General features: G+C 32.4%; 3 protein-coding genes across 3 annotated transcripts; 2 read left to right on the top strand and 1 right to left on the bottom strand.

Moving 5' to 3' along the window:
• The first annotated feature begins 13886 nt into the window (after positions 1–13886).
• LOC146531739 (uncharacterized) lies at positions 13887–15112 on the top strand. Its single transcript, XM_085198439.1, has 2 exons — positions 13887–14220; positions 15002–15112. The coding sequence occupies exons 1-2, from the start codon at positions 13932–13934 to the stop codon at positions 15007–15009; spliced, it is 297 nt and encodes a 98-aa protein (XP_085054565.1). The 5' UTR covers positions 13887–13931; the 3' UTR covers positions 15010–15112.
• A 1083-nt stretch (positions 15113–16195) lies between these two features.
• LOC146531738 (uncharacterized) lies at positions 16196–19895 on the bottom strand. The gene is made up of 3 exons (XM_085198596.1): positions 19823–19895; positions 16689–16964; positions 16196–16485 (listed from the first exon to the last, which is right to left on the bottom strand). The coding sequence occupies exons 1-3, from the start codon at positions 19893–19895 to the stop codon at positions 16196–16198; spliced, it is 639 nt and encodes a 212-aa protein (XP_085054722.1).
• A 12070-nt stretch (positions 19896–31965) lies between these two features.
• On the top strand, positions 31966–53203 carry LOC146531737 (uncharacterized). Its single transcript, XM_085198638.1, has 6 exons — positions 31966–32330; positions 46379–46545; positions 48048–48231; positions 48700–48839; positions 51909–52128; positions 52365–53203. The coding sequence occupies exons 1-6, from the start codon at positions 32273–32275 to the stop codon at positions 52442–52444; spliced, it is 849 nt and encodes a 282-aa protein (XP_085054764.1). The 5' UTR covers positions 31966–32272; the 3' UTR covers positions 52445–53203.
• The last annotated feature ends 18886 nt before the right edge of the window (positions 53204–72089 follow it).

The raw sequence follows: 72089 nt of genomic DNA, 5'->3' as shown, positions 1-72089 counted from the left end.
AAAATGGACGATGACTGAAATTTCTATGATCAAAATAGATTCCTTTCTTTTAAATTGGGTATACGCTTTCATACGCTGTTTTGCTAGTGTGGCATATTGTATATTTCTAGTAAAAACCTAAACGTGCTTAAAATCACAAAATATATGACATCATTTAAACGTCTACAGAAAATATATAAGTAGATTAAGAAGTAGTAATGCACTGCTGATAACAGAGTTAACGGCGCTCACACTGTAGTTAGTGCCAACTGTGGTATACTAGATTTAAACTTAATCTGGAAAAAGGAATAAAAATAAGACCAGTTTTGAAGATTCTACTATTGCAATGAAAACTGAGGAGTCAGCAACATCGTGTTTAAGAAATTTGTAGTATACTAAGAGTACTACTTACTTTGCTTTTTTATATATTTATTGATTTGGACTTACAAAGCGAAAGATAATAAGACGTAAGTAGTATTACAACAGAAGTAAACTACTTGGTTAAAAAAATATTTTTTTTCTCAAAATGTAATTAAATGTGGTGAGGTATGTAATTAACTAGAATATATCGAAATTCTTATGCAATATTTGATAATTTCGCTTTTGATAATATTTATTCTTAAGTGAATAAATAGTACTGAAATATTGTGCCATAAGATAAATGAACCTATGATGATCTACCTTACAAAATAATGATAACGAGTATAAGTTACAATGTGTAAATTTCTGACGTTTACTGTAATTTATTAATATTACATATTATATTTACAAAACAATAGTACAATAGCAACTGATAAATAATGAGACTAATCAACATGGACCATTCAATACAAACCATCTATTTATTGCATTCAATTGTTCACTATTGAATCGAATAACAAGTACAATTTACAATAGGAAAATATAAAACTATTTATTACATTTTAAGTAGCTGATTATTATCTTATCTTATTATCAACTCTTTTATTTGAAGATTGCGTAAGAACTGTTTTTTAATTCTTAGTTTAGTTACTTCAAGGTTGGCTTAATATAAAGTTACCTCAAAGTAGGTGTTATTACTTATTAGTAAAGCGCAGGTTCTAAGAATCTTAAAATCTATGTACTTACATATGTATAAATATGTACATGTCATGCTCTTCTTATTGTAAATACTTACTTATAACAATTTTTACTCATTCATACAAAGTTTCCATTGGCTTTTATAATGTAAACCGATTAATTAACAAATAAATTATTATCGCCGTATACATTACCAAAGTACGACATAAAATCAAAAGTATTCTCTTAATTACCGAGTTCAAACTGTCATATATATTTTCCCAAAAGGCCACTTATGAAATTACCTCATTACACTGTAATATGGAGAAATTTATCTGCATTATGACATCCATTTCGCATCTGCTCTCCAATCGAGAGGCGAATGTGAGTCAACCTGTGTGTGTGTGTGTGTGTGTGTGTGTCCATTTAATTAATTGTTAGTTACAAATGTATGGAACTTATTATTACTTTCATTGTTGTTTTTAACGTTAGTTAAATATAGAATTTTAAAGGATGTTTTTATTTTATTGACTTTTAAAATAATGGATATTAAACAGAATAATAGAAAATAACAATGAATATAAGTATCGCTAATTTTACTTATTATTTTCCTCATTGTAGTTAGTGATTTAAAAAAAGCCTTTATTCCACATTCATGGAATGCTTTAAATACTTAGCGTTTGGTTCATTAAACCTGCGCTGTTAGCACTCATGGTATATGAGCACAGAGGCAAAACTCCAACTCTTATATGGTGTTTCCGGAATAGGTTAGTTGGCTACGAGAATATTGCATTTAAGTTTGTTTATTGGTACAGAAGTATTTGTATGGGTCGCTATTTTATTATTAAATTTTAGGTTAAAATTACCGCCTCAGGCCTGGTTGTGATTCAAATGACCAATAGCAATTCTAGCTTATTATTATGGTCGTATTTGTAATACTGTTTGGTCAAATGTAGTTATTTCGTAAGCTTGTTATGGTTTTTTTTTCTATGATATGTCTATAAAATAAGCAATATTCTGTTTTCCTTTAGTTGTATTGTAATGTCTCAATTCTGGTCCGTCAGATGTCGCCTGGCAAATTTGAACATTATTTACAAGTAGGTCATATGCAAAAAAGAAAAAATTACAACAGGAACTAAATATGGTATGTTGTACTTACTTTATGGCAACTTACATAATTAAACAAAATTTTCTGTATTTTATTTAGAAACTTGTGGACTCCGAAATGTTCATTAAATTTTTGAATGCGACATCTAGCGAACCGTGGCTGTAACTAGTTATATAAGCTTTCTGCTTGAAATTTATAATTACATTTTACTACTGCTTAATTTTTTAATGAGAAGAAATCATTGTACTACTTTTAGTAATAAAATAAATATGATATTAGCGCACTCAATTGACTTTATTTATATCAACAAAGGAGACTTATAATAATGGTTATATTACCATTATGTTTAGATGGCAGCACTAACTATTACATTTATTAATCATTTTAGTTATTTAAAATAATATACTAAAAGCATATACATAATGGTGCATCCATTTATGAGGCCAGTCGTGGCGCAGGGGTTTAAAATGTCACGCGACTAATCGTGGGTTCAACCTCCATGTGAGCAAATGAAATATTTATTTAAATTTATATTTTTTTGCTTGGTTGCTGTTTGTAGGATACAGCGTAAAGCTGATTTATATAAAAAAAATATCCCAAGGCTACATCCTTATTAATGAGAATAACCCGATTGGATGCGTTATTTATGGTAAAATGTATAAAGCTATTAACCGGAAGTATATGATGACATTTGGCGCACAGCTATGCGAATATTCGAACTGATGATTTACTTCGCTTTATATCGAATTTAATTTAAATTTGTCACGGTTAATGGTAACTTTGTAAAGTTCGACATTGTAGGTATTTTATTAAAGTTTAATTATTATTGTTGAATATTGCATTGTTTCATTATATAATAATGGAATCCATCAAGATGATGCAAATAAAAGTTAGTGCGAGTATATTTCGAATCGTTAGTATATTTCAGCGGAAAGTGGGGAACGGAGTGTTTTAACACTAGGTTCCCTTGGCCTACCCTCCTATGTACGGGATACAGCGTGAAGCTGTTTTTATATTTATCTAAAACTAGTTATCTATCGTAAATAATATTTATATTATTTTGGGAGAAGGGAGTTCGGGAGAGCAAACTCCCTTATAAAAAGGTATGAATTAGTATAATTCTTGAGTGTAATGTTAATTATAACATAAATAATATTTTTAGACAAAAGTTAGAGAGAACTTTGGAGTAAATTTGAGAATGAGAATTATAATAAAATATCCGGTTAGGTAATGAAGTCGTAATCAAAGAAAGTTTTCCATGGTTAGGTTTTAGCAGTTCAAGCTTTAACTTTGTTGAATGAAATTATATATATTTTAAAGTTTTGGTTTTTGAAATTTGTAAAGAAGAAACTTTCCTTTCACCTTGTATTTGTCTTGTCATTAAGTTTACAGTGAGTGCTAAGGCAAAGTTGGTTTTATCTCAGCAAGGTCTTCATTGTGTAAAGCTTAATGAGCGGTTGCTATTGTTAATTCGTCTTGCACAGCTTTAGAATTGCTTCGACTTTCAAAATCTCTAGATGTGAGATGGAATTTGGAATATTATATTTATTTATTGCAATTATACCTATGAATATAAAAAATATATATTCGGGTATGCTATGGAGACCTATCACCATAGAAAGTGCTTCAAAAATACTAAAAATTTAAAGTGAGTGGCTCGCTCTACTAGCTTCACGCAGATTAATGAAGGATGAGTCGAGTATGGCACTATTGAATTGTTACGGATACAATATTCTCTTTGAAAATATTCACCAGTTCCAAATAGAGTTAGAGTTTACTAAAAATAACTGTTCTATCGTTAAAACTTTCCTGAGAGATTTGTTATACATTATCTTTAGTGAACTTACAATTTTAAGAAAAATAATATACCTAAATAATAAAAAATCACAGCCATAAATGACAAACAATTAGTTTGATCTCATTAGTTCAAATAATTATTTTTTTTTAATTTGTAATATATTTCGATTTGAAGGCGAGCAAGTTCCATGAAAAGTAGGCATGAGAACTACCACCTGGACTTATAAAATTTAAACGTAGTTCTTGTATTCTAAAATAAAAATTATTTAAGTTACACAAATATTAAAAAGAATGATTTATGTACGAGTACGTCGAAGTAAAAGCTATTTAAAGTTATGGTAAAGTACACCGTCACTAGCGGTGGTCGCGCGGCACTTGACAGGTAATATCCGGGTGATACATTGTTGTCCTCATTGCGGATGCAGAGCACTCCACTGACTCTTTACATCCTAGAACCTTACTATTAAGTGGGATATTACAATTATAATAGTCAAATTTTCAATTCGCTTAAAGAGAATTAATCGCGTAAGTTTAATCCACTCGGGAACTCCGGCGACAGATAAGAGGTGCTGTAAATAGTAATAAGAAAATTTCATTCCTTAAGTTGGAATTGAAATCTACTAATGAAAAAAAAATTCAAACAATATTCTTTGTAGTTCAATTATCTATTTAGTGAAACATTCCTCTTCAGGATTTTATTCCTTTGGAGAATTTGTAGTGAGAACCTCGTAGCGCAGTGCTACGGCGTAGGACTATAAACGCAATGGTTGTTGGATTCCCTCTCGGAAGAATGAATAGCTTTATTTTCTCCACTCTGGTAGGCTGTGTATGTACAGATATAATAGATAGGTGGGTACGTGTGTCTGTATGCTTATCTGTGGCATCGTAGCTCTCAAACAAGCAAAACGATTTTCATTTAGTTCTTTTTTATTTGAAAGGCGACTTAATCGAGTGTTTTCACTTTTTAAACTTGATTCAAAAAAATATGTTTAGCCGTTTGAAGATTATCAGTTTTTTTATATTAAGTTTACTTTTCACAGTTTTTAAAGTCAAGATATTTTAATTATCAATTGTTACTTTAAACCACCATTTCTTTCTTATACCTGTAAATTGACTTCAATAGCATAATTAACTTTTAAATATCGATACTTCACCAAGTAAATAATATATACTTATTTATCCTGAGTCTACAGAAACCAAAGCCCATACATATTTATATTAGCAGCTCAACATTGGCACACCACACTCAAATAATATGGAATCTTATTTGAGTGTATAGTCTGCGTTTAGGGTTGTGAATAGCATCATTTTCATTATATTATAGTAAAATTTAGTATTATTCCTATTATTATTTAAATAAAAAATGCATATATACATAAGCAGTAACATTTTATCTCGGATTTTCAAAAGATTTTTTAGATTCACTTAAGAGTGAAAATCAAAGGAAGAAGAATCAAGAATCAAATAACCTTTGATTCTCTCTTCTCTCTTGATAAAAAAATTAGTTTCCAAAGTGAGGAAATGGAAACCCACCCACTACCGTTGCGCACACAATAAAATAATATTTAGTTGCTATATTTTGATACTGTAACACAAAGTGACGAATGTTAAGAAGAATGATACATTTATTTGTATTAGCGATAGCCCTACAAGCCACCAGCTGTCACAGATTGCCATACAATGAACTGAATATTGTAGCGAGTGTAAGAGCGCGTGTACACTGTCACAGTTAGTTCGTATTTGATACGTTAATTATGAATTAAGTTCACTATACGAGTATATGTAGGTTATATTAAATGCTGAAGCCCAACACATCATAATGCAGAATGCATTTAATTTTAATTAATTGTGGAACGGAATGTACGTTGATTTTATGCGGAATAATTTATTAAATATTCTAAAGGAATTGTATAATGTTTTACGTCTAAAACATTATTTATTTCAATAATATGTTATTAGGTAATGAGTTTATTTTACAGGAAAGGAGTATCTTGGTATTTCGTGATTGAAGTATATATATACATAATAATAAGTCCATAAGGTCTATACAAACAAAGTCGAGGACAGCCAATAGTTCTTAATGACATAGTGTTTTACAAGTACCTTAAACACGATGCAACACGAGCTCCATATTCACCCCCACTTTATATTTATGCGCAATCGTGAAATATAACATATATACATATCAGTTTTATATAAGAAAAATGGCAACCAGATGTTAAAACATATTTACTGCTCGATTCAAGAGTCGTTGCAGTGCGCCGTCACATTACTGTGATATATTTTGTTCACATTCTGCGAACTTAGTTCTTGTTTCGGTATGCTACAGTTACGTGAGAACACACTTTAGTATGATATTTAACGACGTCAAATAAAAGAATGTTTTAAAGCGGAAAGTTTTATTATATTTGGTCATAATTGTAAGTGGAGCGATCTTATTGTAATTTGCTAATATACTTGGCACTCACCGCGTTTTGTTATATAACCAGAACTATGAAATTATAATATTAAATATTTATTCCATCGCATGGAAATCCAACCCACTACCGTCGCGTTTATAATTCCACACTGCTCTACTGTAACTCTCATATATATTCTTAAATACTGACTTAGTTATTAAAAAATATTTATTTATGTCGTTAAGTTTTTAAGGTTTATTCTTAATGCGCAAATTACAAATCGCATATCGAGATATACCCAAACTTGAACCGTTTACCTCTCGCCTCGACAATTAAACAGTAAACTCGGTAGAAATGTCCACACACCTCAGCTATTGTTAAAGCTAATACAGCCACTTGTTTTAAGAGCACTAATGCATTTTTACTAGCATAGTACACTTTTACAAGCGTAAAATGCAAACAAAGCAAAAGTTAACTCAAGTTACTGAAACAAATTATGACCGACACATTCCATTAAAAACAGCTCGAGGCGTCCTCATGTTCTGTACTTAAATAAAACAATACTATTTAAATGTTAATTTTAACAAAAATAGTCCTTATTGCTTTAACTTAACGTTGCTCAAAAATTTCCAAGAATTCATTCTACCAAAGTTTGTGCAATATTTTTATAGTCCAATAACAATTCGTTGTAGTAATGTATGCGATGGATCTAATGCTGATATATTATACAAGAACTTAAAACATTCTAAGAACACATCTATTCTTTTCGTGTTTTTCTGAAGGAATTTATTGTATGTAGAGTCTCGCGTTTAAATTTCATTCTAAATAAATGCTACGTGAAAAATACTTTTGTGTGTACAAAAAATATAGATATTTATATTTTTTGCAAATAAGTATAATAAATTCTAATAAATAAATAAATGCTGCATTTTAACAAACAAGCATGCCAATTCTAGTATCTATGAATTGACAATCAGTTCAAACTTTTTACTTATTAAAGTTGACACCTCTATGTAAATAAGAAAAAGAGAGAGAGAGAAATCCTTGCGGAGCTATTTATGAAAACCACATAACTATATTTTAAATTACTAACGTGGTGAAGAGCACTACAACCTCGAAGGAAATTGATACTTATTGTATATGGAAATCTACACTCGATAGTACCATGTTTGAATACGACTGTCAAAAATAATGAGCGCGACGCTTTTCAAGTGTCATTATATTCTTCCCTCGAGATAATACACTTCATAGCAGACCTCCATATATAATTATAGCAAACGTGAGTTTTAACCAGATTTTTCAGGACCGACGTACGGAAATAAATTTGAATAGTTCGTAGCGTGTGCGGTAAACTTTTTGCTTGTATTTAGCATTTTTAATTTAGAGTTTCTAATTGAATTTACAGTTCATCTCCGATTATAGTTGAAGTAATTTATGGAAGTGTTATCCGGTCATATTTCCGAGTAAAATTTCAATAAATTACGAGTTAACCGAGGAAATTGTATATAACATATTTTACCTCAATGTTTTATATACATAGCACATGACATTATTCCTCATATATACATTTAAAATATACCACAATTTTGGATATCCGGTTCACTAACGACCTTGTGAGCTAGTTTACAAAAAAAACAACTTCCTTTTTTCCTTAAAAGTATAAGTCAATTTCCTGTGCTTGACTTTCAAGTCTATATAAAAATAGAATTACAAGAATTACATTACTTTCGTAAAATTATTATCAACAAACTTTTTAAGTTAAATTATAACGAAGCAGATTTATGACCAAAATATCCCTATTTATAAAATTAGATATTTTATATTTATATGCCATAATAGCAAGTAATAGCAAACCTGCTTCTACATATACGTATCACTTATATCATAATATATTGTTCTCTAATAGCTTCCAATGCCATAACAAAATACAATGCGGTATTTTTAACTCAGGCGCTGCTCGTTAAACCACCCTGTGTAACGTTATACGGCAACTGTCATTACCCATGTACCTACTCGTGTGTTCACGGAAATTTGGTATAAAATAATTTGGTTTGAAATACTGCACATGTTCTGCAAACAGAACGGACTTTATGAAAATGGATAAAATTTATTATTCGTGTTATTTGATGACTCTTTAAATATATTATGTTTGGGACGAATGATTTACTCTTTAGCGGAAGTTATACATTTTAAATGTTTAATTTAAACATATGCACACGTGAAGGCACCTGTCATCTGATATTTTTATGTTAAATGCATTTGGCATTTGGGGGCGTCGTGGCGCAGCGGCACAAGAGTGTGACTGTAACGCGATAGCTGTGGGTTCGATCCCCACTCGAGCAAGTGAAATATTTATTTACGTTTATATTTTCATTTCTTCGCTCTGGTGATGAGACACAGCGCGGTGTTGATTTCTGCCATTCAACACGCAATACCTTCACAATTCGGCGAGAAATGGAGAACGAAGTGTCTTTACTGTCTGCCTACTGGCAGAGGGAACCTAGTGTTAAGACACTCCGTCACCGACACTCTGCTGTGTGCAGGATACAGCGTGAAGCTGACTTAATTTACTTTTTTTGAAAACATAAATAAAAGGACTTCAAAGAATTAATAAATTTGTCAATATAACGAGTGTGCCATTCACGTTTTGGCTGGCGTATAAAAGATGCTTCAAAACAAGGAAAACCAATTAAATTTTTCCGCCTACAGTGAAAATATGTTAACCGATGTAAAAACATTCAACAACGCATAGACGTCTCGAGAGCAATATAAATTATATTTATTAGTGTTTCGTAGCAGTGTAACACAAGTGTAACAATTCTTGTGGAAATATAAAGCAGGTTACTTATTATAAGTTGAATTTGTGTATAATAATTGTTATAATTATTTAATTAAAAAGTTCATACTTCTATATGTCTTAACAGTTTATTCTTTTGTTTATTTTTCATATACCAATAATCGATGACGTTTCTATGTTTTCATTAGTGCAATTGTGGCACAAGTTTAAAATGACAATGAATGACAATGACAATTTTTATGGCGCATAATAGTGTCTTCCCAAGGCATCAAAAACAATTGAAGTTGAAACAAGACAAAAATTGAAAAGCAAAACTTTAAAAGTGAATTTTTTACTCTAGGACACCATTTCAAAATAAATTTTATAAATATTTATTGTTCCATGTTATGCATTTTTTGAGTATTCTATGATAAAACCAAGTTAATAAAAATATAAAACAGAAATTATCTGTAAATAAATACAAAGAGTTCCCAATGACATTTACACGAGAAAAAAAACATTAAATAAGCGCTGAACATTTATATTCTCATAGCGATATCGTTTTTATCTTTTAATTGCAATCTTCAATGCACGGATGTGGACTCACAACATGGTTTTGTAAAAATAATAGCACATACAACGAGGGTGCTGCCTCAGCCTCATGCTGCATGATGCGCCGTCTGCGGTCTGCGTGACGCCTGCCATTGTGAACACTCCCGCAGACGCTACACGCTGCACGCGGGCCTCACAGCGTCAATAGAAACACACGAGCTACGACTTGCGTATGACTTATAGATGAGCTTGTGGTTACTATATGTAAATACAAGTACATATATAAGCTTCAAAGCTCCAAAATAAGCTTAAAATAAACGTAAGCTGCTATGGTACTATCATTTGTATACGTTAGCTGCCTTCAGTAAGTGGAGATTTTGTTAAATTATATTTGGCGAATTAAGTTTGTTTTCTTTCAAAATAAATGAAGACAACTTGCTTTTTTGACTTTGAAAACATGTTATCTTTATATTTTTTTACCAGGAAGTATCAATTAATAGAGAAATAAATTAGTATAATGTCTTAGACATTGTCTAGAAATGTTATTTTTAACGCAATACCGTTCCGTATGTATTTGTCTACAGGAAGGGAACCATTACGTTGGTTGTATGTCTCTATTAGACTTTGTAGAGTTTGACTTCCGCATGAAACGAGTCCATTAATGTAGTCGTATGCGGTGCTACGCTATGCTAACAGCGGATTACGTTACAAATACGCGTTTCAGAAAATAGAACACTTTTTTAGGCGCAGTCTATGAAATGTATTTATTTGTGGAAATCTTTTGATTCTTTAAAAGGTTTGTTTTTATTTTAAATTTTCATGAAGGATGTTGAATATAGCTGTTTTTAGGGTTCCGTACCTTTTAAGGAAAAAAGGAACCCTATAAACATCACTTTGTTTTCCGCCTGTCTGTCCGTCTGTCTGTCAAGAGCCATTATCTCATAAACGCTTGGAGATATCGAGTTGAAGTTCAAACATTGTACTCCGATCTACGGCCCCATGATTTCCTGAAAAACTTAAACTTTTCTACATGTCTATAAATATTTATTATTAAATTGCATTGTTCTAAAATATATTCAATTATTATTCCAACCAGTAGAGTAGTTTGTTTAAAACGGTCGCGGTTTCAACTTGAACATGCACTTGATTTGACGTTGCGGTGGTGGTTAGTACTGATGCTGACAAACGTTGCTATTATCGTAAAATTTTCATATCATAATGTAGATAAATTGAATCTATATTGCACATCATCGTTTTGAAATTACCGCCATATATTAGTTTAACGTGTTTATTTTAAACTGATTATTAGGTTGTTGGTTTGCATTACGGTTATAGTAAATGTGAGATCATTAAACCCCTATTATGAGTGGTTATTTGCTGTAATACGTTTATTATTTATTGCTCGCTGAATTTAGTTTGGTTAATAAAGTTGCAACTTTGCAAACATACATCATATTTTATTCTAATTAATCGAATACTTCATTTATAATTCATTATTTAAATAATTATTTTTTTCATTGATAGTACAAAAATACTCGCTCTCGTATACTATTCATAAAAAACATATTTCACAAAGACTTTAATGACTTTCAATCAAAGACTGTAATTGTTAGTATATTACGTAAATTATAAAGTAATTGAGAAATAAAAAAAACCGGCACAGCGATGGTTACATAAGTTATTAAAGTTTCTAACTCCCGCCTATTTCATAGGATTTGATATCAACATGCATGTGATTTGATGTTGCGGTTGCATTCAACTGATGCGACCACAAAACTAAATTATAACGCTATTTTCATATCATACTGTTAAATAATTCCATGATATAAACTAATTATACTTTAGTAGTTTAGTGTAAATCTATTCACATTCGACCTATTTAGTTATGTATGAGACTATTGGTTTTGACCGCTCTTTAGTAATTATTATCAATCTAAATTTATTTCATTCCTAATGTTTCTATTGTTTCTGATTGCTGATGTTAATTCATTTAATATTTATGTATATTTCTGGATGTGATTGATATTCAAGTCATTGGGCATAAGCGCAACCTTAAATTATTATTTTCCTATTATCAACCTTTGTTTACCGCTACAACAATTGCTTGGGTTAATGTAATATAGTTTGCGTGAAGATCTAAACATACCTTAAATTATTAATAATAAGCCGTTAGTTATGGAGAATATAACGCCGAATTATTTACGTCTACAAAAACAATAACATTATATTGTTATTGGATATATAGGCTTTAGAAAATAGCCTAAATTTCCCTTTACTACCTAAATAAACACGTCATAAATCAAGAGCGACGTATGATTCATATTATATTTAAAATAAGTAATGGATCTTCAGAATCTCGGGAACAGTAACGAATAAATATTTCATCGTAGGTAATTCTGAACTGAAAATAATTTATATACGAACATGTGTTATAAAAAAATCTTAAAAATATATTTGAATCTAGATTAACTCAAAAAAATATAGGCTTTGTTTTACTTTTGCAGAAAAGATTTTCATATAGTATATTAATAATCATCTAATTAATCCGTTTTATGTTTATGGTTACAAATTGTTTTGAATTTAATTATTTCATTAATTATCGTATTACGTATCTACAGTACGTTCCAAATATTAAGAGAAACACAGTGTTCTTCACTTTCTGCCTTCTCCGTTACGCGTTTTTGCTTAAATTGTTAAAACACTTTATAACTCTTATTGTAAGAAAAAAATTTTCCAGTCTGATTTGCATCAAAGTCCAGATCCGATAATCAATGAATACTTTCCAAGCGTGAACCTTACGTCCTTGCCAACATAATTAAAAAAACCTTTTAAGTATATTTTCAAAAGTCTTTTAACTGAACGATTTATAACATGATCAATATAATGTATAGATCCATTGTCTGGTAGTAGGAACATATTTCTATACATTAAAATTTTATTATACTTTACAATAACTAATTATATAAAGCATAATATAGTAATATATATTATACAAAAGTAATTTATTTTCATTGTAATTGGGAAGTATCTGGCTCTGGAGGTAATGGCAGCAGATTTGATACCATCTGCAGGTAAACATATATGACTATGGAAGATGCAATTTGTTTCCTTGTCTGCTTAGGCGAAGGGCACCTACCTAAGACGTATACATACTCGTATATTGGATTTTAAAATATGTTTCAGGAAAATGACAACGAGCTCGTCTTACTAAAGTAATTTGCGGATGATTTTACATCCTATTGTTTTAAGTTTTATGTACCTATTACTTTTATGGTTTAACAGCTATAGACTATAAATTATTTTTAAATAATAGCTGATGCGTCGCATGACTTTATTCTGAGTACTTGTTAATAATATTATCTTAATTATTTCTTTTTTTTAGGTTTACGCTGTATCCCGCACATAGTAGGTAGAAGGGATCAAGGAACCTAGGGTTAAGCATTGTTCTGATATTTAAAGTCGCGAAGCACTGTGTATTTAGTGAGGGAATTCATCTCGTTACCAGAGCGAAGAAAAAAAATATTAAATATTTCATTTCCTCCAGTGGGAATCGAATCCGTAACTTTCACGTTTTAAAGTCGCTCTCTTGTGCCCCTGCACACAAAGGCCTTATTAGTTTAATTTAAAGAATAATAAATGGCTTTACTTAGGTAACGTTCTGTTCCTATATTAATATAATGGTTTCGAAGTTGGCATCGCCCTTTTTTTTACCAGAGCGGAGTGTTTTCATTCTACGTTCTATCCACCAAACGCATTGTTAAGTTCGGAAAAAAGATAAAATCAGCTTTTTTAATATCCATCGTATGCTAAAATTGAGTTGATGGATTACATCTTTTGGAGCAGCAAAATAATTAAATTTGCAATATTATAGTACTAATATTTTTTATCTTTCCAGAATGAGAACGAGAAATTAAAATAATTCCTTTCTCCGTGTGACAGTGATATAGTGAGTGAATACTCTGTTCTAACATATTTTCATTTGATTTACATTGTCTTCGTGGGAATCTTGAAAGGTTGGTTTCAATAACAAGTGGTGTTAATAACAAGTAACAAAAATAAAGAAAAACAAATCTGATCATAATAATTTATGACTAATTTTGTTTGTCTTACAATACAAAATGCATTAGACTCGGTGATAATTAACAAATTATAATTTACGAACCCCACTAATACGCTTACACAGCCCACCTATATATATATGTCCAGTATTATTTCGCAATTGTCATTCTAGATTTCATTATCACTAGTCTCGTGTGTAAGGCAGCACAAAGCAGCGGTAAAAATGAAAATATTCAGTTGCATTGTCCTGCTCGTCGCGGTCGCTGTGGCCAGCTGTGATGATAAGCCACACTACGACGACAAAGACGCCCCTGAATTGTTTGAGAAATTTGTGAAAGAGCACAACAGGCACTACAAGGATGACGCAGATAGGAAGGAACATTATGAAGCTTTCGTGAATTCCTTACATCAAATCAATGAAGCTAATGCCAAAAGTGACCATGCCACTTTCGATATAACCCAGTTCTCCGATTATACACCTGAAGAATTAAAAAAAACGAGGGGCCTGACACGTGCGTGTTATTATTACTATTACTATCATAAGTATATTGACAATCTCTCGTTAAATTTTGTGTTCTATTTAGCAATGCGGATTCCGTCAGCAAAGTCGAACGAAGACTCAGAAATAGCTGATGTCTTCATTGCATTTCAAAATTGCAGAAAATGTTCCACGTTTATGAAATTTTTGTAGTTAATACTTATTATTTTTTTCTATCGGTGACATCATTATCCATTAATTGTGTGAAAGTAGAAAAAATATAATCAATGTTATTATGCAGTGGCGATCGTAAAATATTTGTTATAATAATGCGAATAACTGAAATTGCTAAAATTTAACGAGATCTTTTATGATATACTAGATACCTTTCAGTGTGCTTAGTTATTTTTTTGTTATTTTTTTTAGCTCCACGCTGTATTCCACACGGAGCAGGGTAGGCAGAGAGAACCTAGTGTTAGGATCTAGAAAGAAGAAGAATTTTGGAGGCACTGCGTTGAGTGGTGGAACTAAACGCCACGCTTTGCCTCAACACCTCGAGTTCATTTCCTCGAGTGGGAATCGAACCCACAACCTATCGTATTTACAGTCAAACTTTGTGCCCCTACGCCACGACTAGCCTCGCTTAGGTAATACGTTTTTTTTGTCTCGCTAAACAGGTAAAATGAACTGGTTTCCCATTACATCTGTAACGATAAAGTACCTACATACATAATGGTTATAATTAATTTAAGTATCAGTTGATATTTATATATTTCAAAATTAATATTTATTAATGAGATTAATTTTGTTTTCAGCGCACTAAGTTCCAGAAAATCCTGACCAGAGGCAATGACTAGTTACTACTTTCGCTATGTTCTACGATCCTTGTACGAGTATATTTAGTGAACTAAATAAACTATATCAATATTTTATTTCTATTTATTATTTAAAAACATAATTATAAATAAACCTAACCAAATTTTCATTTGGTTAAAAAATATATGTTCTTGTAGAATATTTTTTAACTGAACATAACATTATAGTGTACTTATACATTGTACAATATATATTTTAACACTATGGCACACTATGGCATATATTTAGATATATATTTTTGATATAATTGGATATATTGATATTTAGATAGGTTGTGGGTTTGATTCTCACTCGAGTAAATTATATATTTAATATTTTCATTTTTATTTTCACGCTGTGAGCGGACGCGCGCTGAAGTAACGTTATAAACCTCTTACAGAGTGTGGTGAATTGCTGACTTCCAGAAAGCGTTATTGTAGATAAGATTTTAGTATGTTTAGTCTTGGTTCTTAATTATTGTTTTATCAGTTTTATTATTCGATTTATCTACCATAAATGCAATTAATTATCTGTGGAGTTCTGCCACTCAACACGCTATGCCTTCAGAATTTGGCATGAAGTGGGGTGTGTCTTAACATTAGGGTCCCTCTGCCTATCCTGCTATGTGCGGGATACAGCGTGAAGCTGATTTTATTTTCTAATACTAAGTCACATTTTTATGTTGAAAAGAAAAGTATGAGATATTTCTTTACAAACAACTTAATATGACATCTTAACCAACAACTTCGTATTCCAGTAATTAACTAAAATTAATTTATGAATTATTTACTCATAATAGTTAAATAAGGGGATATGCGAGCAGAATTTGTGATATTAAAATGTCTACAAGTTGAATTTGATGAATTTCAAATTAGAGATTAAAACTAATAATTCAAAATTTAAATATGACTCTTAGGATTATAATTAAACCTAAATTGACATTATCTATTCATTAACCTCGGGGCTTAAATTTACGTTGTTTTGTTGACGTAAAAGTTTCTGCTTAATTTCGCTTCTCAAAGTCAAACAATATAATAGTAAATAAGCTTATTACAATAGTTGGGAAAGACTGATTACAGACAATTTATTTTAAAACCACATTCCTATAATTAGTAATTAAAAGAAGAATATAACATGCTCCCATAATAGGTTTTTTAATAGAAATATTCAGTAGGTTCATTAATAACATCTGCATTTTCATCTAACGTCATAGTTCCATTACCAATAAAATGATTTTTATTTAGTTCAACTAGAGTTTTGACGAATCTATAAAAATGTACTGTATAGTCAAAATCTTTAGTATAATTTTTTTTACCATATTTTCGAAGAAATTCTTTGTATAACTCTGCAGCATTGTCTAAATTGTACAAGTCTGATTTATAAAATTGTTTTTCTTTTTGCCTTGCTACAAGTGTTGCTCCTTCAGCATTGTGGACATTATAATCTGTAAATATTAGTTGATAACTAGTTGAGAACAATAATAGTTGAAAATTGAGTCTGTTTTTTTTTGACTGAGATAGATAAAAACATATAATGGCTATAATATAGACGTTATTGAAATACATGCCATTTACATATGCAGTATGTACTTTATACAACCATAATTTAAGTTAATTGACAAAAAAATACATCTCTATCTTTACTTACAAGGCTTCACTTCAAGCGCAAATTGTTCTTCAATTTCTTTCGGATCTAAATCTGCATGTTGATTTAGTACGTAAAATATATTAACGTCAGTTGAATTTTCATTAAGTTTGTCAACAGTATTTAAATTAATGATAAACACTTTGTATCGATTTTCTTCTTCATCTTCCGTCTTATAAAATTTATTGTATTTTTCTTTGTATAGGCTAAATATGTCTGTCGAATTTTCTTTAGTGTAAAAAGTAGCTAAAGTTAGCTTTAAGCTTATGATAACGAAGACTAAAACATAACTTACATGTGATAAGATAAACGTAGTAGTTACTTTATTTTTAAAAAGCATATTTTTTGCATTGCAAAAATATTTAATGATTGTTGAGGCAATATGCTTAAAAAACAATTGATTAATGAAAACGTCTCTGGAATTAATGAACATCTATGAAATTAATTTCCGGCAAGAAATTAAAAATACTTACGAAGAGGACTCGACTTCTCTTGTGATTAAATAGCACAAGAAAATTCTAATAATTCCTATTACCTTACTTTCTTAAAGAATGCCTGTGCAATTCACTTTTTCTTATCTATCGATTTAAATTTTAACGATTCATAAATATTTTTGTAATATCCATCACATTTGAATTACAGTGACACAGCTTCGTATACAAAATCTCTTTAGAAAAGTTGGATTATATTCCAAAAACTTTAAAAACTTTTTTGTTAGAACTATAAATTTTAATATAAAGTCAGGAATTGAACAGCTTCAGTGAACTTTTAACTGTTCGAAAATCTATCTAATTGTAAACAAACCGAGTATTGTGTAAAGTTTCAAACAAAAGCTTTTCATCTACCTTTTACTTATGACTGCTTCCAGCTTCAGTTTTCACTTTGAAGCGAGTTATTTTTCATTGTTTAAAATTATTTTCTTGCCAAATAACACAACAAATTCTAAATATTTACTCGATTCTTATAATTATACTAGCGGACGCGCGCAGCTTCGCTTGCTTTTTTAGTGGTGAACTCTAATAAACCATGAAACACGTGTTCAATTAATGTATTTTTAATAGTCTCAATTTCAAATTTTATAAAATTCAGTGGCGATTTAAAGATTTTTCCATACGAACTTTCAACCCCTTATTTGCACCCCTAGGGGATGAATTAAAATAAACCACGAAACATGTGTTCAATTAAATATTTTTAAGAGTCTGAATTTACAATTTTATAAAAATCGGTGCTGATTCAATTTTTTTCCATACAAACTTTCAACCCCGATTTCACCCCTTTAGGGTTAAAATTTTTCAAAATCCCTTCTTAGTGGATGTCCAGATTACGAAAGTAAACATCTGTCCAAATTTCACGTTTCTACCATCAGCGGTTACGGCTGTGCGTGCGTCTTACCTCAGTCAGTGAGGACAAGTCCTTTTATATATATAGATAATGCGAGTAGTGAAAATATAATAAGATAAAGCGAAATAAAAGCTTTTAAAAAACATTGATTTGATAAATATTTCGGTGTCGTAAATTAGCTCAAACAGATTTTCTTTTCGTTAGCCACAGCAATAATTTAAAACATTTCTGCTAAGTCTTTACAATCCAGGCAGGATTACCATATTATTCCTTCGCCGCGAAGTATACGTTAAGTACCAGAGACATTATCATCACAATGTCGGCTCATTAACTCTCAAGTAAACGATTCTTGGTAAATTCACTTTTTAGGAGCTTGCTGAAAATGTAGACATTTAGATTTAAGCTTCAGTTAAATTGAAACTTTAAGATTTTTTAACAATCCAAAGAATACTCTAATGTCTACCTATTTTAAACATTTGTAAAGTGTTCCACACTTTTTTTTAGTAGCACGTATACTACGAGCTAAAGATAATAGTGATGAATAGGGGGCGAGGCTCGCGTGGGCGTGGACCTTAGTTAAACCTGATGAATCCTTTTACAGGATTAGCCTTTACTATATGAGTACAACTTCACAAGCGTCCTCGCTGCTGACAAATATACCACTAAGACCGATTCCTCACGTTGATACTGCGTGCGAAAATATATTATTATAAAATATATATTTTGCTTATCTATAAATATAAAATAAACGAATTATAAAATAATAGAATATACTACTTATTAATTGTTTATATTGTTATAATAAATATATACCTATTGTATCTGACTTGTATATAATCAATTTAAGCAAAAGTATTTCATTGTCTTATACGTTTTAGAGCGTGATATTTCAGTACCTAGTCGGGATTAAATATATATATTTTTTAAAATAAACCAATATTAGACACTATTTAACTGAAACAGCTACATGATCGCGTAAAGTGAAGACACGTGTTAGTGAGGGTCTCAAATCTCTCAATTTATTCGCGGTAGCTCGTCGGGGTAATACGGAGAGGTAAAAACAGTTTTCCTTCATAACGCATAACTCAAGATTCCTCCACTCTGACCTCACGCGAGCCCTCCACGTGTATACTATCACCTTAATTTCTAATATAAATGATAATGTGGCAATTTTTAAAGATTTACCGAAATTTTTAAAGACGGTTGTTTAGAAATAAATAAAAATATTATTTACTCTAGTGTTAGTTACTCTAATTACAAAAATGTGAAATTGTGTTTTGAAGTATTTTTTTATTATGAAACGGCCTTAAAGCGCACCTAAGAGGGTTTACGAGGTAAGAAATGTCTAATATTGGCGGACCATATCCAGGAAGATTCTACTTTGACATGTTGGAGACCATATACTATTCAAATATGGGATGATAATGATGATGAGTAAATGCTATCCCAGTATGTTAAATGTTGTTTAGAAATTGTGATACAAACCAAACGTTAAAGTTCGCCCACAGTTATCATCATAAATACCGTAGCTCGTGTGTTGTCATCTACTAAATCAGACCGGCGGTGGCCGAGAGCATTTGTTCCGCCGCGGTCGAGCTAGGGGCGGACAATTGCTAAATCCTTTCAGTACAGTAGGTCGATCATAACGCTTGCTTATATAGAATGGCTTCTACAAACGTATTGTGTTTTGCATAATGCCAATACTTTTCTTTGTTTTTGAACAATTCTACAGAATATAAGATATTCAGTATGGAAAAATATAAAAAGTATTTTTATTGTACTTAAAAATAATATACCTATGTAAGTATCTTCACTACGTTTAGACGTTTCATTGACTTTTGTTAGTTTAGACATTAGACGAGAGACCATAATTAGTGATTTAGGTCTACACATTAAGTAGACCTAAATCACTAATTCTCCGCATCACAAATACAAATTCTCAATTGACTATCGATCTTTGTTGTTCTATAAGATAAAAGAAGTACACGGAACCAAAGTAATTAAAACAAGTAGCGTACAGAGACGTTATGTTAATTAGAAGCTGTAATCAATTACGTTTCAATTAAGAGATCATCACCGCAATATTACATTAGCTGAATAATTGGCTATGTTTTAATTAAGGAAAATATCATGCGTGAATTTCCCTAAATTAAAAAAATAATAAAAACAAGTGAACCCTAAGTAGAGTGTGAAAGGGAATCTATTAATTGGACCTTAAACTTGTGTTACATTTCTTCACTACGATAGTGTAGTCGAAATATATTTGAAGTCACGGGTACAGTTAACGATAATTTGTATATATGGTGTAATTCCTTTCAAATTTTATGTCTGTTATCTAAATAATTATGTAGTAGTAATTAAATAAGTTTAATTCTTAAAGTATGTGAAAATAAAGAACAACATTTTAATATATCCAAATGTAAACTTATTGTTTTTACTATTGAATATTGAGATAAACATATTTTAAATATGTACAACAAATATTAACATTTAGCAAGAAAATAGCACACGTGTTTTTGCGTGAATTTCTCTCGTAAATACAAACAAAACAATGAAATGAAATAAACGTTGCGATGCGAAGATGAGGCAAATGATGGAGCGACTGTCATTTACGTTTGTACTCGTAGGTCGCGTGAAAAATATATTCACTGATCTTGTTTACATTGATGTCGTAATCCGTACGCGCGTGAAACGTTTTCACGCTGCCGTGAACACACGTGTATACGTTCGTAAAATCCTCTTACCGTACCGGCGCGGCGCATAAAGCTTCAAATTGAAATTTAAGTTATTACATTCCGTTAAAGAATTACCGGAGAGTCACAATCAGTATACTCGTCAGTATGCCGCCATTGCGATAAACATTATTGTTTCAATAGCGGTTTTAATTAATTTAATTACTGTCTTAATATTTTTTTTTTAAATATTATTCACTTTATTAATTTATCGTCTGCAAGCGTATTGGGGTACAAGATTCCCTCTGCCTACCCTGCTGTGTGCGGGATACAGCGTGAAGCTGATTTTATTTATTTTATGTACCAATAATAATTGAACTACATTCATATTCATAGCTATCGTAGTCATCCTGTCACAGTCATCGTATAGTGTGCTACTCGATGGCATGAAATAAGCTTTAGTAATTATGTATAATGTATATATTATATATTTATATAAAAATATACAATATATTTTTTGGATGATAGCATAAAAAAGTAGTATGTTATAACGATTCAACATGGACTCAACAAACATAAATGTTCTAAAAAACGTGTTCATGTTTTACGTCATAATTCACTAGCGCTATAAAAACCGTAGACACGTCCTGGAATGATTTTCTTTTCTCTCTCGGGATCAGCTTAGAAATATATTTACAGAACGGGAATTTTGATCCCTGCCTCAACTCATAAAATGAGAAGAAAATACTACGTTTGAGTTTACGAATGTGATACGAATTATTCCTATAAAACCGCGTCTTCAATATGAAATAATTTGTAATAAAACCTTCGAAGCTGAAAAGCACAATATACGCTTATAAATAATCTGTCTAAATTGACGGCCAATCAGTGTATCCGGTTCCGTTAAATTTTTCATTAATGTCCGAAAAGCGGGCCCACGGGAACTTTACAGTAAATAATACATTTATCACTAGGATATTTTAGATTTTGTTAGTAGAACTTTGACGACCTTTGAAAAATTATTATAATTATATTTAAGTAACGGAACTAATAATTGTTATAATAATTTTTCGTTTGTACGTTCTACGAATAAAATCAAAATTATCTACTAATCAAATTCTTAATAAATTATCTATACTTATAATTTAATTTAGTATGAGTCTATAAGTGAGGATATATTTAATCTATTCTCGTTTTATCTCTAGAAGGTGGCGCGGCGTCCAGAATTTATGAAATGATCAAACTTTTAGTCGCATGGAAACAATTTTGCAAATTGCACGTAATTTGCAGAGCTACCTAAAGAGGAATGTACTAATGACCGGACGGTGTTCGACCACATTACTACAACCCCCAAAAAGTTCTCCATCTAATGACTTTGATAAATTATTGTTTTAGACTTCAATTAAACATACAACTATTTTATGACAATTTCAAATGGTGTGCGTCATAAACAATTAAGGCAAAGCACATCAGGCACACTACATACATTTGATTCTCACTTCCCGCCAAATTCTCGAGGTATTGCGTGTTGAGTGGCGTAACTCAACGCCTTTACGATTACTAGGGCGAGAAAATAAAAATATTAAATATTACATTTCCTTGATTAGCCTCGATGCATTGTCATACTTATATGACTATTTGTACCAAACTTTTTTAAGGACCTCAATAAGTAACTAAAATATAAAATTTTTGATGTAATTTATCCACAAATTTATAAAGTAGTATATTTAGTTTAACAAATAATTTAAAAAACGCTTTACTAAACAATTTATTTGCGGTTCCTATTCTATGTACTCTGAACTGGAAAGCTTTATTGGTTCAAACTTTAGGACTGAACTAACGAAGACAACCTCTGTGCATGTGCTGTTTCAGGCAACGAGTAAGTAATTAAAGAAACTAATTAAAACGAGGACTCTACTTGAAACTCTATTATGTAAATTAAACTTCAATTTGTTTAAGCGAGAAGCAACTACAACTACAAACGCTAAAGATACTAACCAGTGTTTTGAAATTTATATACGAGTATTTTCGTGTTTAATTGAAATTTCTAGTTAATATTAGTTAAAAGCTTTTATTTGACTTGCCATGTTAGTGTACAAGATAGCGGACTAAGCAAAGAAAATAAATATTTCTCATGTAATAGGTAAATTATTACTGCTTAAGAGCAGTAATAAAGACTCGCTCGCAGAGTATAGCTAAATAAAGACTCGAGTTATTCTGTACAAACGTTATTACTTCTCTCCATGTATTTTTAGCATCCATGTATAAAATACGTGACTTACACGAAATAAAGACAAAAGACGCGCGAAGAATTTTTCACTGAAATGTAATTTTCTCGAAGGAAAAATTTAGGAGCGATATCGGGTAACTACAGTGACGTGAAGATAAATTCGGTACTCTGTCGGGTTCTTCATTATACCTACGATGCGCTCACTCATTCCCCAATTTATTGGTTTAAAAATAAAAACAATATTAGATTATTTTATGATATCATATTAAAAGAGGAATATACAAAAAAATGAGGTAATTATAAAAAATTAAATAAAATAATTTTTTTATTCTGCTTTATAATATCAATATAGATACGAAATTGGATAGTAGAATATTTAAATGAATATGGGCAATTAGAGAAACCATTTGTCATCCAAAGAATAGTTCTAACGATACTCATACGCTGAAAGCCGAGTTTAATATCACAATTTGTTAACTATAATTTCCGTTAAAGAAAAAAAATACAACAAATTTATTAATAATAAATACTATAATATAGTATATAGATTTGTAGCAAAAAATACATTCATCAAATTCTTTACGTCAACATATTTTCTAAGTTACAATCTTGCCCAAATCTGTAAAAGCTTTTCCGAGCACGTCTGGGCCACGTTTCTTTTAAGCAATGAAGACAGCAACGTACGAGACGTCGACTCTCATTTCTTTTTGGACGGATTTAAAGTGTATGCAGCACTACATTGCAGCTTCCGTAGCTCCTAAAGAACATTCTGGGAATTTATTCCAAAATATATCTGTTGCTAAAACTACTCTTATTTATTTGCTATGTAAATGCATCATTATGTGTTTTTGTTTTTGGAACATTTATAGTAGTACAAGTTGTTTGTAAAAACAATTAATGAATTTACAAAATCACTATGTGTAAATTACAGGAATGAAAAAAAGATCATAATAATAAAATCAATGATTTTTTTAATGCCTGTTACAACTTACTTTTGTTGCTAACGTCTCTGTAGGGAGATTTTTACAAATTTCCTCTACCTAAAGATAATTGGTTATAATTATCATTTGGCGAGAGAGTTTGCTCTTACATTTTTAAAGTGTTCGTGAGTCGTTCTTAAGTGTAGTATACTTAAGAACGAAAAAGACTAGAAAACAATTTTTTATATATTTTCTAAAAAAGTAGTTATTTTAACACGATTTCTTTAAAATCCATAGTCAATCATAAGCAGTCTGATTATGAATCAAACATAAATTGAAAAATATTTAACATATATTTTTTAATTTATGTTCAAATTTACAAAGCGCTAGAAGTGCCTATATTTCACGTCAACAATGAATTTCCCCAGAACACATTTCCTTAATAAAATAAATGTCGGCAATTTGCGAGAGCGTTTATTACCAAAAGAAAAGTTCTGACGATGTTTGAAATCGCTATAATTTAGCATAAAGTAACGATAAACTTGCGTAGTATGTGCGCTTGTCAGGACTTAGTTTAACACCATTGTTTCGAAAACTTTTGAATGGAAGGTACTGAATGAATTAATTTCAGTACTTAAATTTCTAAAAATATTTAATTTAATTTATATAGATTGTAAAAACATATAATTCTAATAGTTACACGTATTCGATATAAGCTATAAAATTCTATATGTTCAATATTTTTTCATTACAATCAGATGCTATGTCGCTGCCATGCTACGTCCTCAACTATTTACAAGAGACTTATTCAAGAGACAAGAGTACATTCACTTTCAATCTCGCGATAGAACAATTTCCGTAAAGATTAATATAACTACAGCGATGTAAAGATAACTCTGATGGGCGATCAGATTTTTCATTACACGCTCCGTGAAATCCATTTTCTATTTATTGGCAGATATTTCTATGTAATATATTATTTTGGATTTCTTTTATATAACCAATCTGTGTAATAGAATTCTATTCTGAATCAATTGTTAGTACAGGGATTTTTTATGTGTATATACAACTTTATTTTTTTAAATATATCAAATTTAATAACATTTATTAATAAAAACATAATATAGTGTAAATATAACCTGTATTTTACATTCAATGAATGATATTTTATATTAATTTAAGCCTATTTTTTTTTGTAGTAATAAAATTGTACTCAAAATATTCCGATAATTAGGTATTGAACCATACAACGTTTAAAGTCCAATTTTGAATCGATTCATTTGAAACGAGTGATGTGTTAAGTTCACTGTTCTATAAAAGTAGATGTAGTTTCAGCTGATTACATATAAATAAAAATATAACTATGAATTTTCCGGTCACAAACCTTAATCTTAGTAATATTGACTTTCGTGTTAAAGGGGCTCTACACTTTGAAGCCATACTGATTTTAATAAAAAGACTTTCATAGAGTGAGGAAGTTCTTAGAGCAAAAAGCTATTATCATTGACATGAGGCCAGTCGTGGTGCACCAAGTGTAACTGTAAACGCGACTGGTTGTAGGTCCGATTCCCGCTCGAGGAAGTGAAATATTTATTTACATTCATATTTTTAATTCTTTGCTCTGGTATAGAGGCAAAGCGCGGCGTTAAGGTCCGCCACTCAAGACGCAATGTCTCCAGAATTCGACGGAAAGTAAAGAACGGAGTGTTTTAACACTAGGTTTCCTCTGCTTACCCTGTTGTGTGCGAGATACAGCGTGCCCTTAAAATTATATGTTTTGTGTTCGTAGATTCTATTCTTGGGATGAAAATTACTATTTCGATATACGTACATTCAAAATTATTTTAATATAGGTATATTATATGAAAAACCATTTCCTTTAACAAGATTTCTCTATACCTGCTGGAATTCAAATTGACACTATATGTTGGTCGACGCTTCCCCTTTTCCCGTACACTTAGGTTTTCTCCCGGGCATTATCTTCGAGACTAGTCGCTCGTGTTTACGACGGCGCGGCCCGTTTCAGCCAATTGGCAACATTTACGCAGGACTCGTTTTATATATGCTGCGTATTTCGGTAATATAGTTGTTGTTATTGTTGTATTCAATTATATACTTACACTATTAACATAGTAAATGCACTATTATAGTATACTAGCGGACGCGCGCAGTTTCGCTTGCGTATTTAAAGGTGAATTCTAATAACCCATGAAACATGTGTTCAATTAAATACTTTTAAAAATCTAAGTTTCAAATTTTATAAAAATCGGTGGTGATTTAAAGATTTTTCCATACAAACTTTCAACCCCTTATTTGCACCCTTAGGGGCAGAATTCTAGAAAACCATGAAACATATGTTCAATTAAATATTTTTAAGAGTCTAAATATCAAATTTTATAAAAATCGGTGGCGATTTAAGAACTTTCCCATACAAACTTTCAACCCCTTATTTGCACCCTTAGGGGTGAATTCTAAAAAACCATGAAACATGTGTTTAATCTATACGTTTAAGAGTCTGAATTTCAAATTTTATAAAAATTGGTGACGATTTAAAAAAAACCTATACAAACTTTCAACCCCTTATTTGCACTCTTAGGGGGTGAATTCTAGAAAACGATGAAACATGTGTTCAATTAAATACTTTTAAAAATCTAAATTTCAAATTTTATAAAAATCGGTGGCGATTTAAATTTTTTTCCATACAAACTTTGAACCCCTATTTCACCCCTTTAGGGTTAAAATTTTTCAAAATCCCTTCTTAGTGGATGTCCAGATTACAAAAGTAAACTTTTGTCCGAATTTTACGTTTCTACCATTAGCGGTTACGGCTGTGCGTGCGTCTTACCTCAGTCAGTGAGGACAAGTCCTTTTATATATATAGATAGCTAGACATATAACTAAGATCTTTTTAGTTTGCTTGAAAATACGAAAAAATGTACTATATTGTCGGCTTAAAGCGTAAATCTACTAACAGACTATTAAGCGACTTAGCAGGAAGGACAATTTTTTTTTAAAAAAACGGAGTGTATACATATGTATAACCAGAAGCTTTTTACAATTGAAAAAATTGATTTGTATTCTCTATTATATAAAAAAAAAGAAAAAATATTTTTGTAGGAGTGTATAAAAACAAAAACAGATTTACCTGGTTTGCCATATTAAAAATATATATACAATGTAAATGTGTTTATAATCCTATATCTTATAAAACAAAGTCACTTTTCGTGTCTGTCTGAACTTTCTAACTCTTCTTCTTCTAAACCACCCAACGGATTTTTATGCGGTTTTCACCATTAGGTCGATTATTTCTCAGGGAAGGTTTATATATAGTTTATTATTTGTACATTCTTATATAAATTAACATAAATACGATAAAAGTGTCTAAAGTCCTACCCGTTGAGACACTTTCGCGCATGCGCTGCTTTAATGATAAGTACTACATGAAAATAATGTACTAGAGTATTGTTCCTCTTAATAAGATCTACAAAAAAATCCGCGAGAGCATCTTTTTATCTTTTAAGGATAACGTGTAGTGATCATATTTCTGTCTAAAAATAGTAATTTCAATATATATTTTATTGTGAGGGATATTTTTCCATAATGGTATTAATCCTTATCTTTTAAAATAATTTATTCATTTTCTACGTTAAACGAAGATAAAATTGGCTTTTTACACTATTTCGAAATTGCGAATAGTTTTAGAGAAAAACGCATTTAATTGTTGACACATCACGCCGTTGACTCATCAGCTGTGCCGACTCAAGTTTTACTTATCCGTTACTCTCAGCATATAAATAAGTATATTAGTTAAGTTGGCCATTTAATGTAGATCAAAACTGTCCTTTACTGTTTTTTCATTTTAATAAGTACTTTAGAAGTTATTACAATATCAAAACATCCTTGCTGCGAAACGCGCCCCGCGACGTTTTGCTTATACAAGCGCGTCATGAGCAGTCATCGGTGGTTCAGTGGTAGAATGCTCGCCTGCCACGCGGGCGGCCCGGGATATTTTAATAAGTACTTGAAAATATTAGTAGCACAGATTTAAAATTACGGTACATACTAAAAAATCCTTGCTGTGTAAAACAAGTTGAAAATCGTTATTGAAACTACGAAAATGCGGGTTGCATTAGGGTTTAATTAATTTTCACATTATCTTAAGTGCTTTGCAAACATACATTATATGAATAATCCAGTAGTAAAAGCGGGCGAAGCCGCAAGGGGGTCGCTAGTATACTATATATCACTTCATCGTATTATTTTGTGTTAAATAATGTACCAAACATAAATATGAACCAACGACCATTTCAGAAACTTCCTTTCGGCATCTCTATGGTAACGTATGCAATAACATATATGAATAATGCATTTTTGTTGATTTATTATCTCAAAAGCATTCGACTTTCAAAATAAAAGCTATAAATTTTTACCATCTTAGTAATAAATTAAAGTAAATATTTTTACTACCTCAAATAAAGAATGAATAACAAGTATATACTAGGAGTATATCCTTCTCGTGTATCCTTCTAGTACTCGTTTTATTGATATTTATATAAAAAAATATATAAGTAGATCAACTCAGTCTCAATATAGTATTATTACAAGCTTTCATTTAAGTTGCCGTGTTAGTTCGTGTGTGTGATATCTTGAAAGCTCGCGCTAGAAATATATTCAGTTTTAATTTTCAGTTTTTGATATGCGTTACATTGTTTTATTTTACAATTATTATTTTAATTTTGGTACAACTTACAATTTAAATAAAAACTTGATTTTAAAAAGATTTTTCAGGAATAAAACCAGCTTCACGCTATATCTCGCACATATCAGAGTAGGCAGGCTAAACCTATTGTTGAGACACTCCGTTACCTACTTTCCACCGAATTCTGGAGGCAATCACACGCAATGTGTTGAGTGGAAGAACTCCACGCCGAGCTTTGCCTCGACACCAGAGTGAAGAAACTAAAATATTGATAAATAATTATTTATTTCCTCGAGTGGGCATCGAACCCACAACCGTCGCATTACAGTCACACTGTAGTGCCCCTGCGCGACCACGGCCTTAACGGCCCGCATTTATCATATTTGTGGATTTCTTTATTGCTTATGAAAACTTCTGATGACATTTGAAATCGCTATAATTTGGCACTGGGTTTAGTACTTAAGTAGGTTGTACTCATAATATAACTTTACTTTAATTCGTTTTATTTTATTACTTCCACGTGTTGTTTCATATAGGTTGGTACGTTTACTAATAATTTATTTGATTAATTTGAAAATTGACAAATTATAAAAATTAAAAACCTGCTTGTGTACGTACATAAAAAAAAACAATTATATTTTAGGGTTAACAATCGAGATACATTTAAATTGGATAGGGCTCATTGGGAAGATTCATTTTGTTGAAATGTCCTGTTTTCTTGCAATGTGGGTTATTTTGCAATTTTTATATATTTGTATTTAACTTAATAAGCTTGTTTGTGTAATCGGAGGGGGATTTCTGTTCGCGTCCCTTTTCAGACAACGTTATCATTTTATTAATATACTTTAAAAATTATACATATTTCTCGATTGTGGGTTATATCTCCACTCAGGGAAATGTTTTATTTATTTCCCCATTCTGGTGAGACCAATTGCGACGTTAAGTTCCCCTAATCAACACACAATGTTTCAAATTCGAAAAGCAGAGATCAGAGTATCACTAGATCTTCTTTGCTGCAATTATACTCGCGAAATAAATGAAACAAGAAAATTATAACCATTAAATTAAGTCATATTCCACGAACAAATCAAAACAGAAAATAATCTACTTTATAACATTCTCAAGCAAACGCATAATCCCAAAGGCTGTAATTTCATGTCTGGCAAGCTCCTTTTCGTATTTGAAATTTTCCTCGTCGACCGCAAGCGTAGTCGAAATCTTTCCTTTTGTCCCGGTTCAATGTGGGATATGAGTAGATTTTGTGTATAGCCGCATTCTTTTCTTTTTAACAAATCTAATATGGATGTTTTATGCTAGATTAGATAATGCGATATGTGTTATGAAAAATTCGCTCAGAGAAATGATTGTTTACAAATAATGTTTTTCTCTAGCTTACGCTATATCCCGGACATAGCAGGATAGGCAGAAGGAACCTGGAAACTTAGTGTTAAGATACTCGGATCCTATCAAGACACTTCCGATCCCAACTTCCGCCGAATTCTGAAAACATTGCGTGTTGAGTGGCAGAACTTAACGCCGCGTTTTACCTAGTTACTAGGGCGAGGATATAAAAATAATTAAATATTTAATTTCCTTAAATGGGAATTGAACTCACAACCGGCTAGGGCCGCTAGCAGATTAGATTAGTAGAATTGCGGAAAACCTTCAGAAAAACAAAATAAGATAAAAAAAATTGCATCTCGTTGGCATGGTTATTACAAGATTACATATTAAATATTCAAGAATATGAAGAACTATGGAAAGTTGAAGTTGAGATAAGAATATGAAAGTTACGCGCGAGCACAAGTACCTACGCCTGCAGGATAATTTGGAAAGACGCCAAGATGTAAGCACTTAACCCATTAATTTTTAAAATGTGATTATAGTCTGGGGTACATTTTATACGCTTATACTGCTCTGCTGTAATATGACGTCAAAATTTGAGTTATTTTTGGTGTATTTTATAATAGTGTTATATATTTCAATTATATTAATATATTTTCTACGTTATCCTCTTTTCGTTTAGATTCGAGGCATTAAATGTTAAGCAGTGAACATAAAAGGCAATCCAAAATAGAAATAATAATAATACTACAGACTATGCCTTTGTCATAAATCAAGTATAATGTAAAAGAGGATTTTGTAAAAGCGAGTTCTTTGTACGAATCTTGTGTAAAATGTACTAATTGCAAAATGAAGGCCGCGCTAGCCGGCACAGGCACAAAGATATATAAAAGTTCACCAGGTTGAAAAACGCTATAAGATTCATAGAGGCCTCTACCACCCATTATAACAAGTATAAATATAGAAAATTATGAATGAACTGACTAAATTAAATACCTACTTACATGCATTTCTATTCGCATTCAGATGTGTTAAAGCTTTGTAAATAATACACGTATATTTAATAGAATCATAAATATATTATATAAAATTAGTTTTACCTGGGGCTTCGCCCGCGTGGTCGGTCGTATTGAAAGACACATTCTAGTGCATGAGATAATTCTGACCAGAGTTCGATGTAACCCTCTGTGGGCTACACAAAAAATATGTGGTATTATATAGCCTTTTTAAATCAATGGAATATCCAATATAAAAGAAAATGAAGATAAACCAGTAGTCGGTTTAACGTGTTTACGTTCAACTGAATAAAGTTTTAATCACCTTCACGCTGTATCCCGCGCACGGCAGAGAACGCAGAGGGAAAATAGTATAAAGATACTCCATTCCCCACTCCCCGCCGAATTCTAGAGGCATTACGTGTTGAGTTGCGGAACTCAACGCCAGCGCGTTTTGCCTTTACACCAGAGCGAAGTAATGGAAATATAAATTTAAATAAATATTTCATTTACTCCAGTGGGGAACCATAACAAGTCACGTCAGTCAGTCAAGGAAATAAAGAAACACAAATCTATATTATTGGATATAAATGTGAACAATTTTATTGTGTCACAGCAATAATATAGTGAGAAATATATGATTCGCAATAAATAACATTTTATCACATAGTAACTATCAAAATGATATTCTCAGAGCGCGGCCTCCTCCTCGCTTTCGTCCGGTCGTAGTGTCGTATAATTGGATTGTGTCTGTACGAACATTTTGATTGCCGATAAAGGCACTGAGGGTGTGTTTATTGCTCTGTGCTTACGTGTAAAAAATAATTATAGGAATCTTGTACGTCAGTCCATCTGTCAAAATAATTTACGTCAAGATCGTGTAAAGGTTAAAATTAAATCAAATCAAACATTTCAATTAATATAATCAATTTTATTTGAAACTTTTGACTTAGGAATTTTAATTAATTGGAATTTCACTATTGAAGTTTAAAAACTTGAGGACCCCTTTGAAGAGATCGCACCGCGCATGACGTTGCCCTAGCGCCTAGCGGGAAAACGAAGGACACTCGGCAAACGGGCCCAGAGCGGGAAGCACGACTCGCTCCTCGATATTCTCTCTGGCTTCTGATAGAATAGGGACGGCGGTAACTCGTAAACAACGCGGTTGTCAACAACATTATATATTTGTTGCTAATTTTTGACTGAAAATACTTATTCTGACCGCGATTCTGTAACTATACTCTTTTCTATATTATTGTGTTTTCTATAGTACGTGCTATTTAAAATGAAGAGAAGAAAATAGTTTTTTTGTGATTATTTTATTTATGTTAATACGTCCTTAGTTTGACAGATGTGCTTGTGAGGTGCTACGATAGATATTATATAATGAGTACAGTGCACCAAAACGTGATAATGAAAGTTTTAATAGTGGCAGCGCTTTGCGGTAAGTACCTATTTTATGATAATAAAGTTTACAAAATCAGCTTCATGCTGTATCGCACACGTAGCAGGATAGACAGAGGGAGTGTTAAAATACTCTGTTCCCCATTTTCCGCCAAATTCTGGAGACATAGCTTGTTGAGTGGCGGAACCCAATGATTATTGCCTTGGTGCCAAAGCGAAGATACAAATATTAATAAAAACAATTCATTCCCTCGAGTGGGGATCGAACCGACAACCGTGTTGCAACAGCCTTGTGCCTCTGCGCCATGACGGTCTCAACATATTATACACATACGCCTTTCTGTAAACTAATAACACCTATTATTATTTAGCTCTATCCAAATATCTTATCATGTACTTGTTTTATATTGTAGTGGTTGTTCAACTAACAATATGTTTTAGTTTTTCTATAATTTATGGTTAAAAAATGCAAAAAATCCAAAATGATCCAAAGTTATTAACTACTTCTCCTTTGAGTTAACAATGAATGAATAAATTATATAGGAATTATGCAATGTACTACATTTAAAATTTACTTTCAAATTTTAAGGCGAATATTCAATATTTACGTAAGAGGGTTACAGTAAATCTGATTATAGAGGCGGTCTATTGTAATCTCGTTAAAGTCCAGAACTCAGACCAATGTTCGCGGAGTTCGTTATCTCCTTTAAAATAATTAAAATATGAATTTTCATGAAAATTCGTCGATTGGTGGAATTGAATAAATTCCATCTTTCCGGCGTCTGGCAGAAAGTTACATGTGATTGTATTATTTTCATAACTATTAACATTTTAACAAAATGAAATTAAGAAACAAAAGTTACCTTTTTTTAAGTGATTGTATCAAAACTCATCGTTCTTTCCCTTGTTTATTATATTTATTGACATAGTATAGTATAGCGGCCCGCCCGCGGCTTCGCCTGCGTGAACTACGTTATTATTAATTTCTGTCTCATGAGTACCTACGTCCTATTGAGGTCTATGCAAAATTTGAGACTCCTAACATTTGTAGTAACGAAGTTTCATACAAACTTTCAACCCTAAAAACAACCCCTTAGAAGTCAAATATTGCAAATTCCCGTCTTAGCGAGCACCTACGTCCTATAAATAACTCCTATGCAAAATTTGAGATTTCTAGCACATGTAGTTTCTGAGATTTCGTGACGAGTGAGTGACCTTTCGATTTAATATATATAGATTATATTGCACAGTTAATTTGTGTCTATCAATCAGTACGCAGTACCCTTCTACTAATTAGTACTTTTGTTATATTATGTTCTACTGATAAGACGCGTAAGTGTTGTTATCTAAATACAATTTTTTATTTTGTTTTATTTTTAACAAAGTCCTTGTGAAATCCTTAGAGCTATTATCTTTTTCTTAGTGTAAGTAAAATTTCTACGACATATTTAAAACGCGCGGCCGCGCGTAGCCAAGTTTTTTTACAAACAAAACTGGCGAGCAGCACCGTGTGTTATTTTACACGAACCATTTGAAGCCACTTTTTACCTATTCGTAACTCAAAAACTATTCCATCTAAAGCTGTCATATTTGGCTCAAATATTTAGACCCCCTACCTGTATACGTTCATAAAATTTCATAAACACAGCTCAAACAGTTATTTAGATAATGACGTCCAAAAATCGTTAATTTTTAGGGGGGTGACTGACCTATAGACCTTAATGTTAACCAAGTTCCAGATGACCTGGAATGGTGAAATTTAGCATCCGGTTAAGTAATTGGGTGTATATAAAGGAAAAAATCCGAAACTAGTATTTTTTTAACATTTTCTTATAATTTTTCAATAAATAGATTCAATTAGGAACATTTACTTATAGTGTAGCGCCTGCCAACAAAATAAGAGCAATGCATTATTTATATATATTTGCTTTTATTTATGTCACACGTTAGTAAATATTTTATTTGTTTTGTAGACTAACTTCACTATTACTTACGCAAGCCATCTAAAACAACACGATGCTTTCAAGTATATTTTAAGATAAGATATGTCTCCATTTGTAGCTGAAAATGCCTCTAATTTATGTCCTGACAAAGCCTGCCATCATGTGGACTTTAAGGGCTTCACGTAAAAATATAAAAATATAATAAATGGATTAACATCCTTCATTATTATTTATTATAATTTAAACATATGTTTTAGTACTTATTATACTAAGAGTATTTGCATAGTCGATTAACGTATTTGATATTAAATTATTATTACAATATTTAAGTACTAAGTCCTATATAAGATCCTATAAGGGTTCTGTTTTATTGATTTCGAGGTACAGAACCCTAAAACAGAAAAAAAATACACTAAAAAATAAATATAAAAAAAATAATTATATTGATAGAAATATATATAAAATTTAAGAATAATATACTATCTGTAAGGTCAGTCGTGGCACAGGGGCACAAAGTGTGACTGTTAAACCGACTGGTAGTGAGTTCGATTCCCACTCGAGGAAATGAAATATTTATTTAAACTTATATTTCCATTTCTTCGCTCTGGTGTCGAGGCAAGGCGCGGCGGAGAGTTCCGCGACTCAACACGCAATGCCTCCAGAATTCGATGGAAAGTGGGGTTACTGAGTGTATTAACACTAGGTTCCCTCTGTCTACTCTGCTGTGTGCGGGATACAGCGTGAAGCTGATTTTATTTTTAATTTGATATATTGTCAGCCTACCAGCTATCTTAACAGAAGTAATTATAAAGTAATTATTAACAGTAAAAATTTAAGTAATTGTTAATAAAAAAAAATAAGAGAAAAAAAGAGAAAATTAAAAATTACTTAAACAAAATAATAAAAAATAAATAAATCCGCTTTACGATGTATCCCACACATAGCGGGGTAGAGAGAGGGAACCTACTGTTAAGACACTCAGTTCCCCTCTTTCCATCGAACTCTGGAGGCATTGCGTGTTGAGTTATTCCAACAAAATAATAAAATTAGAAAAAAATATAAATTAATATATCAGATTTCTAAACGCAGCATACATTCATTACTTTCAAATCTGACAACTGTCATTTAATCAACAAAATAAAAACTATAGTCGAGATTCATAGATAAATATAATCTATCTTCATATATAATTAAATATCGTCTTAAGAGTAATAAAACATAATATTATTGACCATAATAAAAAAGTAAATATCTAATTATATTAGATATATTTTATTGTACGAAGCCGCTCATATTTTAATGGTTTTTTTGGCCTGAGTTTCATGATTTTACTGGTTTTAGGAACACTTGTGAAAACGGCAGAGAACGGAGTCGACCTTGGGATCATATCAATTCAGATTGGTACCGTCAGCACTTATTAAGTGCTAACTTATTGTTTATATTTTTTCCAAGACATGTTGAACAATGAGTCGTTCAATAGAATTGCTTGTGGTTGAAACAAGAACTTACACCGAATTGTTCCAATGCCTCCCGATGGGAGCTGTCTCTTCCATGCTATTGCATATTCTTCGTTTGAGCGTATTGATATACAACAAACTAATAAATTGCGCGAGACTATAGTAGAGTACGTATGTCGTAACTGGAATGATTTAGGTATCTACACTAGCGCTCGAAACGGGAATCCTTACTCTTCTAAAGAAGACATGCTTTGCTTAACTACGTACGGAGCTACTTCCGAAATAAAGGCTGCAGTAGATTTGTACAGTACTAGCGGACGCGCGCAGCTTCGCTTGCTTATTGCTTAGGGGTGAATTCTAATAAACTTTGAAACACGTGTTCAATAAAATATTTTTAAGACTCTCAATTTCAAATTTTATAAAAATCAGTGGGCGATTTAAAGATTTTTCTATATAAAATTTTAACCCCTTATTTATACCCCTAGGGGATGAATTAAAATAAACCACGAAACTTATGTTCAATGAAATATTTTTAAGAGTCTAAATTTCAAATTTTATAAAAATCGGTGGCGATTTAAAGATTTTTCCATACAAACTTTCAACCCCTTATTTGCACCCTTAGGGGGTGAATTCTAGAAAACCATGAAACACATGTTCAATTAAATATTTTTAAGAGTATAAATTAAAAATTTTATAATAATCGGTGGCGTTTAAAAGATTTTTCCATACAAACTTTCAACCCCTTATTGGCACCCTTAGGGGAAGAATTCTAGAAAACCATGAAACATATGTTCAATTAAATACTTTTAAGAGTCTGAATTTCAAATTTTATAAAAATTGGTGCCGATTTAAAAAAAAATCTATACAAACTTTCAACCCCTTATTTACACCCTTAGAGGGAGAATTCTGGAAAACGATGAAACACGTGTTCAATTTAATACTTTTAAAAATCTAAATTTCAAATTTCATAAAAATCGGTGCCGATTTAATTTTTTTTCCATACAAACTTTGAACCCCTATTTCACCCCTTTAGGGTAAAAATTTTTCAAAATCCCTTCTTAGTGGATATCCAGATTACGAAAGTAAATATCTGTCCAAATTTCACGTTCCTACGCACAGCGGCTACGGCTGTGCGTGCGTCTTACCTCAGTCAGTGAGAACAAGTCCTTTTATATATATAGATATAGATAGAAGTGTATTATCACAATGGTGTCCTACTTGGTTTATTCGGCGAACAGAAATGTCCTATGAAGCCCTTACTCTAAACTATGTTTTAAAAAGAGCAACTCTTGAGTTTCTTGCCGTAGTAGCTTCCTATAGGAAAAGTACTTGTAATGGCCAAATTGAATAAAGAATATTTTGATTTTGATTACATTATAAACCTTTCTACTTATGACTTCTGTACAAAAAGTAATGATATCCCATCAAAAACATAAATGTAAAATGAAAGCCAAGTTCAGTAATAAAACATATGCTTTCAGCGATAAAAGAAGTGAGATGTAAATGTATGCCAAGTTCAATGGTCAGTCCTGAAATTAATTTTAACAATATAAAATATTTTATAACAACTGAAAATGTCCATTCTTCTTACAACTTGGAGACTTTATTTATGTGTAATATCTGACTTGGCCAGTTTTCAAATTAATTTACATCGATATAAATAAATGTATTCAAATTCTATTCTATTCAGATTCTATTGTAAATTTATATGAAAACTGGCCAAGTCAGATATTACACATAAATAAAGTCTCCAAGTTGTAAGAAGAATGGACATTTTCAGTTGTTATAAAATATTTTATATTGTTAAAATTAATTTCAGGACTGACCATTGAACTTGGCATACATTTACATCTCACTTCTTTTATCGCTGAAAGCATATGTTTTATTACTGAACTTGGCTTTCATTTTACATTTATGTTTTTGATGGGATTCCATATTACATCGTGAACAATAAACTAAATTGCAATTTCTCTTAAGAGTGGTTGGGGACTGGGGTGCATCATGGAAATGAGGCCATTTGAATGATGGCGGTCGGTGTTTGCTCACTTTTTACTAGCTCGACGTAGTTTTATGCTATTGGGAATATTAAAATGGAATTTTGTATATTGTATTTGAAATGATGGAATTTAAAACATTTATTAGTTAAATTAAAGCTGAATTAAAGCGGCAGGTACTAGCGAGGATGTCACGGTGTGAATGAAGAAGAACGTGCTGCTACGTGCGTGCTACGTTTGGGCACGTCGAACGAATGAGTGAATTTTAATATTTTTAAAATATATAGTGAGAACTGTTGAATTATTCTTGTATAAAATATCCAGACATTATTATAATTATGACTTCCCACATGTACATCTTACGGTAAGTACACGTAATGATCTACCTTGAGGCTTAACTTAGTTTCTAGTAGGTACATGTACCCGCAGCATATCATCCACTCTGCATGGAATTGAAGCTTAAATAAATAAAATAATGTACATAAAATAACATTTATTATACAGAAAATATAATAAAAATATAATTTATTCGTCATCATTAGAAAGCTTCTTACTTAAATTAAAGCGGGACTCAACACCGTGCTTCGCCTCGTAGATGTACATGTTCGTGTTATCAAATAAAATATAACAAACAACCTGGAAACTAATGACAATTAGTTACAATAAAAAATATGGCCATATAATATGAAAGTTAAACAATACCTGTCGATTGTATTCTATTTGCTTGTCTGTGACATACGAACTGTCGACGAAAGGTTAAATTGTTAATTCTATCGCGCTGTAACCTACCATACCGTGTTTGTGTTTCTGGCTCTCGGCCAGTTGACGATTGTACTTTACTTCTGCGATTATTTCACTGCGCAGTTCGAACTGCTCCAGAATTCAACGTCGAGATAGAGATGAAAGAGTTTGTGAGCAAGCTGACTGTAATGGCCTTTTAAGTTTTACAGAACTAATATTAGATTACGAGGCTTTACTAAGAACTTGCAATACAAATAAAATAATAAAAATTTATAGGTATCTGTTAGAAAAATTTGCGCACAAAAACATATTCCCGAAAGGTTGAAATATAACATTCAGAAATCACATAAATAATAAGTAGTAAGTAACCGTACTGTTTGAGCGGACGTAGTTGCTTGCGGGCTGCTAGTAATAAAAAAATCAATTTTTGTTCAAAGCAAAAATAAATTTATCGATATTTGAATAATAATAATTGCTCAGCGCGCCGTTTATCCTCAGAAAGGAACTTAAACAAATTACACTGGCAACCCTCCGTAATTATTATTCATCCTTTATCCTGGGCATATCGAGTAAATTTGTTCCGAAATTACTTTTATTAAAAGCATTTCTTTCCCTCCGTCGAACCAAAGTGCTAAAGTAGAGTAAATGGACTGGAATTTCTGTTTGAGGAATAAATTATAAAGCAGTATTATCGTAAATAAGTTCATAAAAATGTAAAGGGATAATTGAATTGCATTGTAAAATTAATTATATAACTATTTTTCTTTAGCTTTTTACTTAACGAACTAAGAAATAAAACGTTATTATTTCCATAATATTGATGATACTATTTTCTAGCATACGATTTTGATCACTTGTAGTTAATATCAATATGGAAATATAGAAAAGCTTTATTTAAAAACCATTATTTTCTGTTATATTAATTTGATAAATTAATATTAGAAGTGGTATTTTCTTTTTTCGTCAACGTGTATTCGCAGAAAATACGCTGGGAAATAAATATTTAAACTTCCGCCCTGTTTACCAAACAGGCATAGCGCGGCGTTGAGTTACTACTCTCCACGCGTAGTGAATTAGGCGGAAATTGGTGAATAGAAGTGTCTTAATGAGGATCGATGTATTTTAACACTAGGTTCCCAAGTTCCTTCTGCCTACCCCTTTCGTGTCACAACAGTGTGAAGCCAAAAAAACAAAAATAAAACTGAGTAATTCAGTTTTTTCTTTGTTTAGATGTGACCCTTTCGGCTTTCACGTATATACAATGACCGTAAAAGTTTTTGACACGATCCCAACTTTGCGCCTTAATTCTGTCAGTTTAGGACTGCACTAACTTTAAATTAAAAAAATAACTCAGCTTGTGAAAATGAAGTTCCAAACTTTTTAATTTAAGCGTTGTTAAATGTATAAAGTTAGTGTTAATTAGTAAATATTAAGTGAAGCTTGCCAAATAAAAAAATTGTAAATTTTTAAAATCATTGTTTTGAGTTTTATAAAGTTGATAAATGCCACCAGTAACAGTTTTCCTGATTTATCTCTTACGTATACACACCGACACCATAGAAGTTACAATTCAATTATAAGTATAGGTAATTTAGGCTTCCTCATTACCTAGCCTCAGAGATATATTTTGGGATTGTTCCGACAATATATCGATATTTTTATATCGCGCTACGTCTTAAGATATTTTTCATTGAGCAACGGGTGATATTGCGAAACCACAACCGTCTTTAACCAGTCTGAAATTCTTAGTGAACTGGTATTACTTTGAAAGGTTTATTCATTTTTATAGTTAGAATTTTTTTTTTATGAATTAGATGTATTTTATTTCACAAAAAATTCTAATACATGATTTAGTTATATCTATAGAATTATATTTAAATTCAACTACGATGTTAAATATAATTTTAAATCCCTATTTACATAAGAAGCAACGTATCGCAGTATAAGCTCATTCCAGAACAATGATGTAATATCATACAAACGTGAACAGAGCGAGGAAGTCCAAACGAATTATTTAGATTGATAATATTCCACTTTCATCCATTAAGATCTAACATTTCTCATGTCCCGTTATACTGTCACAGACTTATTATACCACCTACGTATCAAATTAGTAGAATTGGTGACTACATATTCAAATCCTACGGAGGGAAAATAATTGTTTTAATTTTACTTCTGTTTCAAGACGGAGAACGGAATATTTTAGTAAAAATTAACATTAGATTGACCCTCTCTTCTCTGCTATATGTCGAATACTGCGAGAAGATAATATAATTCATACATTAGGACTGTATTAATACGTAAAGCAAAAACTTTGGGCCCCTTTTTACGAAAATTGCGCGAAAAGGAGAAATACAGAACGCTAACATTTTTACCGACTTCTGTGAGAAAAGGAGGTTATCAATTCGACTGAATTTTTTTTATGTTTGTTACCTCAGAAATTTTAACTGGGTGAACCAATTTTGACGTTTTTTTAATTTTAAAACTAGCTTTGATTTCTAACGATGGTATTGTATGAGAAAATTATTTTTTATTTTTTAGTTTACGTTGTTTGAAGCCATTTTTTGTTAATAATTGTATATAGTTACATAATATAGCGTCTGATCTGGCCGTCGTGAATACGTTCTTCCAAAAGAATTCTCAGCACCTTATCACGTATAAGAGCGGGTCCCACTCAACTCAAATAGACTACTTATTGACCAGACGGTGTCATATGGGCATGGTAACTAACTGTAAGGTCATTCCAGGCGAAAGCCTAACGGCCCAACATCGTCTTCTTGTCATGGACTTTAACGTCACTCCGAAGAAGAAAGTAGCCGAGAAACGTAGGCCTCGGATCAAGTGGTGGTTGCTGAATGGACCGATGCAGACCGACTTCCTGGCAGAGGTGAAAAGTCACGATATTTCGACTAACACCGAGACTGCTCAGGATGCTTGGGATCGGGCTCAGTCGGCAATCATTGCGGCGGGCAGGCGAGTTCTTGGCCTTTCTAGGGGAGGACGTGTCATCGACAAGGAGACATGGTGGTGGAATGACGAGGTGCAGGAGGTGACTCGTGAAAAGAAGGCTGCCTTTAAGAAGTGGCAGGAATCCAACTCTCCTGAAGACAGACTGGAGTACACAGTAGCTAAACGTGCCTGTAAAAGAGCTGTAGCCAGAGCCCGCAGTGAAAGTTTGTCACCATTGTATGATAAACTTGAAACTGTGGAGGGGCAGAAGCTCATTTACAAACTGGCACGTTCCCGGGATAAAGTGACGCAAGATATCGCAAAATGTCTTTGCGTCAAAGATTCCCAGGGCACGCTGCTCTGTAGTCATGCCTCTGTGAAGGAGAGGTGGAGAAGCTACTTCCAGGAGTTGCTGAATACTCAGCACCCATGCAGTCTTCATCACGACCCACCGCCTAACCTCGGACTTATTGCCCCGATAACCCTTGACGAAACACGTAATTGCCTTCGACGCATGAAGAACGGAAAAGCGGTGGGACCTGGCGACATTCCGATCGAAGCGTGGAAATCGTTGGGCTCTCTTGGTGTGCTCATGCTTACTGACCTTTTTAACCATATCTTGAACACTGGTAAGATGCCGCATCAGTGGCGGCTTAGCTTCATTACCCCTATTTACAAAGGAAGGGGCAGTGTTCAAGATTGTGGTAGTTATAGGGGCATTAAGCTTATGAGTCATACCATGAAGCTCTTCGAGCGCATGATCGACCTCAGGCTCCGCCGAGAGTGTACTATCTCTGAGTCTCAATATGGATTTCAGCCAGGATCGGGCACCATGGACGCCATTTTCGCCCTCAGAACTTTGTTGGAGGCATACAGGGAAAAAAGGAGAGCTCTGCATGTGGCCTTTTTAGATCTGCAGAAGGCCTTTGACTGTGTGCCTCGTCAGTGTATCTGGTGGGCATTGCGATCCAAAGGGATCCCTGAGGCCTATGTTGAGATTATCAGAGACATGTACCACGATTTCTATGGTTAGGACTGCTGTTGGCGACACTAGACCCTTCCCGATTACAGTGGGGGTTCACCAGGGCTCGGCTCTTAGTCCGTTCTTATTCAATGTAGTGCTCGATACTGTCTCGGCTCACATCCAGGACCAGCCTCCATGGCTGATGATGTATGCCGACGACATAGCACTCATTGCCGAGAACCGACTGACGCTGGAGCGTAAAGTGAACCTCTGGAAGGGTACGCTTGAGAACGGCGGTCTTAAACTAAATGTGTCGAAGACAGAGTACATGGCCTGCGGGAGCCGGGACTCGAGCACCATCCTTATAGGTCCTGAGCCAGCCGTTAAGTCGGAGAAGTTCAGGTACCTTGGATCCGTTATGCACGAGTCTGGAGGCATCGATCACGATGTCCAAGGGCGGATAAGCGCTGCCTGGGCCAAATGGCGGGAGGTCACTGGTGTGGTCTGCGACCGCAGAATACCGCCCAAGCTCAAGGGGCTGATATACAAGAGCATCATCCGACCGGTTCTTTTATACGGCAGCGAATGTTGGCCGGCACTATCTCGGCACACTCAGGAGCTTCACGTCACGGAAATGAAGATGCTGAGGTGGATGTGCGGCGTAACGCGGTCTGACCGCATACGCAACACATTCATTCGAGGTAGTCTTGGGGTCCGTGACGTAGCGGATAAGCTCCAAGAGCGCCGCCTGAGATGGTTTGGCCACGTTACGCGCCGGCCTAAGAACTATGTCGGATGCAAGTGCCTTGCTATATCAGTTCCTGGAGTGAGACCTCCTGGACGCCCAAGGAAGCGCTGGCTGGATGTCGTGATGCAGGACATGAGAGCCAATGGTCTAACCACCGAGGACGCAAAAGACCGTGCAAAGTGGAGTAGGTTGAGTAGGAGGGCAGACCCTGGCAATAGCCGGGAATAATGCCAGGAGGAAGAAGTTACATAATATAGCTATATAAATTTTATTGTTCTCGTTAATAACGATGGCAATAAATATATGCTTCGGAGCAAGCGGGATGCCACTCTAGAAGATTTTCAATTTAGATAAGACTCAGTGTAAAATGGAGGATCTTTTATCTTCAATTGTTATGGTAAATAAATGTTGATTTTTTATAATTAAAATGCTTATCAAATTATACATATTAAACAGTTGGTAAATTTTGTTGTATTTAGTTCTCTTATTGATATTGGTGATTAAATATAAAAAAATATTTATCGACGATATTATTTGTAATATATGTATATGTATATTTATTTTACCATTAAAATTCCATATATATTTGATGATAATCGCTTAGAACTAAACTCACAGTATAGAATTAGAATATAAATTAATATATGATCCAAATTATAAAACTGAGGCTGAGGCGGGTTAGTAGATGTCATAAATATTTATATTTACCTTATAAAATATTTTTCCCTAAGAAAGTATATTTACATATCTAAATATTCTTCATAGAAAAGTCATCAAAATTAGTCAACCCAAGTAATTGCTTGCTCAACTGGCACGCTCGAAACGCCATATATTGAGAAATCAATCAATCAGTAATTGCATGTTTATTTCCGCCGAGCTTCGTCATCTTTGCAAACATTTGTTACCGTCGCTTATTACGTTTGCTCTGTATATATTTCTTGCTATTTGAGTGGAAAAAATTGGCCACAGAAGTTTATTTCAGCAGAAATTCACTTTGTCGAGACTGTCAGTGTAATCTTCGTTAGGATTTGCGTTCTTCGTCGGTAATACTTTGTCTTACAATTACAGTTTTCGACTCTTTTACTTTCGCTTCGCTTTGAAAATTGAGGCTTAATGGATTTTATCTTTGCTCTAGTATATATTTAGTTACGTTTTTACGGTTTTTAATAATACCTAACTTTTGAAATTCTTTTCTTGACGAGGCTTTATCGAACGTTTTTAAACACAGTTACTTAACATAACCGTAGTTTCATAAGGAGATGGACCGCTTTTACCATATCAAGCTCCAGGTTGACGACAGTGGACGAGGCGATAGAGATATATAGAGCCCGTAACGTTTCACGCTCCGTTATCTCTTACTACCTCGCGAGGGATAGAGCGTGAAGCTGATAAATAAATAAATTATAAAAATGGTGATAAACTAAGCTTAAAAAATTAACTGTATATTTACCGAGTCCGACCCCAATTGACCTTTACAAACATTTGTTTTACTCGCTTATTATATATGCCAGGTACATATTTGTATGTAATATTAACGTATTTTACGTTTAGTTAATTTTTGAAATATATTTATTGAGTAAAGCTGTAGTTTCGATATCTTAGTTTTTATATAATATCTATTAAGTTTGGTTTATATATTCATCCATTAAGCTTACGTTTCTGAAATACGCTCCGACGCGACGTCGCGCCGTTTGTGTAAATGTTGAAGGCACTTTAACATGCGTGATGTTTCTCTAAGAACGACTCAGCTACTTCGCGTCGGAATACCAGTGTAAGTGTTTGCCGTTCAGTATGCTAATGTTAGCTTTACTAAAACAATAATATGTTGTTAGCAGTATAGCGAGTACTATGATACTTCTAAATGATGAAGGTACGTCACTGTATATGTACATTGTACATGTCACATATATACATTTATATCTGAGATATACATACGGTTAGATAATAAATGTGAATATATTCTACGACAGACGATAATTTTTTAAAATTTTAATCAATCAGCTTCGTCTGGCTCACAAAAATCCCGCTCATAGCAGAGTAGGCAGGAGTAACTTAGTGTTAAAACACTCCATTCCTCACCTTTCGCCGAATTCTTCAAGGCATTACATGTCGAGTAACGGAATTCAACGCTAGGCTTATGCTTTGGTTCGAGAGCTAAGAAAATATTATTAATAAACAATAATTCGTTCCCCCAAATGGGGATCGAACCCATAACCGTCGCGTCACAGTCTCACCATTATGTTCCTAACCTCAAAAATAAAAAAAAAATTTAGAGTAGCATAATGAAACTGCGGTGTTGAGTATCTAAACTCAACACGCAATATCTCAAAAATTGGTCGAAAAATGGGACACAACGAGTATAAAACGACCTGCCAAAAATAATTAAATTAACATTTTTTAAATACCTCGGGAGAACTGAGTGACTTCATAAAATAATATAACATTGGATCTACCGAAACGAGAGCCGTAGAATAAATATTAATTTTGCGTCTTACAATTTTAAACGACACGACAACAAGAAATAAGTCATTTTTACGTTTTAATTAAAAACGGTCTTAATAAAATTGCGAAACATAAAAACTGTGTTCCAAGATGATGGTATATTTAAAAAATATATTGTGGCTTTTAGCGAATCCCGATAAAAAATAGGCAATATTGGTATATCGACCTACATACTTACAAAGATAAAAAAAATATTATCGTGATGTACGTATGGTTTTAATAAGTGATAAGTGAATAAATTTTTGTCATGGTTATCTTTGTATTTGGTGCTCAATAAATATTTTTATTAGTAACTAGCGGCTCGCCTGCGTGAACTACGTTATTATTAATTTCTATCTCTATGAGTACCTACGTCCTATAAGTGACGTCCATGCAAAATTTGAGACTCCTAGCATTTGTAGTAACGAATTTTCATATAAACTTTCAACCCCAAAAACAACCCCTTAGAAGTCGAATATTACAAGTTCCCGTCTTAGTATATATACTTCAAAATTATAAAATCTTTATATAATTATTTTTCACTTTTTAGTTCGTTGTTAGAAGTCGGTTTTCTTTTTGTTAAAAATTAATTTTATATATATAGATTCTATTTTGTAATATTTTATTATTCGTAAAATAGAGGTTTCGTGGCGCAGTTGTTGTAATAGTGAGTCCAATTAGCTCAAGTAATTATTTAAAAAAATACAATAGTTTTGGTGTTCCATCCAATATATAAAATGTAAAGTATAGTCCAAAACTTATTTTTCAAAAGACTTATATGTTATAATAATTGCTATATAATTTGTTACAGCGTTAACATCAGCTCATGAAATAACTCAACTGAAGGTCCCACTGTACGCGGACCCTCGGCGTGCGGCTGAGCTCAGCTGTCACTTCCAGATGGACGAGCAGCGACTACATTCCGTCAAGTGGTACAGGGACATGCACGAGATATTCAGATACAGACCCTCACAGCAGGTAACTTTGATATGAACTAACTGACTTTTCCCCTAGAACATTCACTAACTTGACTTTGATATGTTAAACTTGAAAACGTTAATTAACGTTTACCTGCTGTAATAACCATGATGTCGATATAAATTGTATGTGCAGTAAATATATTAATCTAAAAAATCTAAAAAATAGGTTACACATATATCTGATAATTTGCAGTTCGTTATCCAAAAATATTGGTAAATAGACAACATCCCAAAAGTTAAAAAAATATATATTGTGTGGTAAATGTAACTAAAACCATAGCAACAAGCTTTTATAAATAGCAAATCCACACGCTTTTTGCTTTAAAATTACTGTTTTTGTTCGTTCAGTGATCCCGTGAAACCCCCCAAGAAATCCAACTAATGTTTCAAAGGTGACCTATATCGTATAACCGCAATGACCTGCTTGCATTGAATGCTTGACTTACACTAGTTGAGTTTAAGTCACGCGTAGTGATGTCACTTCGAGTATTTAAGTATAATGCAGATACCAAATAAATTTGATATGAATTTAGTTATTAATTTACATAAATTACCTGTAAAATTTAATACCTGAAAACTGTTATCTATACATAGTATAAATATAAAAGAAAGTTGATTCGAAGTGTTATTATCCGTGTACTAACTACTTTTAAATTACGCTAATATTTTAGTGCAGTTTTCTTTAAGTTTGACATAGATATATTAGAAGTCGTTATAACGCTATAAACATGTATAAAACATGAACATATTTGAGTTCCCAAGACAAATAATTGCGTATTAGAAGCGGGCGAAGCCGCGGCCGGACCATTAGTTTATTATAGCTTAATGGCAACAAAACGTGAAATCAAATTGCACCGCGGAATGTATTTAAGTCAATAACATCACTTTTAATATATTCACAGAAAGGAAATTTCAAACTTTTATTACTAAAAGTACTCTTAAAAGAACGTAAGTACACTACATACAGGAGGTAGGTCCCGTTAAAAGCATTTGAATTATACGTAAGAAGTCACTTTATATAAATTCAAAAGTTACTTCCAAAAATGCCAGAGTTCATTGCATGTGTTTCTCTCAAATCTGATTTGTAATCGGATTACTAATCTTGCTTCTTGCATCTAATACTTGCATAGATACATATTTTTATCCAGCTTCTTCTAAGGATACAAATATGAACTATCTGTCTATGTAAATGTATTTTTTCAAATGAGTATAGTTATTTAGGCAAAAACAAATAATTTTATAGGTGAAATTTGGCATGTACATTCTTTGGAGAGCTAAGGTAAGCTAAGGAAAGAGAAAAATAGTTGAAAGCTATAAGTGTATCATATACATAATAAAATATTCTTAAATAGTTATTGCAACTGTCCTAGATACTGCATTAATTATATATGAATACTATATTGAACTCTTATGGATGGATGGAGTCTCCATTATATCAAAATTTGATCCCACATTATAGTTTATAGGACATGTTGTACTAAGTAATGAATATCTCCGCAGGTTCCCATCCGGCTGTTCAACGTGACCGGCATAATGGTGCAAGGCGGCGACTGCCAAGAGGACTCGTGCACGGTGCGCGTCATGCCGCCGCCCGTCGCCGCGAGAGCTGCCTACACGTGCGAGGTGTCCACAGAGGGGCCCAAGTTCCAGATAGCGAGGCAGACGAAACATATGACTGTAGTTGGTGAGACAACTTTACATTTGGATTTTGCCTTTTATTTGTATTGTAAGTTCTCATTTCGCACCGAATTTCATAACCGCAAGTCCACGAAAAGTACCCTATAGATTTGTAATTGCGAACTTTGTTTTTCCTTGCTATTAATGATCATTTTGGATAACTTTTTTTTAATATGTTAGTTTTATCCTTGTTACTTAATTATTCTAATAAATGCTGTTTGATAAAACAATTAACGAACAATTTTTACAGCCAAAAAATAAAATTCAAAAAATTACAAAAATGCGTTCCGGAAAAACTTCATGAATATTTTTTTACTTTTCTCCAGTTCTACAATAAAAAAATAAAGAAGCTCAATTGTTCGTAACAATTTGCGGACACCCAAAGGCAATCTAACTCGTTACCAACTAAAGGGTCGTTAGCTTTAGCAAATTTAATTCATATCGTACTTCGTACTGAAGTCTATTTCCCTCGCAGCTATGCCGGACAAGGACCCCACAATACTTGGCGCTCCTAAACTAGTGAGGCCCGGCGAGCAGATACTGCTCAACTGCTCCTCTGACTACTCCCTGCCGCCCTCTGATATTAATTGGTACATAGATGATGAGATTGCGAAGGTATGTATATGATTATAATATTTTTAGTCTATCAATAATAATTGTTTTGGTGCATAAGTATTAAAGATTATAATTGAAGCTCTAGCACATATGAAGCCAATCGTGGCGCAGGGGCTCAGGCGTGTCACTGTAAACGCGACAGGTTGTGGGTTTGACACGCAAAAAAGAAATGAAATATTTAATATTTTCATTTCTTTCTGGTGTCGAGGAAATCCTCCTGAATTAGGCGGAAAGTGGGGAGTGGAGTGTCTTAACACTAGGCTCGCTCTGCCTGCAACGCGAGATATGATAGAGCATGATGCTGATGAAATGCCTCATCATATTAACGCTGTTCTTGTAAATAAAATCTATACTTCTATACTAATATAATAAAGCGGAAGAGTTTGTTTGTTTGTTTGTTTGTTTGTTTGTTTGTTTGAACGCTAAGATCTCTGGATCTACTGGATCGATTTACTTTGTTTTTGTTTTGTATGAAAGCTGCATTCTTCAGAAGTGCTATAGGCTATATAATATTACATTACACATATATACTAATAAATTAAAATACTTTCTAATTTGACATGCAATTTATTCTGCCATGTTAATAACAACCGTCGTCGCTACGCGACCGCGTTCGTTACCGCGTCATTTTGATATTCATCCTTATCAAAATAAATATAATAGTCACTTTTAGCATTTCATCTAGATTGAAATTATATTTCTATAGAAATTATATTCTTATATTTCAAGCAGGCGTAGCCGCGTCCGGGTCCGCTAGTTATAAATAATTTGCAACCTATTTCAAAAATGATATAGAGCTGACGTTGCCGAATTCATCCTAAACCAAGAAAAATCTTTCTTAGATAAGTCTACCGTCAACCAAATTTGCACCATAAAATAATAATACTGACATTTTTAAATAATAAATATCATTTACATTGAAATTATTATTAAACTTACAACTAACCTAAATAAAATTCCGAATAAGAACTACAATACTGCTATTCTCTAGAAAAAGTAGCATTACCTAGAAAACAGGATAAAAGAATAGAAAAAATGTTACCAGAACATATATATGTGGTTTCACTTTGTAACTACCTGGAAATGAGCTAATAACAAAATGTGCTCATTAGAATATACGGAGGTGGAGGAGTATGTGACCTCCTTATGCCGTCACTCATTAGGGAACGGTGATATGGAAAAGTTGGCATATTCAGAAAAAAATATATACTTTATAAATAGAATATTTTTAACTTTTCTGATATCTTACTAATGTTATGATGATTTTCTTACAGTTTGATTATATATTTTTTAAATAATTAATATAGATACAAACTTTATGCTTCAAAATCGTGAAAAAGAAGGCATTGCGTGTTGAGTGGCGAAACTCAACGCCACGCTTTGCCCCGAGACCAGAGCGAAGAAATGGAAATATAAATTTAGATAAACATTTAATTTCCTCGAGTGCGCCACGGTTGGCCTGAAAATTAAATGTTTGTTTAGTTTCTCCGACATACACAAGTCGGATGGACATCTCGATGTATCTTGATAGAGCGCCTTTGTTGGAATAAATTGAATGCTATCATACGACTCCGGGCACTATTATGAACTGTGAATTGAAAGGGAAATTATATGATTAAAGATAGTCAGTTAGTTAGTTAAAAGGAATATAGTTGTTGAATAACAAGCTTAAAGAAAACAAAATTAATATAAACTATATCTTACTCTTTGATATGAAATGGGCAAATGTAGGGGTAGTTTCCCCATGAGACGTACAAGCCAAATTTCAGTAACCTTAAAATGTAGGATAGATTGAAATAATTATGTATTTATAGCCCTACATGCCACGGATATCCCAGGATGTCGTGAAGTGAGATTGTAATGATCCTAAAAAGGCACTTTATGGTGTTTATGAAACCGTAAACCGGATTGCCATAAAATGTGATGGCAATAAATATGAAACTTAATGTTATATTTAAGTATTTTATGACTCAGTTTTAATGTTATAAAAATATTTATTCTATGGTGTGTACAATTTGGTTTATTCGCTTTACATATACCTAAAAGCATTGTGAAGTTGGATCCGACGAAGCCGCGGGCAGGTCACTAGTATATCCATTTAAGCAAAACTAGCAAAACCTTATCACAACTGATTTTTTAAAAATATTCGTTCATTTTTTTTTTGTATAAGTAGAAATCTATAGTGATCTGAAATTTAATTTAAATTATAATATTCACAAGTAAATAAAAAACATTTACTATCGTATAATTAATTGGTAAACTGTTATTGTTGCGTTTATATTTTGCTGAAAAACGATTACGTTACCGTTACCGTTGAGCTTAAAAGTGCACAAGTATTACTTTAAGCATATAAGCATACACTTGTTACTCCTCCATAAATGTTAACACACTCTACAATACTTTTACTAGTCAGTGTGCTAGTATGAAAAACAGGATATTAACATTGCAAATTTACTCTGAAGTTTTTAATGGACTTTCATACATTAAGCACTCCACTGCATAAAGAATAGTGATGGGTCATCTAATTAAATAGATTAATTCTATTTATCCCGCATATAGCAAGTTAGGCAGAGGGAACCTAGTGTTGAGACACTCCGTTCCCCATTTTCTGCCGAATTTTGGAGGCATTGCGTGTTGAGTGGCAGAACTCAACGCCGCGCTTTGTCCATTTTCCGTCGAATACGGTTTGAGTGGCGTGAACGCCGTGGCTTCACCCCACTCAAAACGTAACGAGCTTAAGCTCGTCACAGAGAAAATATGACATCACTTCCTCAAGAGGGAATTGTACCGCCAACCGTCACATTAATTAATAAAGATTACACAATATTATTTAATAATAGGCAAAAGTGAGTGGGAAAAAAGAAAGTAAAAAAGAAATGGGGAGACCTCAGCTGACCCTGAACGCGGAGGGCGTGTATGAAGAGGTTGATGACCGGACCGTAGCGGATGACGCTCCCTTTTCTTTGGGGGTAACCAGACTAGGGATAAAACGTCAAGTTAGGGACAAACTAATAATAATAAATGTAATCATCAGTCATATATTTTTAACTATACTATATAACTTTACAGACGGAGCCCTGGCAACGTCTCGAGCTAAGCGCGCCCCAAGCAGGCGGGCTGCGCGCGTCCTGGCGCGTGTTGCGCGTGGCAGTGCCGGCGGCCGCGAGCGGGGCGCTGCGCGTGCGCTGCGAGGCCACCCTGCCTGTGGAGCCGCCCGTGGTGAGGGACGCGGCCGCGACTATAACGGTGTACTCGCGGACGCAACTGTCGAAGTATGTGGCTAATGGAGGTATGCAATGGTTTTTATTGTTTTTTTTGCTATTATTGGTTATCAGTTGAGGGTTCCACCATGGAAGGCTTGCCCGCAATGACCTTAGTTTTATTACCAGAACGAAGATGTGAAAATAATTCCCCCCCGAGTCCACATCAATCCCACAACTGTCACGTTTACAGTTAGAGGCTGTTCCACTGAGCCCCGACGGCCCCTGATGAAAAAAATATATATTTATTATTATTTTGTTGCAGGTACATTCGCTGAAAGCAAAAGTTTTGTACTCGTACTGTTATGGACTTTTAGACAAATATCAAAGTCTGTGAGCTTATGAGGCTTGGCTTAAATATGTTTCAAGTGATATTAGAATAAATGTATATATAAAATATCGGCCTCAACGAGGTTTTTTTATGAGCCATAAAAATAATCTATATTGTAATAATGCATTAAGCACCACACGGTAAGGAATATGATTAGATAGCATATGAAACTTACAATCGAGGTAAATTTAATTAAATCTATAAATAGATGAATAGATCAAATATCTAATATATCAAATGACAAAAAATAGGTCATATTCTATCTAACAGCGTCTACAAGAACACTACGATATTATAAAATTACTAGATTTACTAAGAAGTGCTAAAATAATTGATACAATTGAATTTATTATGCTTTTATTTTGTTCATATCAAATGTAAACAAATAAAATGTAAAAAGGTGTAGTAGTGATTAAACATATTAGAATTACATCTTTCCGAAGACTTGTATAGTTCAAAATATTACTTGAGTTATTAATAATTTTGTATATTTTAAGCAATGTTTAATTCTCAATATGAAAATATACAGATATGCCACAAGATTGTTTAAGATTAAAGAATTCATTTGAGCCTAATCTATGAAACTTTTGTAACCTAATGGTGAATTTAAAATATGTATAAAGATAGGCGTTAATCTATGGCTGTGTTTCACTTAAGATATTAATTCTTTGCACGATATAATATTTTTTATCTTTCAATAAATAATAAATCCACCTTTTTTATTATTTTATTCATTAAATAAAATAGGATGAGTAAATAAATTATAATATGAACGTGTTGTATTTTATTTTGAACCTTTAAACCTCATTAAATAAATAGTTCAGTTATCAATTAATATATTATTTATATAGACTTTATATTAAACAACTACTGCATAATATTTTAAATCACGTAATTATTTGTATAAAATAATAAACTGATAATATTTAACAAAGATTCAAAGAGCCACGATGACCTCGATATACAGATTAACTCAACTCACGTTGAGAGGATAAATGAGGACAGTCAATGACACTGAATCTATTAAAACTTGAGGCTGGTAATTCAAAGAATACATCAATTTTAATAGTACAAATCAAGTAAAAGTCTTTAATCTCCAAACGGAGATTAAAGACGATTAAAGCGTATCGTAGAATTCTTATTGTAAGTAAAAAGTAGTGTGTAAAATAAATATAATTGCTTGCATAAGTACTTGAAGAAAAAGTAAAGACCTAAAAATATACTCCCTATGGAATTACTAGTAACTTGGTCGTCGCCTTGGATCATGTTATTTGTATTCCGAAACAAATTATCTGTAGTTCCGTCGGGACGTGCCAAATGGGCTAAATTAAAAGATAGGTAGTATTTTGAACATTGTATACAGGGTGGAATTGTCAGTACCACTTTAAATGAAACCACAGTTTTAACTACTCTATAAAAGCCTAATATAATTCGGAAAAAAAATAATTCCCAAAAATGAAAAAGTTATTTTTTCAAACAAAATAAATAATAAAATTATCGTTTTAAAATAAAACGCCATTTGTAAAGTATAACATAGGCACGCACACACTTACCTGTCAAATCGGAAACGTCGCACACGTATGTGTGCGTCACACGAAATACAGGTATGGATAAAAATCGTGAAATGAAAAAAAATTCCTACGTCCAAACTGTTGAGGTACCTTGATTAATTTCTTAGATGTGGGTTTGAAATATATTACCCTATATGCAGTTTCAATAAAAGAAGCGCTGCCTCTTCCACCCTGTATACCGTGCGCCTGGCGAGCCTCCAGACTGGCGGCTTATCAATTTTTTTCCGCTTGATTTCTATTAAGGATAATTTAAAACGTTTATCTTATTTATCTTTTACAATCCGCTCCATCTCGTTATGTTCGGAAAATGGTGAGAGAAATAATTTTAACCTAAAATAATGGTTTAGTTGGTTAAGGAACTATATGTAACCTAACATTAACGTTATTACGAAAACAGACTTAAGTAAATACAAGCATTTTACAAATAGTACGGAAATTCATTAAAGCATCTCAAGCGCTGTAATGATGGAAATAAAGCAAATTTGCTGAAAAGAAAAAATATAATTGGCTTAAATTAGGGACTTTCATAATTTTTATTACGATTATCTTGTTAAGTCTACATTATCTTATTTGTTACCGTATTTACAAACCATTACAAATTTAGTACTACGTCATGACTTTTTCCCCAAATCTCTTTCTGATAGTATAATTAAAATTTACTTTTATAATATAATGAGCATAAAATTAACATTAATTTTGTAACATAATTTGCTATGTTTATGAATAATAAGTGTTTTATGCCTGTACAACTAGTTGTTTTTTAGGATTCCGTACCTCAAATAAACAAAAATGAAATCATTATATTTTTCCGTCTGTCAAGACCGTTTATCACGTGGAGGTTTTAAGCTGAAATTAAGCTAAGCAAACGACTGCAAACTTAAGTTTATCAACTTTCATAAATTGTACATCCCGTCGATTTACAAACCTGAAACTAACACGGAACCCTCAGTAGGTTAGACTGACTCGAAATTCACAGATTTTTTTAATTATTCAAGCATATATAAGTCTTCCTCAAACAAGGAATATTAATAAAAAGAGAAAATATCTATAGAAAAATTATGTACCGTCTTTGTTTGTCGCAAAAGACTTCTGGGTTATAAAGAGGAGAAAGACCGAATGCTAAAAAATTTAATAATAAAAAATGTTACTGAAGCAGCAACATTTTGCAGTGTCTGTTTAATCCTGCGCTCATTTTTTATATCAATTGTGTGGAAGAAAGTCTCACAATTAGATTGTGACACCAGAGGGCCATAGACCGTCCCTCGTCAGCCTTCTCTGCATTTAATTTGGCTGTATTTTTTCTTTAAGCTTTTAATTTTTTTTAAATTCCTATGGGAGCGTAGCGACTGAATGTAATATAACGTTAAATTAAAATTCAGCTATCTTATGCAGAGTCACGAACGATTTTATGACGCATAGTCAAAATACTTTAAAGCGAAAATTTAAATTAAGTAATTTATAAGGCCAATTTAGCCGCAGGAGCACAAACGTGCACGACAGCAAACATGAAAGAAATATTTAATATTTTCATTAATGACGCAAAGCGCGGCGTTTAGTGTCGCCATTTAACACACAATACTTCCAGAATTCGGTGAAAAGTAGAGAATATTGAAAATATGCCTAATAAATTACATCCTGTAGATACTCATTAGACAAGTTGTTCGAAGCAATTTTGACACAAACATATTTCATAACATATTATTATGAACGTTGCATGTAACAGTTAATTATAAGTTTCAGTTTCAGTGAAATACGGTAGGTACGGTCCTCGCAATTAACGGCATCGCAGTATAATTCTGCATTGCGCTTGGTTGGTCGTAGTTTAAGAGGTTTTAGTTTGAAATTAAATGTTATGTTAGCGTTTTTAAATATATCCATAAAAAAAAATAACTCATCTTACGTAATTTGAAGCTAATTGACTACAAAGATCTAAAATTAATAAAATACGAAGAAGCGTTATGTAAAACAACACTTCGTTCGTTTCTGTGTTGTCAATATAATAATTAATGATTAAAATGAAGATATGAATAAAAATAAAATAAATATGAATAGAAATAAGCACACATTAAATATTTTTTGAAGTATAGATACAAATAAAGGAAACTGAAACGAAAATTCCAACAAACATCTGCTATAACATATTTCAAAAACATTACAGCCATCTTGCCCCATTTAAGCAGAAAAATAAAGAGCACAGTGACGAGCACAAACAGCGTTGATCCACTTTTTGCTAAGACGATAAAAGTTCTTATTGTGTCTAAGCGGTTACGGTGCGAATTTACGCCACCGTTTGAAATGTCAACAGCCATTTCCCAACATTTATCATGGAAATCATATTAACCATTCAAGAGCAGGGCTGTCACTCCACTGGAATGTAAACAGGTTGACTTTATATTTAAGAAAAAAACAACCAATAAAACTAGACCAAGAAAACTTCTTTGTCATGAGTGGGATTCATGTTAAATTGTTCGTAAATGATAAAGACGTAAAACTATGATAGAATGATAATATAAGTTAAAATGGATACAACATTGGCAGAATACTGTATGCTACTAATACGTACTAGTATATTACGCAAAATTAAAATCTAAAGACCTTCATTACAGCGGGTCACCATGGACGCTCATCTCATTTTTTTAGTAAATGTCGTGCAAAAATTTTTATAATATCAGCTTGTGATGCCAGAGGACCATACAGAGGCCAGAGGATTTAAATTTTGCTACTTATGCGGAATTCAAAAAGTTTAAACCACAAAAAGACATCAAAGAACCTGAGGGTCATCCGCAAAACGAGACTGTGCGTTACGCCAAAACATCGATTGGCACTGTCTCATATGGACTACTGTTCTCGTCTCAGAGCTGGTGCACCCCCGTATCAGCTTGAACCACTTGTTCGTGTACAACGTAGAGGCGTTTGAATCGTTGGGGTCCAATATACTCTAAAAGGCTTGACACTTTGGCATTAAAAATACTTTATTTACATTATAAGAAAATTTATTTATTTCTGATCAGTGGCTTTGGTTTTGGATGCGCAAGCAAACTAACAGACATACGAAAAATCAGACAGGGAGGAATTCTGCTGCTCTGCTGAGTGATTTATGTCTGTGTTATCGATACATTAATTAAATTATAATTAAAATATACTTTTTATCTCATGTGCAGAATTGACAATGAATTATAGCAGTCTTAGTTAGCACCAACGACTTCAAAGTACCCAAATGCAAAATTTTAGACTCGTAGCACTCGCAGCAACAAAATTTCATATAAACTTTTAACCCCCAAAAATAACTCCTTTTTAGCTTCACGCTCTATTAACTGCAAAGGCAACAACGCCGCACTTTGCCTCGACATTGCAACGAAGTAATGAAAATATTTAATATTTAAATTCCTAGACTGGGTATCGAAGAATCGCTTAGCTTCAAGATTCTATTTTCATAATTTTCAATTCACAAAATATGATATTGCTAAACGACTCAGGTGCACCCTTAGCTAATGTCATAAAGAGAGTACCAACTATGATTATATGTCTAATATAATAATTCAGGTACAAGATACATCGTCTGTTCGCCGTAAGTAAAAATTATATAAGTAAAGAATATTTTATAAAAATAGATATTGAAGAATAAAGGATCATGTATAATATTTATGTTATCCCAAACTTAGCTAAATGTTAATTTGTATTGCATATTGCAAATGATTACTTCAGTTAATGTACAAATAAGCAGAGATAAACAAGCGTTGTATTCTACTTATTCCATTCTTTCAATGACATCATGTAAAAGTGTACTTTCAGTACTACAGCAGCAAAGAGCCATTTAAAAATCGTAAAAATTAAATGAGACTTTAAACTAACAATGGAAACAATTTTATTTTCTATTTCAAAGCCATAGATGGATGGAAAATATAAAGAGCAGAAAAATTAAATGTCATTTAAGATTGTGTTACAGTGTTAAATAATAAAATTGTTGTAATGAGAAAAATATTTCAATATTGAAACACACATAACATAACAGAGAGGCTTAATTTGCAGCCTGTGAATAATTTGTTATTTTTTCTTATGAATTATAATAAATTGAATATATCACAAGAATATAGTTATTTTAAATATTTAAAGACAAATTAAATATTTTAATAACGATATTCAAATGCACACCTTATAAAGGAAATTTGTTCTTCTAACACAAAATATTGGTTTAAAAGTGCCAATGTAAATCAACCATTTATTCACCTATAACAAAAAAAAATACAACAAACGAAAGATTAAACTTTTAAAAAGTAAATGATAGGAGATGAGCACTAAAGCGAAGCACGGCTCTCTCGAGAAATATAAAATATTTGCATTCAAACGAGGGCACAGCAACAATAAGATGGAAATGCAGAATCCTACGCTATCCGCTCCCGTTAATAGCCAACGCGGCTTGGCCATTTTCTATTGAAACTAAGTAGCCTTCAATTTAGGTATTTTTTTGCAAGATGTCCTTCTTCTTCTTCTTCTTAAAGTGCCTCTCCAACTAGTGAAGGTTGGCAGTCAACTTCGCATACTTGGTCCTGTCCCTAGCCAAATGAATTAAATCTACGGCGTTTTTAATTCCAGTCCATTCTTTGATGTTCCTTAGCCCGCATCCGTATAGAACTATAGGCCACACGTAGTTTTGAAGCATACGTACACGCAGTGGGATTTTGATGTTTTTGTTACAGAGTACCTTTTTCATCTTCTCAAAAGAACTCCGGGCAATTTCAATACGAGTTTTAATTTCTACTTCGCTGTCCCACTTCTGTGTTAACCATGTTCCTAGATATTTAAATTTATCCACCTGTTCGACTCTTTGGCCTGCCACAAATAAGGTATAGTGAGGGTTACCTTTAGTGGAGATAGTCAGGAATTTCGTTTTAGTGACATTAATCTTCAGACCCGCCTCGACGCTGCTCTCGTTAACTCGATTTACCATTTCTTGTAGTTCGGCCGCTGATGAAGCTATTAGGACTGTGTCATCAGCATATCTCAAGTTATTAATACGGTATCCGTTGATTTTGACACCATATGATAAATCTTCGAGAGCTTCGGTCATAATCCTTTCCGAGTAGATGTTAAAAAGAGTAGGCGATAAAATACATCCCTGTCGAACTCCTCTTTCGATGCTGATTTCATGAGTTTCTTCTCCTTCTACTCTGACTGTTGCGATTTGATTCCAGTACAGATTTTGTATAATGCGGATGTCTTTTTTGTCCAGTCCAATATTATTTAAAATTAAAGATGTCCTTAAAATATATTTATTATGACAATCGTTGGAGAACCTAGTTTTGTTGGTTTTTTTAAAATATTTTTGTGAAATTTAGTAGCTTCACTTATTTATTGGTACTTATTAAGTCGTAGCAACTACGAAATACGTAAATATATAAGTAGATGTATACTCGGGACACTAAGTACTTTGCTATAGTTTGTATAAAAATCAGTATTTAGTTGTATGTAATGGTCAGACTGTCATTAAAAATATAACAAAATTATACAAATAATATGCGATATATGTAGCTATATTATAAAATAGTTTGTTTTCACCCCTAAAATATTAAATAATTAATTAATAGATACTCGTATTATTATTCTCTGAAGTTGTTGTACGATATTGGATATTTTAAAATGAGATGAGATATGCCTCATAATCTCGAAAGTCACAAAACTTATGAATAAAATAATTGCGGTGGATACTCTGACTATTTAGCTTGTAAACACCACTGCTTCGTATATTTGTAATGTAAATTACAGTAATCATGAAAATAAGCCTTTTTAAATTTAAATTGCATCGGGAATTGTGTACGCCTTTGCATTTAAATGAAGTGAACGTTTTTGCATTCATTTTCCTGACAAAATAATTATATTATTATGCCTCTAGATTCTCTTTTGAACTTGATTGTGAACTCGGTTCCTAACATTGTAAAAGTATTGAATGTTTGCATGTTTTCTATATTCTTTAATACATGTCGTTTAGCTTCATTTTTTTCTAAATTTACTCTCTTATTATAATTATTTCGGTTCATTAATTTTTAATTTTATTGATTTACGAAAAAAATGGTGTTACGTTTTTAAAAGATTATAAAAAAATAGCGAATCCCGCTGTAAAATCTGTTAGTCCATCAAAGTGTTACCGCAACCTTTGTAACCATTTGAATAATATATGTAAGTAATGTAGAAATAAGTTAATCTTCTCACCATCATAAGTAAATAAGGTGACATTTATTTTTGTTTAAAGGCTCGGTAAGCGCGTTGCCAGAGTGCACAGTGATCAACAGGCTTTTATATAATTAGTTAAGACTTAATATTCTATTTGTTAGCTTACGTTAAAATTGGCGGGATTTGTATGACATTAATTATATTACTTTGTCACGGCGCTTTAGGAATAGTTAGAAATGCAGTGAAGATAAAGCCTTGTAGTATTTTAAGCCGTAAAATATTCTTCTTTGTAAGTTTCCATTCGTGACATCATTGCTTTTCTGGGTAGGTAACAAAAAATAAATAATATATTCAAGTGATATAATTATTTTATTATATCTCTATTATCTATTAATCATATCGCCTTACATAAGCTATGAATGACGAGATATTATCAATAACAGTTGTGATACACTATTCAGGTCAAATTGGTTGCAATAAAGCAATACTCACTGTACATTATATTAATTTTATATGGAAGAATACTAGAAAAATACAACATTATAAAATAACATACCAGTATTTCAGTTCGTAGAATACAGAAGTAGTTTCAACACGTCATAACTATTCAACTTGTAAAGCACACACAGAGGCACTACTGGTAGCCAAACAGAATGAACACGATAATTTAATATGAATTGAACTGTTTCCAATAGAATAAAGCTAATTGACCTATATCTGATATATATATATTTGAATACACTTACGTAGAGCATTGATTGTACTTGTGAAGATACAATTTGGAAAATATTTTTTGCAATAATATAGATAGCGAAATTTCTTAGAAATAATAATGCAGTTAATATTACTGTAGGTAATCGGTTCGTCAATAAATTTTACTTCGAACACTTTGAAAAAAGCCAAGCTCTGATAAACCGTATCGTATCGTTGAATTGAATCGGTAATCGGAGTATTTACAAATCAAATACGATGTTAAAAAAATGATATATTTGCCGATACGATGACACTCGTGAATACATTCATACGTCGTCTTGACATCAGAGGACATTTAGGTATATGAGGGAGAATCCAACGGCACGTGGAGCTTGTTATGCAACGAAAGTACTTTTACGGTTATTTCACTTTAAAATATAACGTAATTCTGGCTCTATTAAAAGAAAATCAAATGAGTGGCACAAGGGTAACGCGACGGTTGTGGGTTCGATGCTAAGTCCGAGGAAAAAATATTATTTTTTCAATATTTCTTCATTTTTTCACTCAAGTATCAATTAACACGGAATTTCTTAATGCTAGATTTCCTCTGCCTACCCTGAAGGGTAAAGATGGAAAAATAATACTGTTTCTTGAAAAAGTAATTCCAGTGGCATTGACTATAATTTTTAATATTAAAAAGAAATGTAATACGAAGAATACAGTGTATTGAAGACAAAACTTTTTGGATCACATAGTACCTAACAAATATTGAAGAACTTCAACCGAGCGCATTGTACTGTAATACAGATGCAAAATAAAGTTTCAGTTTCAAAGTTTCCCTTCTAACTAGTTGTACTACTTTGACCCCACCATATTGAAGGTATATATGAATAGTGTTTTTACAAACTTTAGTCATGCGTTTGAATTTCGCTTACAGCGTATTCGCTTCGCTTCGATCGATCTCATTTTCTATACTTAGTATTAAGTGAAGGCTACCGAGGCGCAATAGGACAGCGGCTGAGTGTAATTGCGATATTCGTCAATTTGATGCTAGGGGGAATGACGCTATTTAATTATTTGCAGTTGACAGCTCTGGTGGACAAGGACTCTGGTGAGCAGGGCTTTAACTGGCTCGGAATGTGTTAATACAGACTTCTCTCTATCTAACCAGCTACCAGTATTTGCGGATAAAGTGTAAAGCAGAAAAAGGACAAAACTTTTTTTTATTTTTGAAAGTGCAAGCTTCAAAAAGCGCTTCTGCTGTTCGTCTCCACCTTAAAGGCTTGCAATACATTTGTAGCTTCTCTGGTGCTACACGGGGTCGTGGGCGGCGATGATAACTTACCATGTGGTGACCTGTACGAACGACCTCGTTTGCCTTGTTGTTTCCATAAAAAAAAAGATTTATTTACTTAAAAATATAAAACCAAAACCGAAATATATTATAACGTTGTGATATACTTCCAAGTCTATTCCCCACAAACAATAATGCTCGTACCTCTTTCGGTCTATCACTTTTCCCTTACTTAGAACTAAAGTTTCCACTTCGGAGGAGCGAGTTGGCTCCAGCGGCATTCCCTTGCTAATTAACGAGCGAGTCTGCATTGTTGGGTGCATCTCGGTCTGTAATAGGGTTGATGCTCTTTCTTGAGTTATAAGTAGTTAATATATGTAAGTTTTTTTTTCTATACAAATATTATTTATTATTTGTAGTTGTAATTGAACCACTAATTTGTGAATGATAACATCAACTTCAACGACTATTTTATCAGCAGAATCCATTGAACCTGAGAATCAGTTATATCAATTATAAATTCAAAGTCCAAATTCTAATAATCATAGTTTTTTTGCTTAAAAAAGAAACTACTAATCTAGTCAGAAAAGTAAAGCAAAATAAGCGCTCGATAATATTAACGGCGCCGTGAGGGTCCAAAATGATAGAAAAAGTGATGATTTATTGTGAAGTTTTTTCTTTAACACTGATATAAAAATTCTTTGTTAATGAAGATGTTTCACTTCAAAAAATTGGTTAAAATTTCAAAGCGCGACCCTATACGGCTGTGAAATTAACTGTGAAGTTACTTAAACTTGGTCGGAGATACTTATTGACAGAAATTGTGCACCTTTGGTTTACTTGTATAATTAAATATATCTTGCAAACATTATATATGTTTCATATAAATTTGGATCGAAATATTCATAATGTATTGTCAAGTATAATATATAGTGGGATACAAATATAAGATATTTCTACTGATATGTTATTTCTAATAATATTCGTTCGTATAATCTCATAATTATCGTTAAGAAAGAATGATAAGTCACTATTTTTTTTAAATATTTATTCGGGGACATTGATAAATTTATTGTGCGGATATTGATAAATTGATTTTATCCATATCTTTTTTCTAAGTAAATATAGAAATATGTTTTTTGTCAGGAAATCATGGTGTCATACATCTCTAAGCGTTCCTGAGATAAAAGGTCTTGACAGACAGACAGACAGATGGACGGACTACGGAGGGATCTTATAAAGGTTCCTTTTTTCCTTAAAAAATACGAAACCCTAAAATCACCTTTTTTGAAAAATACACGGACTAATAAATAGTAGGTACCCATTCTTATATATTTTCCTGTTTTTGTAAATCAATAAACCGGTGAGTGTGTCGTTGAAGAGTAAAAGACATATATAATTCGTTGAGGAAATGGGCCATTTGCCGCCCTTTCTAGCTATTCAGTATTAGCAATTTGCTTTTTCGAGACTGTTTTCAAAGTGAAATTGGATTGGAAGAGATAAAAGAAAAGAGTAGGAAAGGATAATTAGCTGAATTGAATGTGGGTTTGATTTCAAAAAATCATTTGGATTTTTAAAAAAATTATGTAGTAAATAATAATATGAGAAATTTACAAAACGTGTATTTATTGATTTAAAACTATAAATACTTACTTAGTCATACTCCTTTATTAATAAAAAATGTCGTTAAACTAGTGATGATATTTAATTGTTAACTAAATGGTGTCAACAAAAAAACGTTTAATTTGAACTGTAATTTGTAGTTTTTGAGATGAAATATTATCTTAGATTAAAAGGAAAGTCTGGAACAGTGTTTCTTAATACTAGGTTACCTCTGCCTCCTCTGCTATTTGCGGAATATACCGGGAAGGTTATTCAGTCATTTGATTTTTTTATTTTTTTGGGCACAAAGTGTGACTAAACAGGACTGCGCCACGACTGGCTTCTATTATATTGCTGTGCAATAAATTTTAATCGCTTTTAAAAAATATTTGTAATAGCGATTTCCTGTTTTACATAGACAAAATATGGCCCATTGAAATCTGTCACATACTAATAGTCTTGATTTAACTTGAATGGAATTTGACTATCTACTTAGTATCATTATAGGAAATGTTTTTGCACAGGGAACGTTATCTATATATATAAAAGGACATGTCCTCACTGACTGAGGTAAGACGCACGCACAGCCGTAACCGCTGTGCGTAGGAACGTGAAATTTGGACAAAAGTTTACTTTCGTAATCTGGACATCCACTAAGAAGGGATTTTGAAAAATATTAACCCTAAAGGGGTTCAAAGTTTGTATGGAAAAAAATTTAAATCGGCATTGATTTTTATAAAATTTGAAATTTAGATTTTTAAAAGTATTTAATTGAACACGTGTTTCATCGTTTTCTAGAATTCTCCCCCTAAGGGTGCAAATAAGGGGTTGAAAGTTTGTATGAAAAAATCTTTAAAAGGCCACCGATTTTTATAAAATTTGAAATTTAGACTCTTAAAAATATTTCTTTGAACACATGTTTCATGGGTTATTAGAATTCACCCTTAAATACGCAAGCGAAGCTGCGCGCGTCCGCTAGTTACATATAGAAAAAGAAAACTCAAAAAAGAACACTTTTAAGTCCACTTAAGAATGTCAAGGCAGACTATTATTTTTACTTTCCCGTCAATTTAAAGTAAGCCACAAGCCAATTCCGTATCGGCGCTTTCTCCACAAAAGCAAAGTTAGCGAAGTTAAAAGTCAAGTCATTTACTTGACTTAAACTCGTTACTTCTCTCGGTTCACTTCTTCAGCAAAATGGTACATTTTAACGAGAGATTATGGTTTGTTTTAAATAAAAAAAAATAATTATATTATAATATACAGATTCAAAATATTATTTTAGATCCTCTAATTACATTAAAATCTTCTTACGTTAATTGAGTAAATGTTAAAGTAATTACATATAGATATTATAGTTTTTATTCGTCTTCGCAGATCTCCTAGCATCTTTATGGGGTAGCATCCCAGATGTGTTCGAGAATGAATAAAATGAGATAATGAAGGAAGGTGGTTTGTTTCACTTGTAGGATGGAGATACTTAAGTACATATATATGTAGGTCGTCATGACGTAGCGTACGGTGTAAACGGATAGTTGTAATGTGGAGAGTGGAGAACGGAGAGTAAATGAGAGAACAGTGACATATCACTCATATAATTTCGATTTACGTACAATATATAACACAGCTATCTATACAATAAAGAAAATGTTAAACAACAATGTAACACAATAAGTTGGGCTATTTTGAATGTACAACAAAAGTATTTATGTAATACACCACCCAAAACGATCACCGAAAATAAACATAATAGAATTGTTTTCGAATGTTTTTCGTAAGTCGTTCCATTCTTTCTCGAGATTAACATGTTTATATGTAGGGTTCGTGAACCCCGTCTGAAATATCCTTCATATATCTTACTCCGATGTAAACCTACTTTGGGTTAAAAAAATACGAGGCCAGTTGTTGCGCAGAGGCACAAAGTGTGACTGTTTGTGGGTTCTATCCCCACTATATTTACTCTAAGAATATGAACCCATAACCACAAATCAAAACCGTCCTACTTCAGCTACTATTGTAAGTTTTATAAATATAACGATCTTGTTTATTAAAAAATCAGCTTCACGCTGTATCCCGCACACAGCAGGAAGAGAGAATCTAGTGTTATGACACTCCGTTGCCTACTTTCCGCCGAAATCTGGAGGCATTGCGTATTGAGTGACGAAAATCAACGCACTTTGCCTCGACACCAGGACGAAGAAATAGAAATATCAATTTAAATAAATATTTAATTTCCTTGAGTGGGGATCGAACCTACAACCAGTAGGTTTTACAGTCACACTTTGTGCCTCTGCGATATGACTGGCCTCAGATACGAATTCTTATGATATAAAAGCTATATTTTAACAATTTCCCATTTACCTTAACGGCACCAATAACTGCTAATTGTTACGATTGGCCGTTCTACCAACGAGGTAACGACATCTTACGACAGACCATTTCATTTGCGTTAAGTACTCGTAAATTGAGTGAAACAGACACGTTTCCCTATATATTTTTAATTTAATTAGGGAACCACCTATAAAAATTTTTGTTAGTATTTGTAAATTATATCTTGTCTTATCTGATCTATATAATACATATAAAATTAAAAGAAAATGTGCTTGTAATATTTGTAGTAGTATAGAATTTTATTTTTTGTTGTTTTTAACCGACTTCTGTGAGAAAAGGAGGTTATCAATTCGACTGTATTTTTTTTTTGTAAAATCAATTTTAAAAACGTGTACTCGCAAAATTATATAACGTCAACGCAAGTTATATAGAAATCTAATTCATTGTACCATAGTAAATACGGTGTATTCTACGTTAAAACACACAATCATATAATTTAATCTTCAATAATGCTTATATTGGGTCCAGTCTAATACAAATCGACGTAGATTAATACTGTACTAAGAGATTGAATTACATCATACAGGTATAATATTGTCCAAGCTTATATGTTACTAGATAACAGAACTGTATTACAAATTTGTGTTCAAATAAATATTTATTCAATTGTATTGAAGTAATGAAAATATTAAGAAATAATTCATTCCTTCAAGTGGGTATCGAACCCACAATCGTCGTATTTACAGTCACATTCTTTTGCCACTGTGCCACGACAGCCTTTTTAATATTTTAATTTAATCGCTCTGGTCACGAGATAAAGCGAATTGAGTTCCGCTCCTCAACACACAATGCCTCGATCTCTAGATCGATCTCAGACTTGAGCGCTCTCAAGTTTGTAAATACGGGCCCTAGTTTCCAAGTAAATCGCTAATACTCGATATCAGTAATGGGAACGAAGGGCTCATTTCCTGAAAGAACTACTCGTATATCTTTTGCTTTCGACACACATTCTTCAAAAATGGGGCGCAGAATTTTTTATTTGACCTCCTTCATATCAGTGAAAAGTATAAAGCTCTCTTTTAAATTATTAAATATGTTTATCATTAGATTTTGTAATTATAATTTTAATTAATATTTTATATAGCAGCAATTCGCTTTTGATGGATAAATTAATGTGAGGTTAAAATAGCTTTGAAATTAAAATAGCTGTTAACCTTAGCTTTCATTTAAATGCATAATATGATATGGTTTTAAAATAAACACATTTTAAATAAACGAGTCTACTTAACGATTGAAAACATATGAGAGTAGACATTATAGTCATTGCCAATGCAATATACTTATATAGGAAATTATTTTTAGAATTACGAGCATTATATTACATTTTTTGCCTTCACTTTTATAAAACGGAAAACTATATTTTCAGCTCGTCGTCGGTTTCACGAGGCCATCGCGGTATGGCGTGACATGACATAGATATCTATGTGAAAAGGTAAATAGAATATTGTAATACGAGTATATTTTGTTAACTGTACTGAAGTTTTTTTTGCTAAATAAATAATAATTATTATTTTTTTATTTATATCACTCCGGTAATCGGTTTCCATTAATTTTAAAGATAATATTGGGATAAATATTTAAAATGGCGTCGTTTACCCATGTTTGCATAATATGATATGTACCTATTTTTTTGTAGCTCTATGCTTTTTTTCGCACATAGCAGGGTAGGCATGTGTATTTTCTTAAAAAAATCATAAAAACATTTCAAGAGAAAATATGTTGCACTATAGAATTCAATATTTTTAGGAATATATCACTAAATTGAAACGGAAACCTCAAACCAGAAGCTATCTGGGAACTGGCATCTGTCAGTTAAATAACTGACCGTAAGCGAATCTTGATTAAGTCAAGTAAAAAATTGTTTTTTTAGAAGCATAACGCTAACCAAAATCCAACTGTTTCAATTACAGTTTTCGGCCTCCATAATAGAGCAAAATGGAAACTAAATGTCTCTTCCTCAATTGAATTTCAACAACAAAAGAATTTTACGTTTAATAAGTATGTAGTCTTGTAGTCATATCGTGACGTATAAATGTGAATTAATATTATAAAGATAATATCTATAAGTCTATCTATAAGTCTATCTATAAGTCTTGTCGCTTGTCTTTACGTGACTCCAAAAATTTTGAGAATATTAAGAAGGTTATGTAACATCCACGTTGATTTTAAACATAAAATGGTGATACTTTTACAGTGTAATTAGGTCGTAGGCGGCAGCTGTGAGATTTCACACGGAGCTTTATTTTTAAAAATATACATAATTTTCGTGATATAACTCAGGCAGAGCTTTCACGTCGTGCTCAAAATAATATGCAATTTAGTGATTCAATCACTTTTTTTAACCGTATCTAAAAATACAACATTTAGTAATATTAGGGTTATACGTGTGTGACTGTAAACGCGATTGGTTGTGTGGGTTCGATCCCCACACGAGGAAATGAAATATTTATTTAAATTTATATTTTCATTTCTTAGCTGGGTTTCGAGGCAAAATCGCGGCGTTGAGCTGCGCCACTTGACACGCAATGTCTCCAGAATTCGACGGAACATTTTCCGGAACGAAGTGAAGAACACAAGATTACTCCGGCCTACCCTACTGTGTGCGGGTTACAGCGCGAACCTGAACAAAAAGTAATATAACTTTATGAAAACTAAAATTAATATCATTATAACAATAATATAATGAACGCAAGGAGGGTTAATTAAAATTTCAATTAAGGAACAGAATACAATTCATTGTATATTTTAACTCTAAGTTAATACCACTTACAAATTATAACGGCCCAATTATGTTTCACAAGTCTCTTTGTCATCATTTATATAAAGCTAAGCTTAGAAGATATTCTTGTTACAACTAAATACAGGATTATACATATAATTTTAACACAAAATTTTTTTTTATCCTGAATTTAAGTTATCATATTGATTACAATGATCTTTGCTTCGATACATAAAAAAAATACTTTAAGTCTCTTTCTCACTCTCTCTCTCAGTAAAAAAACGGATTATTAAATTTTATACATTATTTACATATTCGAGACTAGGGTAAACCACCGCAGTAATACACAAGCATCAGTAGTCAATACAATTCGTTTTTGTTAAATTATATATACATAGAGGATAGAGGTATAGCTGAATTGAAAGTGCACGATCCAGTAAGAATAGCCTTAGTTTTCACGTTTTGTTGAACGCTTTGACAGTACACGGTTCGTATTTTAACGCGTCAGTCAGTCAGTTAAAAATAATTTATAAAAAGTATTTTATTCTGTATCATATTTTTGTTTTTCATTGTTTTTCTTTACAAATTTGATAGTACCTATCTATACATTTTATTCAATAAAGATACCTTAAAAACGTGAAAAATACAAGTTTAAAAGAAAAATAGGAAAATTATTAATCATCAACACAAAGTTTAACGTGATTTAATCAATAAGAGAGGGTATAAATCGTATTACAGGGCGTCACCGTAGTCCGACCCATTTTGATAAGTTAACGAAGCGCTACGCCGCTCGTAGAATTTTACGTAGGTGATGTATAAGCTGGAACGTGAAAATTTTAAAAGGCTGGTAACGTAGAGCTTTGAAACTGTTTCAGAAAAAGTCGTAAAATTTCATTATAATGTATCGTTGCGCAATGCGAGACGGGGCTACGAATTATTTTTATATTCCTCTAGCAAGATAAAGTGCAGCGTTGAGTTCCGCAATTCAACACGCAACGCCTCCAGTTCGGAGGAAAGTGGACAACGGAGTGTCTTAACACTAGGTTCCCTCTGCCTATCCTGCTGTGTGCGGGCATACAGCTTGAAACTGATTTGATTGGATTAAATTTTTTGCATCGTGCTTCGGAACTCTACTGTAGGTATACGCAGCGAATATGATTATGCAATATATCGATTCGAATACAAGCACAAGACGGTTTCAAGTCCGAAATAGATATTTTTTATTTTACAAAAAAGCTTGTCGCCCTGAAACCGAAAAAAATTAATATCTATATGCACGTAAATATCAAATTTATTCAACAATATTTTCAAAGTTCCCATTTTACAATGTAATCGCTATCTTGAAACTCTTCCATTTCGTGTTGAGACTTGGTTTTCAGTCTTCAACTCTTCCAACACTTTCTTCGTTTATTGACTGCTCTAACTAAAGTCATAACGTTGTTTGGCCCAAAGAGGCGTTGAGAACTTTGCTTCTTTATACACTCAATTTTAAAGTACCTATTATTCTGATATTTTATGACTTTATTTGTTTATTATTACTATTATTTGTTTACTATTATTCTGATATTTTATGTCTTTATTTGTTTAAAATGTATTAAAACTTGAGTAGAAGTTTTGTGAATTATAAATAAACAGTGATTCATTCCTCTGTTAACGTAAGATTCTATTGTTTGCATAAAAAGTATGTACTTGATAGTAAAAAGATTAATTAATCAGTCTCAATAAAATCTAGCGTATTGTATATTCAATTTAAAAATGATATGACTAAGTTTTTTTTTATATTTAACTATTTAATTCTGTTATATTTTGAATTGAATTTTCAAATATTAACAAAAAAAAACATTTTACGCCTACAAATAAATATAAATACCTATATTAATCATAGTTGCTAGAAATTTAAATAATCACATACCAGTTAGGACCGTTTGAATTTCCAATTAATAATTAATTGAAAGATAAACGTGCATACGAGAATCGTGAATTTATATTAATAAGAAGTATTTCTGAGACGACGATAATATTGAAAAGACATTGACAGACGTTGATAAGACAGTACTAATTTGTCCATTGAGTCACAACAATCATAAAAAAAATGTTTTTGTTGTTTCAAATACAACACGACCAAGCTGTGCTGGAACGAGCAAGCCACTCTGTAATCTGTCCCCGTAAGTGTGATGCATAAATTAGTGGTAGTTAAAAGCACCCTTTTAATGGAACGCACAAATGAATGGGCAGCGTAGTGGGCGAGCGCTTTGTCGAGTTTTGGGCTCAAATCGTACGAGTAATAGTGTGAGCTGTGGGGGGTGTACGGACCGCCAGCGTTTAAAACTGCGCTTTGCTCCCATCCTTGCCGCGTCATTGAAGCTTGAATCGATATATGACACGCATTACCGGTTTTATCATCTTGTTATCGTTGTGCTGAGAATATATTTTATAACATGGCTTTGACATTGACATTGGCTTAATGAACATTCTTATTTCTCTTGAAATGTTTTTGGTTTACAATAGGTTTTCTGCAAGAAAAATATAGTTTGTATTGTGGACTAGATTAAGAAATACTTTATGTGAGTTCAAACTAACAACTTCTACTTCAACTTTTAATCTTTTTGTTTTTAAGGAATCGTTGTTTATTTTCTTTATTTGACTATTGTACGTGAACATAATTCAGAGACGATTCACTGACAAATAATTAAAATCATTCACATAATTTAAAATAAAATAATACGACGTAGCTCAATACTGCGCTTCAATTTTAAAGTTAATTACTGAAAACCCAACGAACCAGAAAATTATAGAGCGAGCTATCAAATTCAATGGATTTCTTTCTCGGATCATACAGTACAGAGCACAGAGCGCCGGCAAGTGAAAACGTTTGCTTAGAATTACAACTTGACAAGACTGCTTTGTATTAAATTTGTTTTCATGTCATCTACGCTATAACTTGTATGGGGTTTTGTACGTTTCACCTTTTATCTCTTAATGCGGGAAACGCAAAGAAAATTTCTTATTGTTTTTATCCAACAACCCAACCGAATTTGAACCAAATTTGTATAATATAACATATGTTTATAATATAATTTTTTATTAATGATTTGAACACATTACTTTTTATTATTTGTTGTATATACGTGCCTAATACTTGAGGCATGAAGATACATTAAAAAAAATAATACAAATCAGCTTCACGCTGTATCCCGCACACAGCAGCGTAGGCAGAAGGA

The sequence above is a fragment of the Heliconius melpomene genome, chromosome 15, assembly GCF_056956725.1.
Source record: "Heliconius melpomene rosina isolate 202511_hmr_F chromosome 15, ASM5695672v1, whole genome shotgun sequence".
NCBI lineage: Eukaryota > Metazoa > Arthropoda > Insecta > Lepidoptera > Nymphalidae > Heliconius > Heliconius melpomene.
This window is presented reverse-complemented; position numbering and strand designations above follow the sequence as displayed.

Bases quoted from the DNA above. Each gene is read 5' to 3' on its own strand.
- LOC146531739 (XM_085198439.1), top strand. From the start codon at position 13,932: ATGAAAATATTCAGTTGCATTGTCCTGCTCGTCGCGGTCGCTGTGGCC.
- LOC146531738 (XM_085198596.1), bottom strand. From the start codon at position 19,895: ATGGTCTCTCGTCTAATGTCTAAACTAACAAAAGTCAATGAAACGTCT. The intron at 16,965-19,822 runs GTATATTATTTT...GTTATGTTTTAG, and splicing joins TAGTGAAGATACTTACATAG to TCTTCGTTATCATAAGCTTA. The intron at 16,486-16,688 runs GTAAGTAAAGAT...TAATATTTACAG, and splicing joins TGCGCTTGAAGTGAAGCCTT to ATTATAATGTCCACAATGCT.
- LOC146531737 (XM_085198638.1), top strand. From the start codon at position 32,273: ATGAGTACAGTGCACCAAAACGTGATAATGAAAGTTTTAATAGTGGCA. The intron at 46,546-48,047 runs GTAACTTTGATA...ATATCTCCGCAG, and splicing joins GATACAGACCCTCACAGCAG to GTTCCCATCCGGCTGTTCAA. The intron at 52,129-52,364 runs GTATGCAATGGT...ATTTTGTTGCAG, and splicing joins GAAGTATGTGGCTAATGGAG to GTACATTCGCTGAAAGCAAA.